Raw genomic sequence first — 60,948 nt, 5'->3', positions numbered from 1 at the left:
TGTTGAGTGACATTAAGTTAATCATCTGGGGACCCCACCCAAAATAATTTGGGGACCCACCTGGGGGTCCCGACCCACAGGTTGAGAACCACTGTAGTAGGTAGTGTCCAGAGCCATATACTGCATATCGTACATATTATGCAGGTTCTCTCTCTCCGTATGCCTCTGGTAGTGCCCAGATCAGAATGTAGCAGTGGTCTTGAGAAGTAGTTTGGCGAGGCTTTAAAGTGCAATTCAACCCCTTCTACAAAGCTTTGATCGTGGCTTTCGCCACAAGCCTTATTCCCCGACACGTGCAACAGGAGCTACCGTAGCTGCAAAGTTGAACAGATGTATGAGAAATCACCAAGCAAACACTGAATTTACTACTGCTAAATGTTCATTGCTGCCCCGATGGGCGCTGCTCTTTTTCCAGCACATACAGTGCTGTTTGTAAATATTTTTGTGCAATCATTGTTAGGCCTAGAATTATTGAATGCTTTAACTATTGAAAAATAGCAGATATACAAGCTCACAGCGCGCTGCAAGCTTGTAGATCTGCTATTTTTGAAAAGTCATGAAAATTTGGATTTTGACCTGATTCTATGAGTGTCTTTTGAATCCTCCTTAAGGTTTTTTGGAAAAACCTAGGTTTCTATGTCAGCAATCTGGCTAGCCATCGTCAAAGAAAAGGTCCTTTTCACTTAAATGGAGCTCAGTTAGTCTGTTCTTGAGAGACTACTATGTCAGTGGTTCTCAAACCTTTTCATGTGAAGGACCCCCAAAATGATATGTATTTGGCCACGGACCCCATCTCAAAATATTTAGTTCCAGGGACCACCCAGAAACAAAATTTGAGTTACAAACGTTCGCTTTGAAAATACATATATTCAAAGATTTACACACATTTTCACGACTTTTTCAAAAATAGCAGATCTACAAGCTTGCAGCCGCGCTGTGAGCTTGTATATCTATTTTTCACTGGTTAAAGCATTCAATAATTCTAGGCCTAAATAGCTTAAGTGTTATTACGTTCCATGTTTTCAAAGCTTGATTTTGATGCTGCTATTCTGGTCAGGTGATTCCACTGTACGTATTAAAATGCATCAGAGTATTCTTGGCCTGCTGTACGATGGTACACTAGAATCACCCAGAGGAATAACCTTCTGAATCCTTTACGTGCGAGATGCTCGTGAAGCTCGTGTTATTGCCTTGTTGAAATTATATTTTCTATTTTCCCAAAGTTATTTTTTGATGATAGACTTGCTTTTGTTTTATTGCATTGTGTTTCTTCTCATCAATTATCAGTATTTTAAAAAACATAGAAAATTGACATACTACTTGATGGGGGAGATTTGCACAACGTAACATGTTCTCCCTCAACCAATTCAAACCCGTATCAATTCATTTTCCGACCTTCTGTATATAGTTCCACCCCCCACAATTGAGCATGGCCAGCTGTTCATAATTCCCCAATAGATATATAAACGCAACTGTGGTTTTCACAAATCCATACACGCCACTCAAAGTTTGCAGCACCCCAATCCTGCCAAGCTGTGAATTGTACAGTTTTCTTGTAATTTATATTTGTACATTTTTTGTTTTGACTGTTTAGGGGGAGGGATGGGTTTGCTTCGATGTATATTATTCCCATCAATTCAGTATGAATTGGACTTTTATAGGATATTATGCAGAGTCTTCTGCTTCTGGTAAAAGTAGTAAGAGATTTCTGTTCTCTGTTACTTGTATCTGGTATCCTCCACTCCCTGGCTGTTGACTCGTATTGTGAGCAGGTGAGGGAATGACTACTGTTGGCATATTCATTAGAGAAACCTATGTTTTGGAGAACATTGAAATGCACAGAGTGTGCACTCACTGTGCTTGCTCTGGTCATGTCACTGTTTCTGCAGCCATTTTGGAGAGAAGTTGGGTCGCTTCTCACTTCCTTCACAGGTGTTACCAATAATACTAATGAAGGCTCTGTTCCATTCCGGTCAAACAGAGTGAGGGTGCTGATGCTGTTCATGACATGTTGGCTCACTTAACTGGAAACACTGTTTGAAAGTGTGGTCCAGTTGGGGGTTCCAAATGACCCCTTAAAGGTGTGTAACTCTGAGAGCATACAAATGGAACCAAATGGACCCGTTGTATGCTCTCAGAGTTATGGGAGTCCTTGAAATCAAATGTTTGAGAACCACTGTGCTACATGAAATGGAACAGAGCCTTCATTAGTATCATTGGTAACACCTTTGAAGGAAGTGAGAAGAGACCCAACTTCCCTCCAAAATGGCTGCTGCGCATATAGCCTATTGAATATGCTCTGATAACTGATTTGCATTGAATATACTGTGTGGGACTGCTTCTGCCTGCTGTACTTCCCACTGCATTATAATACCCCAGCCCGGTCAAACCCTGTCAGCCGCACTCTTTAATCACTAAAACTGTACATGTTAAGAGAGAAATAAACATTATTTTGTGCTTGATTGTGTGTGTTTGTTTTTCATTCATGATTTTGTTATAGGCCGTTAAACTTAGTTTTTCAGGGATGACACATTTATGTTCATGGGTAGTTTTAGGCATTCCATGCAACACGTTGGACTGTTAAAATGAATAAAAAGACCAGTTTTTCTTATAACATTGCAGCTGTACGCTGAAAGCTTGAATTATCCTCTTTCTATCAGTTTTTTGTTTAAAAACTTGACTTTCTGTCAATATTTTTTTCATGTCAGTGTACATTTTGTTTAAGTACTGTTTAGGGGGAGGGATTGGTTTGCTTTTGATGTATATTCCATCAATTCAGTATGAATTGGACTTTTATTCGATATTATTCAGTCTTCTGCTTCTGGTAAAAGTAGTAGGCTAAGACTGGGGTTTTCAAACTTTTTTTGACTCGGGGCACCCCCTGTAAATAACGTTTCCATCCACGGCACCCCTGAATTTACACTGATAAGTTTTAAAATCTTACATCATATTGGAGAAATATCCGTTTCCATCAGAACTGACTGAAAATAACGTTATACTTGACATTAAAACACTTGAAACCCAGCATGCCTATTCTGGGGGGAAGGTTCACCAAAAATAGCCAATCTACAAGCTCACAATGTGACGCGTTGAGCTTGTAGATCTGCTATTTTTGGTGAAGAGTTTGCCGTAGATGGAAAAATAACTCCTCAAGTACAGTGCAAATCAGGTCTCCACATAGTGAAGTGATATTGATGTAGTGATATTGCTGAATTCCAAATATCATCAAATTATTCTGAGGCACCCCTGAACTGCCTTCACGGCACCCCAGGGTGCCCCGTCACCCACTTTGAAAACCCCTGGGCTAAGAGATGGCATCAGCTTGTGATTGCAATCTGTTACTGACATACTGAGTACTCAAACAGGAGCACAATGTCACTTTGATTATGCATGCACCTCATAGCACAACAAAGGCCTTAAAAACAAGGCTCCAGACATCCCAAAACAACAGACTACTGCTTGGCCTTACATCTACAACTCATTTAACCACTGCTCATCTTTGCTATAGTACTGGGTTGATTGATTGGCTCAGGGTAGAGGACAGCACAATAACTTGCAATGGGCCTGGTCTACAAGATACACTACACCTCATATAGGGGCCTTTTCCAACGGGAAAGAACCGGTTCCAGAACCAGTGCCGGTTCAACTTTCTTGGAACCTTGGTTCGTTCTTGCGATTGCGATTGAACCATGATTGAACCAGAGGAACCAAGGATTTTGTGGTTCCCGTTCGGAACCAACTTTTAAGGTTCGGAACCAACTCCGGTTCTCGGTGGAAAAGCTCTCCTCTGGTTCATCCCATTGGCGGGAGAAAGAACCAGAACCGGTCCTTTCCCGGTGGAAAAAGCCCCATAGTGACTCCCATGATGTAGGCTACCTGTAGGCTGTATTAACCATTGGGCCAGTGGGGCCATTGCCAGGGGCCCTTGGCTCTCAGGGGCCCTTGGGGGAACTTAGCCGCGTGGTCATTGAAAATTTACTAAAATTAAATGTATACATTTAATTAAAAATCAAAAGTGTGGGCCCCTCTTCTGTTGTCTACAGTGTGTTCTTGTCCCACAGATGATCATCATGGCTTAAAATCCAAGCTGGGTAGTGCGCGTCGGGACGGAGGGGGGGGGTTAGGGTGGAGGGCCCTAAAAAAATATAGGCCAGGGGCCCTCACAGGGGTTAATCCGTCCATGTGTAGCCTGGTTCCAGCCCAGAGACCCCGAGTCTGAAATCAGGCTAGGCTACCGAGATGGGTCTGTCTGCAGACAGACTCTATTGAGGCTACCTGGCCTGCCTAACTACTTCAAAATTGTCAAGGACGTAAACAATCACAACACCAGAGGGAGCTCCACGTCAACAAATCCCCTTCAACCCAGATTTGGCTCAAACATTTATCTAGATAATTATTATTATTATCTTGGGGGGAGGGGGGTCCTCCCCCAAAAACTTCTTCTTAACAGATATATATTTTCATGTGTTCTGTTGAATTTGGCGTGGTTGATACTTTAATCAGGCTTGCTTTACTATAGCATGAGTACAATTTCAGCCATTAAAATGCCAAATATAGGTGTACAGAAATTGATTTGATTTGACACATTTGATGAGACACATCTTTAATAATGACCAGTCATTACTTAAGTGAATATACATCTGTATGATTTTGCATGCATTGGTCACACCCCTGAATCGGGGTGTCTGGGGGTCCTACCCAAGAAAATGTGTAACATAGTAGATGTAATGTCCTGTGTTCTGATGAATTTGGGGAGTTTGATAGCAAATCCAGGAGAAATGACAACTCAGGAGCACCACAGGAGATGGGGTCTGATGGGATTTTGGTTTAATTCCCATATTTGTCATTCTCCTGCAGGCGTTAGTTAGTTGTTCAAAACATCATGACATTTAACACTGAAAATGATATCTATACCGTGGTAAACATTTTAATCTTATCAGGGTCAAAATTCAGGAGACTCCTGCCAGATTCAGTAGTGTTGGCAACTCTGGTTATAGCTACAAAATGTAATGCCTCAACTCTTAGTGCTCGTAGGGTGGGGAGGTCCCCAGTTAAAATATGATTATATGGGGGGCCGCGGCCTGAAAAGGTTGAAAACCACTGCTCTACAAGAGCGTCATGCAGGTGGCTGCAATTCGAAACTGGCCATGGCCCCTGTAAAGATCCTCTAAAGCAGACCATGTATTGAACTGTACTTTCCTGTGCCTTTTTTTGCAAACTGCTATTCAATCAATCAATCAATCAATCAATCAATTAGATTTCAGTTCTGTTTTGTATCCTAGCTAGCTGCTTCCTGGCTGTTGGCTCGTATTGTGAGCAAGTGAGGGAATAACTAGAGCCTATAGGCCTACTGTTGGCATATTTTTGGGGGGAAATTTGAAATGCACTCACTGTACTTGCTCTGGTCACTGTTTCTGCACAGCATTGCCCCCTATTGAATATATTCTGACAAGTTGACAACTGATTTGCATTGAATATCTGTGTGGGATTGCTTCTGCCTGTCAGCCGCACTCTCATCCTAAAACTCGAAATAAATATTATTTTGTGCTTGATTGTGTGTATCTGGTTTGTTTTTCATTCATAATTTTGTTGTAGCCTATTAACTAGGTTTTTCAGGGATAACAAAATGTATGTTCGGTTATGGCAGTTTTTAGGACACGTTGGACTGTTGCTCAAATAAAAACAAAAAAGACCGGTTATTCGTGTTTTTACAACTCCACTGGACAGGTCTGCAACATTGACAGGTGTAAACGTCTAGGAATTAGGCTAAAAACTGTTAAATTAAACGTGGCTACTCCTCCGCGTATGGAGGAATCGTATAATAAAAGTGCGCATTCATTGTAAAGAATATTTACATACACAATAAAGACCATATCATTTACAGCAGTATTTTCGATATTTTTTTCCGGTCACTAGGCATAATGTGAAACGGATCCGCAGATTCGGCACATTTGGGAGGAAACGGCAAGACGCGCCCCCCGGAGAGGAAAATAAAATAAAACAGACACGTGAAGATCTAGAAGTGGACTGCTTTAAAACCATAAACGAATCACTATCAAAAACGGAATCAAATCTCATTTAATCCGAAAGGCGGAGAAGCATCCCCCGCTTTTAGGCGAATGTGTGCGAACGTTAAACGCGCCTAATATGGCGTACAGCAATGGTTGCCCCTTTTGTTCGTCTGAGTTCCTGAATTATTCCCGTCACAATGAAGCCCCCTGGATACCGTGTTCTTTTTTAAACATATTCTTTTAATGTATAAGATCCGTGCGGTCGATCCCGGGACTAATTTTGATTTATTGAAACGGATCCAGCCGACGCTCGGGGCATCTGTTGTGGGCTCCGTGGTTTTCGCAGCGCGCAGTGAAGACATCGCAACGCGGAGTAGTGAGTATATTTACATGCACACAAAATGCTCGTGTGCGAGGCTCACGTTCTGATCAGCAACGATTCAGTTACTTATTGAAAGTACTATACATCAGTGAGATCTGATGTTTGTGGAATAAATAAACGGTGGCGCAAATCTACCCCCATAGAGCTTCCCAATGTTATCTTCAAAATAACACTATACACACTGTGATGTGGACGTTTATGGTAGACTGAATTGTGGGCTCGACTCATACTTCAGAAATAACTAATGTGTTTTGTAGCCACGTTAGAGGGCTTGCTATCTAATGCTCGTTTCCTAGATCACCCTTATTTACATTGTATTTGTGTTTCATACTAACATGCTAACATTTAGCACGTGAAGTGAACCTATAATGGGACTATACACACGATATCGGACGTTCGAGTTTAGCACAACTCTTCGCAAGTATCGATCAGGACGTTAGCCATGCTAGAACGCCAGATCAATCATCTTCAATTGAGAGTGATCAGTGGAGGTGTTGTTGTTGTTTAGTTAGCTACAGCTAAGCTTGTTGGCTAACTCTACTATCGGTATATGATTCTTGTTCCTGGAAACCATTTAACCGCCATAAACATTCGCCAGGTTACTGAGTGTATTTTTGTTGTTTATTGTTACTCCAGATTTGGATTTGTTTGAATTAGTCAGAAACGGTCGCCAATTAAGTGCTCTTAAGCATTTCATTAGCATGGGATTTCTAAGGTGGTACAAGCAACAATAGCCTATTATTCAGCCTGTGTAGCTAGTCGTTCTTCAACCTTAATTGAACAATACTGCTCTAGCTATAGTCGCCATTAATTAATATACCTGCTATTGATGAGAAAATTGATGATGGTTGCCATGGGGAAAGGGCGATGAATTTGTGGTCACGTGATTCCTTCCAAAAAGACAGGTGGTTTAGTAACTGCAGGCATAATGTGGATGGACTAATAAGGCAGTCTTTCTCAAACTTTAACATTTCAAGGTCTCGCCTTAACTCTGACAGTGTACAAATGGAACCAAATGAACCCTTACAGGTTCATTTGGTTCCATTTGTACACTGTCAGAGTTACAGACTTGTATGGGTCAATTTAGACCCCCATAAAGGAACCCACAGAGTCCCTGGAATCCACTTTGAGAACCACTGGACTAGAAGAAAAGTGATTCCCTTGCAACTTTGTGGTTTCAGATGTAACCCGGGGAAGCTTCTGTCCCAGCGGTGGCCCTCGGCACAATGGGGCTGGACTTTGACGTGAAGACATTCTGTCACAACCTGCGGGCGACCAAGCCGCCGTACGAGTGCCCCGTCGAGACCTGCCGCAAGGTCTACAAGAGCTACAGCGGCATCGAATACCACCTCCACCACTACGACCATGACAACCCCACGCCCGCGCAGAGCATGCCCCAGAAGAAGAGGAAGGGCCGGCCCCCTCGCATGTCCCTGGCGGGCTCGGGGGACGCGGACGGGGGCGGAGGAGGGGGCAAGGGAGGCGGCGGCGCGGGCCAGGGGGGGAACACCCCCGGCAGCCCCAACCGCTCGGAGAACTCCCACTCGCCGGGCAGGGAGACAATGACCTACGCCCAGGCCCAGCGCATGGTCGAGCTGGAGATCCAGGGGCGCATCCACCGCATCAGCATCTTCGAGAACATCGACGTGGTGTCGGAGGAGGACAGCGACGCGGAGGACCCGCCGTCCTCCGGCGCCGGGGGAGGGGGAGGGGCGTGCAACGGCGGGGACAGCGGGGCAGGGGGCAGCGACGCCGGGGGCAACGGCGGCAAGGACCGCCCGGACACGCCCGCCGCCAACGGCGGCAAGGCCACGCCAAAGTCCGGCAAGCACAAGAGCAAGGAGAAGAAGAAGGAGGGCTCGTCGCACCACCACAGCGCGCCGTCCGGACCGGCCGTCAAGCTGCCCGAGGCCGTGTTCCGGGAACTGGACCAGGAGAGACCCGACGCACCTGACCGTCCCTCGTCTTATTACAGGTCAGCATTGGCATTCATAGCTTCTTTTACTGGCCAGTAGTACTGTTAACATCCACAGCAGTTATGTGTTGGGTCGTTAAGAAGCTGCTGTAACCTTACAAGTGATGCTGTGCTGACTGACACCAGTGTTGTTTTTGACAGCAAATTTTGATTTAGTTTTAGTCATAGTCTTTTGAATAAAATTACATTTAGTTTTAGTCATAATTTAGTCACCTGAAAAGTTTTAGTTTTAGTCTAATTTTTGTCAGCTAAATATAAGATTTTAGGCGACTAAATCTACAGGTGATTTAGTCAACTGAAATGTATTTTGGCAGGCCTTGATGGCATCGTAATGACTGATTTTACACTTGGTTGTGTACTGAAAATAGACGATCTACAAGCTCACAACGCGTCGCAACGCGACGCAACACCTGAGAGCAACCAAACATAAAATGACTCTCTTCTCCACTAGTCCCTCCCTAACGTTTAGTCTATTTTGTTGACAAAATTGTCAATATTTTAGTCTTCACAGCTTAGATTTTATTTAATTTTTGTCGACAAACATTTCGTCATAGTTTTAGTCGACAAAATCAACACTGAGGTCAGCATTGGCAGTCATAGCTTCTTTTACTGGCCAGTAGTACTGTCAACATCCACAGCAGTTATGTGTTGGGTCGTTAAGAAGCTGCTGTAAACTTACAAGTGATGCTGTGCTGACACACACATGCTGCAATTAGCCCCATATAGTGTGTGCCAACGGTGACGCAATTGTAGTCCTAGAGCGGCCATATTTTGGGTCAAACACAGGTGTTTCAATTGTTTGATTGGCATAGAACTAATACTACTACTCCAATCAGAACACCTGTGTAAGGTCTGTGTTTGACCCAAAATATGGCCGCGCTAGGACTACAATTGGCACACCCTGTAGAACCTCACCCTCCGCTGCATACTGTTGTGCTCCGAGATGAGGTCCTACTGGGGTATATCCCAGGGCTGGGGTAGAATGCCTCTAGCCTGACTGCAAGCGTCAGACTCTATCACACACTTTGTCACTACCAACAGGGGGTGGTGTTGTGCAGTCTGGTTTATTAACCAGGCTAGAATGCCTCTACGCTGAGGTAGAAAACACTTTTCCCGAAATTGTATCCAATAAGTAAAGGTAGTTCCACGCTCCCAGACTATGGTTTTCCATCCCACGGCACTTAAACATGCACTACGGTGTTGGGAAACGGTTTAAATTCAGAAAAGCCCCCGGTGGCAACTGCCGCCAGGGGAGTTCCGGTTGAAAATGACAAAACTAGCGATTTAAGCACTTGTTTCATGCCATAGTGCATGTTTTATGTACCGTGGGATACCCCGGAAGGACCTCATCTCGGAGCACAACAGTATGCAGCGGAGGGTGAGGTTCTATATGGGGCTAATGCTGCAATGTGACATACAGGATCTCACTGTAAGGGAGACAATGAAAAATTTCCAAAATGTCCAAACTTGCACTAACACCAGACTACATGTTGACTATGGATAGCTATTGGCTACACACAAACATGATTCATTCGTTTATTCATTCAGTTGGCCACTCTACAAGTCTACAAACCACTTGACCATGATCAATAAATGTAAACACTGACACACGGACAGTAAATGCTACCACCAGGAGAATCTTTTATAACTTTTAAGAGGTAGTTTTGGTTATAGTGTGTATACTTAAATTGAGCGAGGATCACAGGCTATTACAGAGCAAACTGTATTACTGAGTTTATTCAGGTACCACTTAGTGCTAAATAATAGATACGAGATTCAAGGCATGGAGTCTGTCGTTGGGTTAATTGCCCAGCTCTTTATGGCGTCTGTATGTCAAAGTGCTTTGATGCGGGGCGGTACAGTTAATTGAAAGTAATCAAACAATGTGATTTTATGTTTCGCAATTATGTAACCATCGAAAATTGGCAACTAATTCTGTACCTGAGATGAATAAAAGTCTAAGTATTTTTTTTTTTTTAATATAGATATTTTTTGATTTACCAGAATGTAAACCACAAACTAGCTGAAGTTGCACTCAGAATAGGGATGCTAGCTAGGTAGGTTTCAAGGGTTAATGTAAAAAATCACACCCGTGTGAACTGAGCGGTGGTTCTCCCCCCCCCCCCCCCCCTTCCCCCCTGTGTGTGTGTGTGTGTGTGTGTGTGTGTGTGTGTGCGTGTGTGTGTGTGTGCCTGGTCTGGCCTGGCCTGGCCTGAACAACAGCGCCCCTCCCTTAACATGTGTGGTCAGAAAAGGTTACTGCAGGCTACAGACAGACAGACAGACACGCACGCAGACAGATAGACAGACAGACCCACACACACGGCCACGTATAGGAGCGTTGTGACCACCGCTCAAAAACATGATCATAACAGATTTGGCGGCCCCCCTGTAGTAACTCTGAAGACCCCCTAGGGGTCTATAGACTAGGATGTAAACAAAGTGTCAGCCCTACAATGAAAAAGTTGACTATAGCTCCTTTAAGCAAAACTAATCAGGATGATCATTTTAGCCATAATCATGCAGCCAGCCATGCATCCATCCATCCATTCATCCATCCATCCATCCGCTTATCCGGAATCAGGTTGCGGGGGTAACAGTTACAGTTGGGATTTCCAGAGTTCCCTATCCTGAGCAACTATCTCCTCTCCTTCTGAGGCGTTCCCAGGCCAGTGTGGAGATATAATCCTTCCATCTGGTCTTTGGTCTGCCACGGGGTCTCCTCCCAGTGGGACATGCATCGAGGACCTATGACATTCTGCATACTGTTTGGTTCCAGTGTCTCTTCCTTCTCTGTTCATCTGAAAAGCATTGTCAGCTGTCGTACTCATCCATGTTGCCTTTTACCCTCACGATAACTATTTCTGAGTGGTGCAAACCGCTCTTACAATTCACTCTATCTGTATTAGTACAGATGTGTTGGCAACTTGGCACGGATCTCCATGTATGGAAATCCGTTCTCATACACATAAAGTAAGACATCACAGACAGACCGGCTGAGACCAAGGAGTGTCGTGTTTGCACCGCTCACTTTGCAGAGGTGTGATTTTTAACGGAACGGGTACACATTATTGTGTATCATTATTTTATGCTTTAACTATTGAAAAATCGTGAATTACAGGAAGCTGTGCTCGCAATGCGTAGGGGCAAGTCGCCTGGTTTGGATGGGATACCCCCTGAACTTTATGCCATCTTTTGGGAAGATCTAGGTCAGCTGATGCTAGACATGTTTCGATATGCAATTGAAAGTGGCTCTTTCTCCAGGGATGTGAATGTAGCTATTATATCATTATTGTTGAAGAAGAACAAGGATCCCACAGATTGCGCAAGTTATAGACCGCTTTCACTTTTGAATTCTGATCTAAAAGTTTTTGCTAAGGTGCTTGCGCGTCGCTTGCAGGGTTTTATGACCACCTTAGTACACTGTGATCAGACAGGTTTCATAGGAACTAGACTAGCCTCTGATAATGCTAGACGACTATTGCATATCATCGATAGGGCTAAGGAGCTGAGGACCCCCGCCGCAGTGTTGTCGCTCGATGCGATGAAAGCATTTGATCGTCTGGAATGGTCTTACCTGTGGGCTGTACTAGATAAAATGGGATTTGGTGCTTCATTCATACATTTTGTTAAAGTACTTTATTCTAATCCGTCAGCGATGGTCCTAACCGGTAAGATCTGTTCGCCGCTATTCACGATTGGCAGATCTTCAAGGCAGGGTTGTCCCCTTAGTCCTCTCCTTTTCGCACTTTCACTCGAACCCTTGGCTCAGACAGTGCGTCAGTCTGCAGATATTACTCCTGTTTCGATTAACAACACACAGCATCGCATTTCCCTATATGCTGATGATATTCTACTGTTCCTTGAGAAAGCACCACAGTCAATTACTCACGTCCTTCAAATTTTTGATCAGTTCAGTTCCATTTCCGGCTACAAAATTAATTGGACGAAGTCAGCCCTTCTACCTCTAAATGATCAGATGAGATCTGCTATCCTGCCGCCCATAATCCCAGTAGTAAGCCAATTCAAATATCTTGGCATAGATATTTTCCCCTCTCTTCAGGCTATTGTTAAGAACAACTATGGTGACACTCTAAATAAGATTTGTCTTGATTTAGATAGATGGTCATCTTTGCCCAACTCTCTCCAAGCTCGAGTTTCAATCATAAAGATGAATGTTCTTCCTAGGGTTAACTTTGTAAGCTCTATGCTCCCTTTGCCACCACCACCGCAATACTGGAATAAGCTTCACTCTTCGATATCTAAGTTTGTGTGGAAAGGGAAACGCCCTCGTCTTAAACTTTCTCTATTACAACGTGCTAGAGATGATGGCGGCCTTTCATTGCCCAACTTTAAATTTTATTATTGGGCCTTCACGCTCCGCCCCCTTTTAAATTGGTTTAACCCAGCAAATAAGGTTTCTTGGAGAGAGCTTGAGGAGAGTTTAGTGCAGCCTGTTGAATTGAGAGATCTTATCTATTCAAACATAACTACACATCAATGCAAAGTTCGCTTTGGACCTATCATTTCTCATTTAGTGGCAGTATGGAGGGCAGCTGAAAAGATGTGTAAGATTGATTGTAAATGGAACTTATTTTCCCCAGTGTTCAATAATCAAAGACTTTTAATCGAGGATCGCCCCATTCGCTTTCCAAGGTGGAGGGCTAAGGGGATTCGTACATTAGGGGACTTATTTGATAGAAATGGTTTACGACCTTTTCGAGATTTGTGTGACATCTTCAATCTGCCTGGAAATACCCTTTTTTTCTACTTCCAACTGAGAACGTCCATGAGGACCTATGGGGTCCCATGGCAAGCTCCCCTTAGATTGCACCCCTTCCATGAGTTTATCTGTGATGGTAACAGAACAAGAGGTTTGGTTTCCACCCTCTATGGTTTTTTATTAGACTGTAGTTATGGGCCCCTATCTGTTGATACTGTTTGGAGGAATGATGTACCAAATTTGGACCCTGACTTTTGTTGGGACACAGTATGGTCTAACATTAGGCTATCTTCTAGAAATCCAGACCATCAACAAATTCATTTAAATTTTGTTCATCGGACTTATTTAACTCCCCGCAGACTATGTGCTATGAGGATTTTGAATAATCCCAACTGCACTCTCTGCGCCTCAAATAGTATTGGTACCTTCCTTCACATGGTTTGGGAATGCCCAAATGTGTCGTCATTCTGGAATATGGTTGCCTCAAAACTTTCAACTATTTTTAGTATCAATATCATATCTTCTCCTTCTTTATTTTTATTAAATGACGTCTCACAGTTGCAACTAAACAATATACGCAAGCGCATCTTCTTTGCTGGTTTAACGGCGGTGAAGAAGATGGTAGCTACGCGGTGGAAACCTCCTCATACGTTAACGTTTCGCCAGTGGGCCTTAACCTTTCTAGATATAGTATATTTAGAGCAGTCGATAGCAAGGTTACACGGAGCAAAAGAAGAAAACATTAACATATGGTCGGACATTGCAGATAAGCTTAAGGCTATGATTCAAGAAATCACTATATAGTGGTAACAGCCTAGCACAGGCATGCACTATTGTACATTCCGTGTTGGTCCGGGGAAAGGGGGTGGGTGGGTTTTCTTTTCCTTTTCTTGTTTTGCTATTGTTTGTGTTGTTTGTCTGTTAATTGCATTTTTCTTTTGATTATGGAAAATAAAAATATTTGATAACAAAAAAACTATTGAAAAATCGTGAAAATTTGAATTTTGACCCGATTCTATTAGTGTCTTTTGAATCCTTCTAAGGTTTTTTTAAAAACCTATGTTTCTATATCGGCAATCTGGCCAGCCATCGTCAAAGAAAAGGTCCTTTTCACTTAACTGGAGCTCAGTTAGTCTGTTCTTGAGAGACTACTATGTCAGTGGTTCTCAAACCTTTTCATGTGAAGGACCCCCAAAATGATATGTATTTGGCCACGGACCTGCATCTCAAAATATCTAGTTCCAGGGACCCCCCCAGAAGCAAAATTTGAGTTATAAACGTTTGCTTTAAAAATACATTATATTCAAAGATTTGCACACATTTTCACAACTCTTTCAAAAATAGCAGTTCTACAAGCTCGCAGCGCGGCACTCGGTGTCGCGCTGTGAGCTTGTAGATCTGCTATTTTTCAATAGCTAAAGCATTCAATAATTCTAGGCCTAAATGGGTTTTAATCACCACTTTTTTCTCTCTCCACCCTTCGTCACTGCACGGTACCTCAGGTACATCGACAAGTCGGTGGAGGAGCTGGATGAGGAGGTGGAGTACGACATCGACGAGGAGGACTACATCTGGCTGGACATCATGAACGACAAGCGGCGCAGCGACGGCGTCACGCCCATCCCCCAGGAGGTGTTCGAATACCTCATGGACCGGCTGGAAAAAGAGTCTTACTTTGAGAGCCACAATAAGGTGCCTGCTATATACACTAGGGCATTCATCAAATATTCCAATATTCGAACGTTCAAATATCAAAGTCACTATTCGACGTTGTTCACCAAAGTCGAATATTCGCTTATTTAAATGTTTTATTGTTTTGTCTTTAAAAATATATATATATTTCTTCATGGTTTATAAAGCTTGGCTTGATAGGAAGTCATAAGAACCCTGACAAGCACTTGGAATTGTATTGTATTACATTTAATGTGACTCGGTTTCACATAGGGATGGCCAACGGCTAACCGTTACCGTTAAACCGATAAGAAATTGGTTACCGGTAAGCACTAACGGTTAATTTTGACCGATAAAAAAGAAAAGAAAAAGGAAATCAACCCATATGTCACACCAAAAGCCCTGTACACCAATATCTACGCAACATCAAGTCATCAACCATGCAACTATACGCGCTGTGGTCACACATTTCTGGACACCAATGCCTGTGTAACATCCATGCATTCACGCAACTGCGAGTCTGCGACACTGCTTGATTTGGAGTCGTACACGCTGACTTGTTCATCAGGAAACAAATGCTCCGTCGTCGATTGGATTTTACAAAACAGACCCCCGTCACATTGAATCCCGTTTAAGAAGAGCTTAAAACACAACTTTCTAATGTTACATGTTGATGACGTGAGGAACGCTAAAATCGTCTTGGTTACAGAGTAGCTAGGATATGCGAAAATAACAAAGCTCAGAGTCGCAAATTCAATGATCGCTGCATCAGCACACACAAAACACGGGCGAGAGAGAAGAAAATTAATGAAATGGACATCACGTTTAGCCGATCCAACCATTCCAAAAGTCATACGATTGAAAGTTATTGCTCTACATGCGAGCATCTCGTTGCTGCTGTGTTGTTAGGCGACCGACCGGGAGTACACAGAATTTTAGAGAGGCATGGGCTGAAGGGCCTTTTGGTGGACAATTCTGTTGATAAAAGTTAAGTGCTCCAGCCCCCTTTGCTGTATGTGCGCACGTGCCTGGCGAGAGCGCATCACATTACAGACTGATCATTTCAATACCACCGTTTATACCACACATTTCTTTTAGAAAACATTTGCATTCTTGTTTCTCCTAGTTTTATTGTTTTTAATGTGTAAATATGGCACTTTATTATGGGGAAAAACATGTGTATTTCCCTTTTTTAAAATCGCTAAAATAGCGCATTTTTGAACACATTTCCTTAACGGTTAATTAACTGATAAGGCCTTTCGGTTATCGGTTAAGAAAAAATCTCCATTTGGCCATCCCTAGTTCCGCAGATAAATATTGAAAATAGCAGATCTAATTGTGAGCATGTAGATCGGCTATTTTCACAATGTTCGCCTCTTCCTTACTTAATATTTGACAGTTTGGCCAGTCCTGTCGAATATTCGACTATTCGAATACTTTGAGGTTGAATAATTAGAATACTAAAAATCACTATTATTCGTGAATGCCCTAATATACACCCACACTGAACTTGGATGACCGCTGAGTAGAAATGTCCTCTTCCAACATTATCGATCATGGCCAAAACGCAAAACCTACTATCTGAAAAATTCACTTTGTTGGGAAAATGAAAAAATAAAATGTGTGTAAATACGCAAAACCTCCTATCTACTATTTCTTCTATTTCTAGGTAAAAACCTCCTATCTGCAGTCGAGTTTTGATTGATTGATTGAAACTTTATTAGAAGTTTGCATAGAAAAAAGTACAGTTTCATGACGGTACAGTTCACTGGTACAAGGTCAACTAAAAGGAGATCCTATAAAAGACTATGCTTATTTCCATAGGAAACCATTTAAGTATCTCATATAACATTGAATGACAGACGGATAGAACACAGTGCTATGCAGTAGATATAGTAAAAAAAAAGTAAATAAAAATGTAATAAACAGCGCAAAAAATACATACAGTAGGTAAATACAAAGTTTGTTATTGCCAGTTGCGAACGGCTGCCGCCTGTAAGTGGTTTTTCAGGGCGATTTTAAAGGATGCTAGGGAACCACACTCCTTTAAGGCCTTCGGTAGGGCGTTCCACATTTTGGTTGTATAGCAGAAGAACGAGGTTGACCCTTTGTTTGAGTTGACTTTGGGTGGAACGCGATCTGTTGAGTGACAGTTGATCGTCAACTTAAATGTGTAATGGCGACAGCCCCCGCTCACCCGTTTCCCTCTCCCGCCCTCTCTCTGCCCAGGCGGACCCCAGCACGCTGATCGACGAGGACGCCGTCTGCTGCATCTGCAACGACGGCGAGTGCCAGAACAGCAACGTGATCCTGTTCTGCGACATGTGCAACCTGGCCGTGCACCAGGAGTGCTACGGCGTGCCCTACATCCCCGAGGGCCAGTGGCTCTGCCGCCGCTGCCTGCAGTCTCCCAGCAGAGCCGTGGACTGTGCCCTCTGCCCCAACAAGGGAGGCGCCTTCAAGCAGACGGATGACGCCCGCTGGGCGCACGTGGTGTGTGCCCTGTGGATCCCCGAAGTGAGTGTGTTACTAGCAACTCAGTGCATAGAACAGGGTTCCCACGGTCATGAAATTCCTGGAAATATTTTGAAATTAGAAGAAAAAAATAATCCAGTACTGGAAACGTTTTGGAATTGATCATGGGTCCTGGAAGGTCCTTGAAAAATAGCTATGCATTGTCTTTTGGTTATTGATCTTGTTAATACCTAATAATTCCTCAACTCTTAGTGCTCGTCAGGGTAGGGGGTCCCCAGTTCAAATATGATTATTTTGTGGGTCACTGCCAGAAAAGGTTGAGAACCACTGGCATACACTACCTGTCTTTGTGGCCCATAGGGTTAGGGTAGGAGGGCAGGAGCTTATCTCCTGTTTCTGTAGTGTGAGGCAGCTTGATGTACAAGTACACCTGCTGGTCATGACGCTAGCATGTCTCGCTAAGCTTTTCTGGGTCAAACACTTGAGATTTAATTCTTATTTTTTTACACATTTCAGTAAGAACTTGGTCTAGGACTCTCAAAGATCGGAATCGTCTAAAATTCAGATATCGGTCAGGCTAAGTTAATGGCTTAACTTATTTGTACTGGACTGGATGTGTTTCTTCTCCCGACGCCCAGGTCTGTTTCGCCAACACCGTCTTCCTGGAGCCCATCGACAGCATCGAACACATCCCGCCCGCGCGCTGGAAGCTCACCTGCTACATCTGCAAGCAGCGGGGCTCGGGCGCCTGCATCCAGTGTCACAAGGCCAACTGCTACACCGCCTTCCACGTCACGTGTGCCCAGCAAGCGGGCCTCTACATGAAGATGGAGCCCGTCAGGTACGGCTCCCTCCATACCTCCAAAACCTGATCAACCCCTACTAGGGGTGGGCGATATGTTGATAATTATCGTTGAGACGATACAATGTCTCCACGATATGCCTTTTCAGAGGTATCATGAATATCGTGATACAATTAAGAGATCCTGTTTAATCGTTAATACAGAGATTCATTGCAGAATTCAATTTAAACCTGTATTTTGGTCTAAATCATCAGTTCTCAAACTTTAAAATGTCAAGGTCTCCACTTAACTCTGACAGCATACAAATGAAACCAAATGGACCCGTAAGGGTCCATTTGGTTTCATTTGTATGCTGTCAGAGTTACATACTTGTAAAGTTCAATTTAGTTTTTGTCAAGTAACTTGAAAAATAACCATCAAAACCAACGTGAAAAAGAATCGTGATAAAATCGTGTATCGTGATACAGCTTGGGGAAAATATTGTGATATTGTATTTTTCCATATCGCCCACCCCTAACCCCTACAACCCCACCCGTTCACTCAGATCAGCCAACACAGGGATGCTGACAGAACCCTCGCTAAAAAACCCCAGGGCAAAAATTCCACTCGTCCTAGACAATTCTCCCTCCTGGCCCCCAAACTGTGGAATAAACTCCCTGTCGCACTTAGAACTACAGACTCACTCCCTGGCTTCCGCCGTGGTCTGAAGACTCACCTCTTCAGACTCCACCTAAACCCATAGCACTACTGTAACACTCCCCCTTCCCTCAATGACCATACATGAAGCTAGATAGCATTTTTAGGTTTTAGAAACGTTCTTTTACTGATTAGGTGCGTGGTCTACCTACGTATGTCATTGTTTTTCTAGATTGATATTCCTATGCATTGTTATATTGTTGTTGATGTACTGACATATTATCTTGCTTATTGTATTGATGTATTACCTGCTTATCATAAGTCGTTTTGGATTATAAGTGTCTGCTAACCACCTAAATTGTAAATTGTTGTAAATTGTCAGGGAGACGGGAGCCAACGGCACCTCGTTCAGCGTCCGCAAGACGGCCTACTGCGACATCCACACGCCGCCGGGCTCAGCGCGGCCCCTGGCGGGGGTGGGAGGGGGAAGCATGGGCTCCTCCCACAGCGACGGCGAGCTGGAGGAGGACGACGAGCCCAGCATCGGCCACGACGATGACTCCAAGGTAGGGATGGGACGATAAGCGATATTGGTCCTTGGTTCGAACTCCCTTTGGTCCGACCACCTAAGCCTAACCTTAACCCATTTAGAACGGGTACACATTATAGTGTATTATTATTTTATGCTTTAACTATTGAAAAACAGCAGATATACAAGCCCTGCGAGCTTGTAGATCTGCTATTTTTGAAAAATCGTGAAAATTAGAATTTTCTATAAGTGTCTTTTGAATCCTTCTAAGATTTTTTTTTGAAAAAACCTATGTTTCTACGTCAGCAATCTGGCTAGCCATCGTCAAAGAAAAGGTCCTTTTCACTTAACTGGAGCTCAGTTAGTCTGTTCTTGAGAGACTACTATGTCAGTGGTTCGCAAACCTTTTCACGTGAAGGACCCCCAAAATTATATGTATTTGGCCACAGACCCCCATCTCAAAATATTTAGTTCCAGGGACCCCCCAGAAGCAAAATTTGAGTTACAAATGTTTGCTTTGAAAATACATATATTCAAAGATTTGCACACATTTTCACGACTTTTTCAAAAATAGCAGATCTACAAGCTCACAGCGCGGCACCGTATATCTGCTATTTTTCACTGGTTAAAGCATTCAATAATTCTAGGGCCTAAATGGGTTAACCCTAACCTCAGTAAAACTATGCCTAAACCTAACCCTAACCTCTGGTGAGTAGCTAACCTGCCGACGGTGTTCTGACCAACGGGAGTTCGAACCATGGGGCAGTCCCCGCGACATTATCGTTTATCTTGATAAAAAACACTCACGATAATTTATCGTGAAATCGTCCTGCGTCATGCACTGGGATCAATTCACCTAGTTGCATATCCGTTACCATTTAAACCCTCTATTGGTAAAACGTACTTATAATATATGTACTTGATACAGTCTTTTTTTCACTCTCTACCAAATCTCTTTGCCAAAAAATAGCCGATCCACTGTAGATCTGCTATTCTTTGGCAAAATGTTCTGCCCTAGGATAGTGGATGTTGAGGATATTTTTGATTATCGCGATAATATCGTAAATCGCGGGTTCCTTTGGTCACAATAATCGCGATCTCATATCGTCCCGTCCATAAAGGGCTGGAGCTCGGAGCGGGCCAAGAGAGCAAAGGCCAAATCCAGGCTGAAAATGAAGCGAGCCCGGAAGATCCTGGCTGAAAAGAGGGCTGCTGCTCCGGTGGTGTCCGTGCCCTGCATACCCCCCCACAGGTACTCATGCACTGTGTGTCCTTTATGCAAAGAACCGTTTTTTTTTTTTGATTGATTGATTATTTTATTAGACAAAAATGGAGAACAGTACAAGTATAGGCAGGGTTCCCACGGTCATGAAATTCCTGGAAATATTTTGAAATTAGATTTTTTTTTTTTTTTTTTCAGTACTGGAAAAGTTTTGAAATTGATCAAGGGTCCTGGAAGGTCCTGGAAAAAATTAATACCTCTGAAATGACAAATTAAACATTGGCCAAATTGTCAAATATTAGAGGGAGAAAGTGTGACAATAGCAGATCTACATTGCGAGGCGTGTAGATCAGCTATTTTCACAATAGAACCGTGTTATACAAAATTCCTCAACTCTTAGTGTGCCGGGGTTCCCAGTTCAAATATGATTATTTCGGGGGTAACGGCCTGAAAAGGTTGAGAACCACTGGCATAAACTACCTGTCTTTGGGCATTGTGCATAGGACTCGTTATTGAGCTGAATTATTGTTATATTGTCTTGGAAATTGGGTTAAATATTCTGGAAAAGTTTTGGAAATTAATCGGTAAAAATGTGTGGGAACCCTGTATAGGCAATACAATTGAAATGTAGTACAGTACAAGTACAGTTAAACACCCTGCCTAAAAGGAACATCCCAAATAAGACCTTTTACGGTCTTTTTTACGTTGGAAACCCTCTGTATTTAATTCATGGACATAATAAATAGGAAGCAAAGAAAACATTCAATAATATTGCAGTTATAAAAACACTATAGGATAGGGGAAACAAGGGGGTGGGGCTAAGGTTGGGGCTGTTTTCACTATTTTAGTACATTTTATAGATGATAAATACAAGGTTTCCACCCGACAATGACGATATGCTGTAAATATAAGATGCTGGGAGTGAAAATTCGACTGTGAGTGACAGGATTCAGCCCATGTAAAATGTACCTGGATGGCGCGTTTTACGCAGGCCTGCTGTTGTTCTGGAGACTTCAAAGCAAGCCCAAGTTTTAAAGCCAGATATACGAAGAGTGTGTGTGTGTGTGTGTGTGTGTGTGTGTGTGTGTGTGTGTGTGTGTGTGTGTGTGTGTGTGTGTGTGTGTGTGTGTGTGTGTGTGTGTGTGTGTGTGTGTGTGTGTGTGTGTGTGTGTGTGTGTGTGTGTGCGTGCGTGCGTGCGTGTGCGTGTGTGTTAACCCATATAGGCCTAGTATTATTGAATGCTTTAACTGTTGAAAAATAGCAGATCTACAAGCTCACAGCCGCGCTGCGAGCTTGTAGATCTGCTATTTTAAAAAAATTGTGAAAATGTGTGCAAATCTTATATATTTTTCAAAGCAAACTTTTGTAACTCAAATCTCTGCTTCTGGGGGGGGGGGGGTCCCTGGAACAACATATTTTGAGATGGGGGGGGGGGGGGTTAATGTTGGGGGTCCTTAACATGAAAAAGTTTGAGAACCACTGATTTAGAGGAAGGAAGTTTAGAAGTCGGGTCAAAGATTTGCAGACATTTTCACGATTTTTCAAAAATAGCAGATCTACAAGCTCGCAGCGCGGCACTCGGTGCCGCGCTGTGAGCTTGTATATCTGCTATTTTTCAATAGTTAAAGCATAAAACAATGGTTAAAGTGGTTCAAATTGAACGTGACTCGGGCGCGTTCCCAGTATTTGAGGGATACATATAGTTTGTTTTATTTAGAGAGTGCAGAGAGACGGGAAGCAGAGCTTAGATATTAGAGGGTCTGGTGGGAATCAACTGGAGACGTCAACACACTCACCATTGACCACAACATTCACTTTAACCCCTGGCATGGTGGCCTGTCAACGTCCCCCAGGGCAGTGGACAGCTGTAGTTCTGTCCTTTGTCAAGGAATTCTGGATCAATCAGACTCTCCACACTTTGTACTTCTAAAATGATATGAGCTGAGCTCACAGGAGAAGTACGTTAAACCCATTTAGTCCTCGAATTATTGAATGCTTTAACCAGTGAAAAATAGCAGATATACAAGCTCACAGCCGCGCTGCGAGCTTGTAGATCTGCTATTTTTGAAAAAGTCTTGAAAATGTGTGCAAATCTTTGAATATATGTATTTTCAAATTGAACGTTTGTAACTCAAACTTTGCTTCTGGGTGGTCCCTGGAACGAAATATTTTGAAACAGGGGTCCGTGGCCAAATAAATATAATTTTGGGAGTCCTTCACATGAAAAAGTTTGAGAACCTGCTCTGACATAGTGGTCTCTCAAGAACAGACTAACTGAGCTCCAGTTAAGTGAAAAGGACTTTTTCTTTGACGATGGCTGGCCAGATTGCTGACATAGAAACATAGGTTTTTTCCAAAAATCTTAGAAGGATTCAAAAGACACTTATAGAATCAGGTCAAAATTCAAATTTTCACGATTTTTCAAAAATAGCAGATCTACAAGCTCGCAGCGCGGCACTCGGTGCCGCGCTGTGAGCTTGTATATCTGCTATTTTTCAATAGATAAAATAAAATAATGATACACAATAATGTGTACCCGTTCTAAATGGATTAAACACAAATCTCAGTGGTCAAGTAGTTCTCTGGCGAAAGCAAGGGTCGGAGCATAGTTATAAAACAGCTTGTGTCATTAGAGCGAAGCTGTACTCCAAACAATAAATACCCGGCCTGCGTGCTGTGGCGTCATGATTCTATAATATTCAGATTGTGAAGAACATATCATAAGGCCGAGGGTGAAAGACAAACTTGCGGTTGTGCTCGAGATTATTCAACCCCGTCTGAAAATTGTGTTCATTAGTGTAGCCACTGTTCCTTTGACTTAGAATTTGTGAACTATGCTCAAAACTGTACTTTTTGGAACATTCAGTGTCTTTGCAATTGTTTTATATCTTTTTTTTCCCCTTTTTTGTACAAAGCAATAATCTCTTCTCTGAACTTTTCTGACCATTCCTTAGATTTAGCCATGTTTCTAACTGCTCTAATCACAGTCAACAAGTCAACAAACTTCTAGTCAGTCCAGATTGCACATGCGATGCAACTACTTAAGCCCTTGATTAGTCGATTGCAGAATGATTACAGATGTTTTCAGGTGTAATTAAGAGTGAATAATTATAAGTGAAAGTGGCATTTAGCATTGTATTTGAAAAAATAATAATACATATAGTCAAAGATTTGCACACATTTTCACAACTTTATCAAAAATAGCAGATCTACAAGCTCGCCGCGCTGTGAGCCTGTATATCTGCTATTTTTCACTGGTTAAAGCATTCAATAATTCTAGGCCTAAATGGGTATTAAACCAACGGTGTGTGAAGAAACGCTGATATGAAAATGACCCATTGTCTCCCCTAAAGCCCCTAGCAGGGACCTAGAAGAGTCTATACATTTATGGAAGGATGATGGTTATTGCTTAAACATGTAACTTTATCATTTTGTTTGGACATAATATGCCATATAGTTGCCTTTAAAAAAAGTTACACAGTGCTGCTTAAACCAACGGTGTGTGAAGAAATACTGATTATGAAAATGACCATCTTCTGTCCACCTCCAGGCTGAGCAAAATCACCAGCAACCTGACGGTACCCAGGAAGAGTCAGTTCATGCAGCGACTGCACAGTTACTGGACCCTCAAGAGGCAGAGCCGCAACGGCGTCCCGCTGTTGCGGCGGCTTCAGACTCACCTGCAGTCGCAGCGCAACATCGACCAAATCCCGCCCCAGCAGCAGCAACCCGCCATCGCACAGCCGCCATCGGTTACCATGTCTCCCACCCCCTCCACGATGAACTGGTCGACAGAAGGAGCACGTTCAGTGAGAGACTTATTTTGCCAAATTACACCACTGAGGGGCACGGGTTAGGTCCTCCCTGCCTGCGTCCATTGAGCTTTACAATGCTTAGGGGGGGCATTTAATGGAGGGGATTGATGTAGGCCTGAGGCGCATATATGCTGCTAGAGTTATGTTTGCGTATCATTATTTTATGCTTTAACTATTGAAAAATAGCAGATATACAAGCTCGAGCTTGTAGATCTGCTATTTTTGAAAAATCGTGAAAATTTGAATTTGGACCCGATTCTATTCACCATATTCCTGGCCATTCTATGGAGGCTGCCATTTTCCTTTTACAGAGGGCGCTGGAGCATTTTTCTTTGTGTGCTGCTTCATAAACATCTTTTCACTTCCTCCCAAGTAAGGAAGTGACATGGAATTGTCTGTTGCCAGATTTTGCCAAAGAAATAAGCCCAACAGAAGCAACTACAGTAGGCTATACTACTTTACATTCACATTTGAAAATAGCAGATCAGCAAGCTCACAATGTGTCACATTGCGACACATTGTGAGCTTGTATATTTGCTATTTAAAAAATATTGAGGGAAAACATTTTTTTGAATATTTTTGAAACATTTTAACAACATAAATCTGTGTGGAGGTCCCTGGCACCACATATTTTCAGATGGGGGGTGTGGACACATATGTAATCTGGGGTCCTTGATATGAAAAGATTTGGGAACCACTGGTTTAAAAAATATTAGAAACTAAGCCCAATAAGCAAATATTTTTTTAGAGACACAAATTGCTTATTATAAGCAGACATGGGAACCCAGGTACATTCAGAGCCCAGAGCCTAGAAGGCCAACTACTGACACTTTGATGCAAGGACAACAGGAAACCAAATGATGTTTTTCAGGCCAGCTTTTTCTGCCTCCGCCTCTTTCAGGATATGAACAGGAAGCCGGGGGCGGGGCCAGGAATAACGTGAATAAGTGTCTTTTGAATCCTTCTAAGGTTTTTTGAAAAACCCTATGTTTCTATGTCAGCAATCTGGCTAGCCATCGCCAAAGAAAAGGTCCTTTTCACTTAACTGGAGCTCAGTTAGTCTGTTCTTGAGAGACTGCTATGTCAGTGGTTCTCAAACCTTTTCATGTGAAGGACCCCCAAAATTATATTTATTTGGCCGCGGACACCCATCTCAAAATATCTAGTTCCAGGGACCACCCAGAAGCAAAATTTGAGTTACAAACGTTCGCTTTAAAAATACACATATATTCAAAGATTTGCACACATTTTCACGTCTTTTTCAAAAATAGCAGATCTACAAGCTCGCAGCGCGGCACCGAGCTTGTATATCTACCATTTTTCACTGGTTAAAGCATTTAATAATTCTAGGCCTAAATGGGATAAAGGCTTACAGATGTGCACATTGACATTTAGTTTTTACTGATATCTTACGTTTTATTATTTATTACATTGTAATTAAAGAATATAAAAGATTAGTGTTAAAATGCTTTCATTTACTTCTTTCTATTGTTTTAGAGATTCTTATTTCAGTGGTTGGGGGCATGCGTACGAGTGACTAAATATGTCATTTTACACAGATTAAGCCCATTCCCAAGATACAACGCAACCTCTCATGATTGGATGTGACTAGAAGTGTTAGAAGTGTTACTGTAAATAGCAATAAAGAAACTGCTGGCTTATTGTGTCTAAAAAGACACATTTAGCCACTTGTACACATGCCCCCATGGGTACGCATGCCCCACATTTTAGCACGGTAAACGCGATAAAACAATAGAACGAAGCAAATGAAAACACTTTAACACTCACTTGTTCTTTTCTCTTATTACAATCTAAAATATGAACCCATGTTGTAATTAACCAAAGTTGTCCTTTAACCTGTATGAATGAGGTATCACCAAATGAATAGCGCTGATGTGACATGTTCTCAATGCGTTGTGCTCCAGCCCGTGTGCAGCCCTTTAACCTGTCAAGCTGTTTATTCTAGTCTCCTCTCCATGCGGACATGCATGGTGACATGCATGGTGACATGCATGGTGACATGCATGGTGACATGGTGTCTGTGCTGGTGCCTCAGAGGGACAGCGAGGAGAAGCAGCAGTCGGCCTTGAAGGAGCAGCTCAAGGCCTGGCAGCACCTTCGGCACGACCTGGAGAGAGCCAGGCTGCTGGTGGAGCTCATCCGCAAGAGGGAGAAACTCAAGCGAGAGACGGTGAGACCCACGGAGGGCTGTCACAATTATTACATAATCGTCTAATCGTGATTATTTGACATTATCGCAATTATTTTCTCGCAATCGTCATAATCGTGAATGTTGAAAAATGTCAGAAATAGTGGAAATAGCAGATCTACAAGCTCACAACGCGTCGCATCGTGGCGCGTTGTGAGCTTGTAGATCGGCTATTTCCACTATCAAAGTTATTTTTTAAGTAGTAAGTTGTCAAATATGTCAGTAATTTCTTTGTATATTTAGGTTATGTGTCATTTCTACCATGTACAACTTCAAAGCCTAAAAGCCAAACAGAAATGTAATTATCAACGACAAAAACACAATTAAATCGCTAATCGCCAATTATTTGAGTAATGTAAAATGTCATATCGTGACAGCCTTAGACCCACGGAGTCCATATGAGTTAAAACCGATATGGAAAATGTCATATCGCGATTATTGTGACAAAAGAAATCGCGATTTACGATATCATCGCGATAATCCTGGGGCGGATCTACAAGCTCACGACGCGTTGTGAGCTTGTAGATCGGCTATTTTCTGGCGAAGACATTTGATAGAGTGGAAAAAAAGACTGTATCAAGTATTATTATAAGTACCTTTTACCAATTATAGAGGGTTTAAATGGTACCGGATATGCAGCTCGGCAAATAAAGGCAAATTATTCCCAGTACTTAAGTACAGTTTTGAAGTATTTGTACTTTGCTTGAGTAGTTCCAATTTCCAATAGTTTTACTTCTACTCCACTACATCTCAGATCCAAATATTGTACTTTTACTCCACTACATGTATTTGAAAACTTTAGTTACTAGTTACTTTGCAGATATACATTATAATATTATAAGACATACATTAACCACTTTAGCCCTATTTTATGCCATGGCCATTTCAAAATAGCTGATCTACAAGATCACAACACGTCGCATAGCGACGCGCTGTGAGCTTGTAGATCTGCTATTTTCAAACATTTTGTACTTTGACTTTTGCTACGTAAAGTACTTTTTGATGCCAAAACGTCCATCCTTTTACTTAAGTACATTTTGAATTTCTGACTTTAACTGCATCACTGTATTTCTGCATTGCAGTATTGATTCTTTTACTTAAGAAAAATATGTGAGTACTTTTTCCAACACTGCATGTGTGTGTGTCTGTCTGGCTGTGTTGTTCAGATCAAAGTGCAGCAGATGGCGCTAGAGATGCAGCTGACTCCCTTCCTGGTGCTGCTGAGGAGCACACTGGAGCAGCTACAGGAGAGAGACACCAGCAACTTCTTCACAGAGCCTGTTCCTCTGGCAGAGGTAAGGAACCAGTTTGTCTGCATGACACACTGCCAGGGGAGTCACAAGGGGGGGGTGGGACTGAGTTACTAGGGCCCATGGTGGAGGGCCCTTCATTATTTTATACTTTAACTATTGAAAAATGGCAGATATACAAGCTCACAGCGCGGCACCGAGTGCCGCGCTGCGAGCTTGTAGATCTGCCATTTTTGAAAAGTCGTGAAAATGTGTGGAAATCTTTGAATATATGTTTTTTTTTAAGTTAACATTTGTAACTCAAATTTTGCTTCTGGGGGTCCCTGGAACTAAGTATTTTGAGATGGGGGTCCGTGGCCAAATACATATCATTTTGGGGGTCCTTCACATAAAAAGGTTTGAGCACCACTGACATTGAAACATAGGTTTTTCAAAAAAACTTCAAAGACTTTTCACGATTTTTTCAAAAATAGCAGATCTACAAGCTCACAGCGCGGCACTCGGTGCCGCGCTGTGAGCTTGTATATCTGCTGTTTTTCAATAGTTAAAGCACAAAACAACGCAGTGAATCCTTGTACCCAGGGCCCAGATTTTGGTGTGACACCCCTGCACACTGCTGTTCACCTTTTACCTCTTGTTCCGTACCTCTGGTATTCCACATGGAAGAATGGAGAAAGTCCTGTTGTTTCACCAACGAGACGGCCAGGCAGCTTTCCTTTTAGTGCAGTGGTTCTCAACCTGTGGGTCGGGACCCCCAGGGGAGCCCCCAAATTATTTTGGGGCGTCCCCAGATGATTAACCTATCGTGCAACAACTCAACAGTAAACAGACCACCATAAAGTTTGTGTATAGAGGGTATCTGCACATTTCTAAAGTGACAATTTAAGGACTTTTTAATACCTCTAAAATGACAAATTAAACACTGGTCAAATTTGTCAAATATTAGAGGCAGAAACTGTGAAAATAGCATAGATCTGCTATTTTCACAATAGAACCGTGTTATACAAAATGTAATGCCTAATTTTTTAGTGCTCTACAGGGTGAGGGGGTCCCCCGTCAAAATATGGTTATTTTGGGCGTCGCGGCCTGAAAAGGTTGAGAACCACTGCTTTATTGCACCAAACATGATTGATTGATTTATTTATGTATCCATTTATTCATGTATTTATTTATTTATTGTTGAACATCATGAGTAGGATGTAGGCAGTACTTACTCCCAGTTGGAACACTGGCAGGTGATCAAGTAATAACAGAGGCAACACAGAAATGTGTGGGAAGGTTAACTCTCAAATACCTGGAACGCGCCCGAGTCGCGTTAGATTTGAACCACTTTAACCATTATTTTATGCTTTAACTAAAAATAGCAGATATACAAGCTCACAGCGCGCGCTGCGAGCTTGTAGATCTGCTATTTTTGAAAAATCGTGAAAATGTGTGCAAATCTTTGAATATTTCAATAATTGTAGGCCTAAATGGGTTAATATGCATAACGACTAAATTGGGGGGAAAAGGGGGCTAAAAATAATTGCCTTCTCTAAATTAAAAACGAAGATATAAAGAATTTGTGCTTACATTTGTCTGGCTTCATACCCCTCTTTCATATTTCGTTACAGAATCAGGAACACTTGCCTAGTGATGTGATTGTCAGAAGCGATAAGCCAGTTTCGCGCTCAAAGCACTTTAACTATGTAAACAAATTCCCCGAGCAGAGCGGTTCGCATCATCTTGATTGATGAAGTGCTCCTTAGCAGTCTAGCAAGAAAAAACTCTTCACTCAAGTTAAGTAAATAGGTTGTAGTGGCTTATTGTTTGTGTTTGGATGAAATCTGTAGGAGTAAAATAATGTTTTAAATAGGGCTGAGACTTTAACTGATTAATTGCGATTAATTAATTACAGAAAAGTAACGCTTAGTTTTTGCACCACAGAACCTTCCGTTTCGGGCATACGGATCATAGCGATGCACCAACCAAGAAGAGACAACAAACGCAAAGGGAGAAGTAGCCGATCAGAGCGCTTTGCTTGGCCCAGTGGATGCGAAATTTAGATTTAAAAAACTCACTTGTTGATTCACTCGTACAACAAAATGTGTTTCACTTGAAAAAAAAAAATGCTTCTCGGGTCAAATATTAATATGCGATTAAAATGTGATTAATTACGATTAATTAATTACAAAGCCTGTAATTAATTCGACATTTTTTCAATCGCATCCCAGCCCTAAAAAGAAACGGCCTCCCGGTGGCGCTATAACAGGCCGATGTGAAAGATTTGGGGCAGAGGTTCTGCTCTGGCCTCCTGGGTGTGTGCGTGCACAGTTTTCACGCCGAACGGTTCAACGGTGTCGGAGGTTTGCTGTACACAGACGGACTGTCCGACAGACAGACACACGGACAGACGTACAGGGGCAAAAACATAGTCTCGGACACGCCTTCAGCCTGGTGGAGAAAAACATATCTGCAGTCAATAAATGGCACATACAGTTGTAGTTGATGCACACATATGCAGTCTGGTGTACACTGTAGTTACGTAGATGTACACTGTTGTCACAGTTTTTGCATGTTAGAACAGGGGTCTTCAACAGGGGGTCTGGGACCCCTTGGGGGTTCTCAGAGTTGCTTTTTTCTCCTTTTTTTATATTAACCACTTGAACCCTAGTGTCCATATTCTGAGAACATTAGCCAAAAATGGCAGATCTACAAGCTCACAACGCGTTGTGAGCTTGTAGATCGGCTATTTTCGGCAAAGAGCTTTGGTGTAGAGGGGAAAAAGAGCAGACTATGTACAGAGTGAAAGGTCAAGTTTATTAAGTTTTGTGCAAGTGGTTAAAGGGGAAGACCACCCATTTTCAATATTGAACTATGTCATTAATATACCTTAGAGGAGTTGGAAATAAAGAAAAAGTTCCCCTTCTTCTGTGTTGCCTAGAACTGGAGGATTGGTTTTGGGGTTTTATTGTAAAGTACAATGTGTGATGTCATCAAGTTGTGATTTGCAATACAAACCCCAAAATCAATCCTCCAGTTCTAGGCAACACAAAAGGGGGGGAACCTTTTTTTTTTATTTCCACACAACTCCTCTAAGGTATATTAATGACATAGTTCAATATTGAAAATGGGTGGTCTTCCCCTTTAAATATCTGAAAACACGAATTGACATGAATCCAAAAATACACTGATGATTGTGCTGTCAAACGATGAAACTATATGGAATTTATGATAAGGTTGTGGAGGGTCCCTGCTTCATCTCTCTCAACTAAGGGGTCCTTGGCCTGAAAACGTTGAAGACCCCTGTGTTAGAACATTTGCACGTGTGCATTGACCTGGTTAGCTAGCAAGAGGGGTCAAATTAGGCCTGTGGTTCAAGGCTATGTCCCAAAAGTGACTGAGACAAAGTGAGATGGCCTATATACACTGGCGGGGTTCCCCATGCACCAGCTGAGCTAACTGTAGGTACCTATTGTTCTATTCTCGCCTGTTTTTTGTTTGCGATCATGTCCTGTGTCATGCCATTTTATTTTTTGAAATATATGACTTCACTCAGAAGTGGTCTCTTCTGACAAGCACAGCTTGTAGATCTGCTATTTCCAATTTTTTTTTAAATGTTTGAACATATTTAAACATTTTTCAACAATCAACATGTAAACGATTATGACGATTCTCACAAAATAATTCCAGGGACACTGTGGGTTCCTTTATTGGGGGTTCCTTTATGGCGGTCTAAATGGACCCATACAAGTCTGTGTCAGTTCCTAACGGGTTCATTTGGTTCCATTTGTACACTGATATACAAGTAGAAGTTTTTTAAATATATGAAACATTTTCAACATGGAAACGATTATAACGATTATGAAAAATAATCTCGATTATGTCAAATAATTGCAACTAGACGATTATGTAATAATTATGACAGCCCTAACACTGCTCCTATCTGTTCCTGTGCCTTCCCCTGTCCTGGTGTGCCAGGTGCCAGACTACCTGGACCACATCGACACGCCCATGGACTTCCAGACCATGTGGAACCTGCTGGAGTCCCACCGCTACCTCACCTTCGAGGCCTTCGAGGCCGACTTCGGCCTGATCGTCAACAACTGCCTCAAGTACAACGCCAAGGACACAGTGTTCTACCGGGCCGCCCTGCGTCTCCGCGAGATGGGCGGCGTGGTCATCCGGACGGCCCGCCGGCAGGCGGAGCGCATCGGCTTCGACTACGAGACGGGCATGCACCTCCACCGCGAGCCCAGCCCGGACAGCCAGCATGACCGCGAGAGGGAGCGCGAGAGGGAGAGGGAGAGGGAGCGCGAGAGGGAGAGGGAGCGCGAGAGAGAGCGAGAAAGGGAACGGGAAAGAGAGAGGGAGCGAGACCGAGACAGGCCGCATTCTTCCAACGAGGACGGTCAGTGATCCATGCTTATTAGTGGGTTTTCTTTACAAAATTATCGAAACGAAGTGGATAAAAGCGCTGAACTTTTTTTTTGTCTTCTTTAGGACCTAACGATGGATTTTAGCCTTGGGTACCAAACTTTATTTTGATGTTTACCCATATAATTATCCATATCAAGTTGGGCTCCCATCGACTTTCTATACAGGAGGAAAATACCCAGAAAAAATAAATCTGCTTTAAGTAGGATGTGAGGGGTCTAACTAGGGATTTGTCATGATTCTGAATCCATTACAAGCATTTGTTTTGCACAAAAAAACTTTCATTGGGCTAGAAATGGCCCCACAAAACGATGGTTTATTGATGAGTCATCATTTTTCACAGTTTTTTTTGGGTGTTTTTGGGGGCCATTTCTAGCCCAAGGAAAGTCTTTTGTCCAAAACAAATGCTTGCAATGGATTCAGAATCATGACAAACCCCTAGTTAGACCTCTCACATCCTACTCAATGCAGATTTTTTTTCTGGGTATTTTCCTCCTGTATAGAAAGTCGATGGGGGGCCCAACTTGATATGGATATTCTATGGGTAAACTTCAAAATAAAGTTTGTTACCCAAGGCTAAAATCCATCGTTAGGTCCTAAAGAAGCCTCAAAAAAAGTTTGGCGCTTTTATCCGCTTCGTTTCGATAATGTCAAAAACCAGGGTTAAGCAACCACACTGAGGATCCTGAGATCAACACAATTTGAAACCAGTTTCATCCTTTTTAACTCATTCTGTGCCAATGACGTCTCATGACGTCTTTTTTCAAAAGCCCTGGGTGCCAATGACGTCTTTGACGTCTTTTGTGTTTTTTGTATAGAAAAAAAATGCATTTTTTTTTAAAAGATGACAAAATGATCAGAGAGATGCTTTTCTCTGTTTGTGTGTTGTCTCCCTCGTTTAGCTGATTGAGAAAATGTGTGTTCATTCTAGTGGATGGACACTTTTTTTTATTCAAACAGCTCTATCTCTGGAACCATTTGTCTGATTGACAAAATTCTTTTTGCCACTGAATCACAACAACTGTGTCTGTTTCTGTGGGGGAAAATGTATATATAAAAAAACATTTTTTTTTCATTGCATAGTAAAGAAAAACATACAAAATCCTGGCACATCTACCTTGGAGCCATTTTGACATCTGGCACGGATAGAGTTAACTCTCTCTCTCTCTCTCTGTCGGTCGCAGACCTACTGTTGCCGGAGAACCGGCGGCGGCTGCCACTGGAGGAGCAGCTGAGGTACCTGCAGGCGCGCTTCGACGAGGTCGGCGCCGGCAAGCACAGCATCGGTCAGTCCCGCCGGCTCAAGGCGCTGCGGAAGGAGATGACCGTCATCAAGAGGAAGCTGGCCCACCAGCGGGAGGGGGGCACGCACGGTCTGGGGGGCAGGGACTCTGTGGGGGGCGGAGGGGAGCGCGGCTCGGCCCTCCCCCACCACCCCTCCTCCACCGGACGCCACGACGAGGGGGGAGAGAGCAGCAGCCAGGAGATCGGGGGCAAAGGTCAGTCTTGTGCTGTGTGTAGGGCGTTCACCAAATATTCGAGTATCGACGGTTACACACCTCTATTCAGAAGATTGACTTCCATTATTCTAAATAGAGGTGTCACTTAACCCTAACCTAAACCCTAACCCTAACCTCAGTGGGGGCATTTCTGAATAGGGGTGTTTCTAAGTAGGGGTGTTTCTGAATAGAGGGCTGCCCCCTATATTCGCTTATTTCTTTTATTTTTTTATTGTTTTCTTTAAAAAAAAATCTATAGTTTATAAAGCTTGGCGAGATAGGAAGTCATAACAATGAGTTGTCAATGCCCCTGGTGGATGAATTTGTTAATGCTAAACATATTTGAACTGGGGACCCCCACCCTGACAAGCACTTGGAATTGTAGGTATTACATTTAATGTGACTCGGTTCCGCAGATAAATATTGTGAAAATAGCTGATCTACATGCTCATTGCTCACAACGCCTCGCAACGCCAGTCCTGTCGAATATTCGACTATTCGAATACTTTGCGGTCGAATAATTCGAATACTAGAAATCACTATTCGTGAATGCCCTAGCTGTGTGTGTGTGTGTGTGTGTGTGTGTGTGTGTGTGTGTGTGTGTGTGTGTGTGTGTGTGTGTGTGTGTGTGTGTGTGTGTGTGTGTGTGTGTGTGTGTGTGTGTGTGTGTGTGTGTCCTTATTCATATTGGTTTTCCTTCATGCTTTTTGCCAATATGGCTGTGAAATATGTTTGCTGAGCGATACCAATTTGCAAGTAAGTACTTGGTTGTTGCTTTGTTTTGTTTTTCTTTACCACATTTTGATAGAAGGTTATTTAGACCAGTGGTTCTCAACCTGTGTGTCTGGACCCCCAGGGGGGTCTCCAAATGATTTTGGGAGGTCCCCAGATGATTAACTTAATGTGCAACATTTTTTTTTTTTTCACTCAACAGTGAACAAGCCAACATACAGTTTAAGTGTATAGAGCAGGGGTCTTCAACGTTTTCAGGCCGGGGACCACCAAACTGATGGGGAGATGGAGCAGGGACCCCCTACCACCTCGTAGGGTGGGGGGGGGGGGGGGGGGGGGGTCGGGGCTACGACATATTTTTTATTTTAAACATGTACAAGTTACAGCGAGCAGGGTGGGCCGTACCACTACCATTTCTAAACATACTACTTATTAACTGAGAACCAATGTCAATAATATCAACAATCTGTCAATTGCATAGTAATCATGTATTCAAGCTATTCAAAATGGATAGAATCATGATTTATTTTTTAACATAAATGTGAAAAATGGCACACAAAAAAAGAAAATTAAATCTTTTTTTTTTTTTAAGCAATAATTTCGCGGACCCCCTGCAGTACCTCCGTGGACCCCTTAGGGGTCGCGGACCCCCTGTTGAAGACCCCTGGTATAGAGGGTATCTGCACATTTCTAAAGTTACAATTTAAGGACTTTTTAATACCTGTAAAAAGACAAATTAAACATTGGCCAAATTGTCAAATATTAGAGGCAGAAATTGTGAAAATAGCCACGTTTTCACGATTGTGAGCATGTAGATCTGCTATTTTCACAATTGACCGAATTCACGTTGCGCAACTTCCTGGCGCTGACGTCACGGTAGAAGGGGAAAAACTACTAATATCCCATAGAGTTAACACAGAAATCGCAAATGTAATGCAATTTCCGAATAGTGGGTATACGTGGGCGGGCTGTGAATAGGGTCTATAGTAGGGATGTCAAAAATGGACCTTTATCAAAATCGATTATTCTATAGCAATAATCGAATATTATTCGAAAATCGATAATTAATTATTATTATTTTTTTTTAATAAAAAAACAAAAACAAAAAAAAAAACATTTTTTTTTCTTCTGTTTTTCTTCTTTTTTTTTACTGGATTTCAATGGACATTTACATATGTACAACATGGCTCTTCAGGTAATTGGTAGCCTAACTACTACTCTTCATCTTTCTTTTTAGTGTGCCAGTGTACTGTTCACCTAATCTCTCAAGAACAGATTCTGTGATGCTTTACAATACAGAGGACGCTGTTTTCCCTTTTCTTTGATGATGGCCACCAAGTACCAAACAATCAAGCCTGAATCAATCACACCTGTGTCTGAGACAGGGGGGGAGGGGAGTGTGTAGCAGGCAGCTGCCACTCTGCTGTGCTCCTTCACTCTGGCTGTGTCCGAAATGCGGAACACGTTCCCTACTCCCTAACCCTAAATGAGGGATCCAGATGTAGTGTACTACAGTAGTGAACAAATCAGCGCATTTCGGACACTACCCCGTCGCCATCTGGTTGCGTCATCGCTGTCGCACAGTTAAAACACTCTAGCGCTGGCTTTTGGAGCAAAAAATAATGCGTGATTCCTAAACCCACCTAATAGCCGATCTACAAGCTCTCAACAGGGGGCGAATCGACACGTTGTGAGCTTGTCCATCAACTCCCCAATGTGGATTGGAAATAACATACCAACATGTTGCGTTGTTATTATGAGAAATAGGCCAAATATAATTATGTTTTTATTCATCACAATTCAATAAAATAATGTTAAAAAATGTATAGGCCTATATATATTTTTTAAATTGTATTCATTCATTGGTGAATCAATGAATGAATAATGTTTATGCCACATTCATTTGTCTCACATGCAGACATACACCCATGTTTGTGATAAATAGGTTATTCTTGCTAATTTAAATAACATTATTTTATCATGATTATTATCAGCTGTGGAAGGTTGGGAAGAAAAGATCGAAAAACAAAAGCCTCCAGCGTCTATTCTCGTATGTTCTCTTCATAAACAACTTTAGAGCTGTTTTCATCATTAAATGATGAAAAGCAAATTTTGTTCTCTGGTGACAATGCTGTGGACAGTTGTTTTCTTTAGCCGGTGGTTCTGCTACGAGCGGTTCTGTTGCGTTTGCTCAGCAACAGGTGGCTACGCCTCCTGCCATGCAGAGACGCAGAGACGAACCTGCAGTGTGCGTGTGCGCGTGCACACCGCATGTGCGTGCTCAAAGCGCGAGACAGCGGCCGTAGCGCAGTGCATTGTGGGGCGGCAGGGCTTGAATAGCGCTTGAATAGTGACCATCGAATCCTCACTACAAATCCAAATGCATTGTGGGATACTTCAGTACACTATATTAGGGTACAAAAATGCTCACTATACATTCGGACACTAGTTCAAAATGGCGGAGCCCCATTTTAGTACACTACATTAGTGAATAGGGTGGATTTCGGACACAGCCTCTGTCTACACAGTTTACAGTTGGTGCTGGTGTGAATAATAAATCAATGGCCATTTACTATTATCATTAATACGTTAGCCTATATTCTATATTTTGGTTGAAACTAACTAACTAAGCCAAAAAATAGTATTAAAAAAAATATATATATATATATTAATATTTTTTCGATTTTCGATTATGAAATATTAAAATCGAAAATCGATTATTCGGTGACATCCCTAGTCTATAGCACCGTGTTATACAAAATGTAATGCCTCGTCTCTTAATGCTCGCATGGGTAGGGGGGTCCCCAGTTAAGATATGATTATTGTGAGGGTCGTGGCCTGGAAAGGTTGAGAACCACTGATTTAGAGATGCTAGGTTCATTGTTTACCAAAGTATCCTAAAGTGTTCAATGTACAGATTATTTTGATAGTAACTGTTAGGTTCTTTTTGTTTATTTGTGATCCTCGACCAGCAGCAGTAGCAGCGCGGCCTCGGACAGGACCAGGTGATTAGCCAAATATGTTCCACAGTTTATTGACATGTTTTCTTTCTCATTGCTGCTTGCTTAACCCTTCACTCTCTCTTTCTCTCTCCTTCAAGTTTCAATGTACTGATTATATTGATAGCAGGCACGTGCACACATAGACACCAAAGGGGGCTTGAGCCCCTCAGCCCCTGCCCCTTTATCTTTCTGTAAAAAGTGCCCTCTCCAGACCATGAATGCAGTTTTGACTATGGTGAAAGAAATGTAAATGCCCCTCTTTCCATGCCATAACTGAAGGCAGCATTCAAGAGAATTGCCTCGTCCAAACTCTCCTGAACTTGGAACACAGCATCTTATCTGCGTAGAAACCAAACATGAAAAATAGCCGACCTCCAAGCTCACAACGCGTCGCAGCGTGACGCGTTGTGAGCTTGGAGATTTCTAAAAGGGCCCTTTTAGAAATGTCAGCCCCTGCCTCTCTAACATTCTCTGCACGTCCCTTATTGATGGTAACGGTTTAGACTGATCTGATACTAGGTTCCCTTTGTTTACTTGTAATCTCTCTGCATTTGTCGTATGTGGTTACCTTGCCTAGCTCTGGCTAAGAGCGTCTGGTAAATGCCTAAATGGCAAAATTGTGTAACTCAGACCAGGGGTTCCCAAACTTTTTTGGCTCAGGGCTCCACTCTGAACATTATTTTCATCCGAGGCACCTCTACATTATATTCATAATTTTCACTACCAGCACCTTATATTTATGGCATATTCTTGTGATTATGTTGCGTGGAAAACGTTGGGATAATAGCCATTTTGGTTAGAAATGACTGAAAATAACTTTGTACTTCGCTTAAAATGATACTAAATATTTGTGTCCAAATAAATTCCAAATATTATCAAATGATCTCGCGGCACCCCTGGACTGCCGTCACGGCACCCACATTGAAAACCCCTGCTCTAGACCAGTGTTTCTCAATCTTTTTTGGCTTGAGTACCCCCTTTCCATGATTTCTGAATCCAAGTACCCCCTTTACCCGACAACAACATTTTACTCATAAAACTGCAATTAAAATATAAATAAATAGTTGTATGATGCTATGATAACCCCCCATTTCAAGAATATAAAATAACAAATAAGAAATGGGGTGAAAGAGTTTCAAACGGTGCCTCATTTTCTCGTTTTCAACACTGTGGTCATAAACTTTCAGTCAAGTTTTCTTGTCAATAACTTCCAAACAACTTTAAAATACATCCCAGTTGCCTGGTACCATGTCATTTGGGTTAACAACTCAGGCTCATATCAAGTTTTTCCATGTGTCTTCATTAAACATAACAGTACATGTTTTCCCCTCCTAATTCAATTGTAGTTAATTCTTTAACTATGAACAAGCATGATTTCTACTAGTTTTCTTTTTTGGGGGCATTTTCTGAGTATCCCCTGCAGTACCTCCGCGTACCCCAAGGGGTACACGTACCCCCATTTGAGAAACACTGCTCTAGACTATACATACACTCCAGACACCGCTACGCCACTTGTACGGTATGTGTTTACGTTAGGTAAAGCCATGATGTTACGGTGACGGCTCTCACAGTGTGTCGCTCACACCGTCTCTTCTCACCGCAGACCTGAGCACGTCGTCCTCGGTGTTGGCGCCGGAGGTGGGCCGTCGGACCTCCGTCCTCTTCTCCAAGAAGAACCCCAAGACGGCCGGACCCCCCAAGCGGCCCGGGCGCCCCCCCAAGAACCGGGACCTGGCCCACGTGGGGACGGGCGTGGGTCCCAGTCCCATCGGCCCCCCACAGCTGCCCCTGCTGTCCCCTCCGCGGCAGAGGAAGAGGCCTCGCAGCCCCCACAGCACCTCCAGCTCCGAGAGCGACAGCGACAACGATGACCTACTGCTGGGTAGTAAGATTGGAACCCACTTTAACCATTATTTAAATGCTTTAACTATTGAAAAATAGCAGATCTACAAGCTCGCAGCACGGCACCGAGTGCCGCGCTGTGAGCTTGTAGATCTGCTATTTTTTGAAAGATCTTTGAATATATATTTTTTAAATTTGTAACTCAAATATTTGCTTCTGTGTTGGTCCCCCATCACATTTTGAGATGTGTGGGGGGGGGGGGGGGGGGGGGTCCGCGGCCAGACACATGTATAAATGGCCCCAGAAAACGATGTTTTAGTGTCACTTTTCACAGTTTTCTGGGCGTTTTCTGGGGCCATTTGTAGCCCAAGGAATGTGTTTTGTGCAAAACAAATGCTTGCAATGGATTCAGCATCATGACAAACCCCTAGTTAGACCCCTCACATCCTAAATACCCAGAAAAGAAAATGTTTTTTCTGGATATTTTCCTCCTGTATAGAAAGACGATGGGAGCCCAACTTGATTTGGCCGCTGTGGCGACCCCGAAGGTCGCCGACTCGGGCGCCCTAGCTAAATCATTAGAGCAAGACCTGGGCAACATCTGTACAAAATTTGGCGCTTTTAGACTGATTAGCACGAAAAATCTAACCCAAACCCTAATCCTAACCTCAGTAAAACTATGCCTAACCCTAACCCTAAACCTAACCTCAGTAACTGTGACGTGAGTGATTATCTCACCTGCCGACGCTGTTCGACCCAACAGGGCAGTCCCCGCGCTTCAGACGTTAAAAGCATGCGCAGTACCCTTCTAAATGCAGAGGTCTTGCGAAACCAGATTTGGCCAACCAGGCTTTCCATGGCTTCAATAATCCTTTGCGGTCCTAGGGGACAACAGTTTCACGATGTTCTATCTATCTTGTCTTGTCCCAGTTTTGCCCAGTAACGGTTTTGACGGAGGGAACCAGCCGGTAACGGAGAGCTTCCGCGTGTACAGAAACGAGCGGAGTCTCCCCCGCTCCAGCTCCGACTCAGAGTCCACCACCAGCAGCAGTAGCAGCGCGGCCTCGGACAGGACCAGGTGATTAGCACATATACCTGCCTGGATACGTTGTCTGACACACATTTCTGCACATATACCTGCCAAATATGTTTTTGACACATCTCTTTTCTTTTTTTTTAATTAGATTTTATATAGGACATCAGACAAACATAAAACATAACTAAAACAACACATGATGCTGCCAAACATCTTATAAAAAGAATAAAGCTTGAGTTAAATGGTCTTCACTGTTCTATTACAGAAGTATATCGTCGTTGTCGGGTGGAAACCTTGTATGTCCAAGACCGTTCATTTGTATTTATCATTTTTAAAATGAGCTAAAACTAGTGAAAACAGCAGATCTACAAGCACACAACGCCTCGCACCGCGAGGCGTTGTGTGCTTGTAGATCGGCTGTTTTCACTACTTTTGTGCGACGGCCTTGTGTGATGAAGCAGGGCTTTACTTGGTGAAAAAACAACTTGGAGATACGAGGTTTCTGCCCGACAGTGAGGATATGTAAGACATAATTATTTCAGAACATTCTGGTCAGAGGGAAAGGAGAAAGGAAAAAAATCGTTTTTTTCTTTTTTTTTCTTTTTTACATTGGGTACAGAGATAAACAAAAAAGAAACAATGATATGCAGATATAGTACCAAAAAGTAGCAATAAATACAAACACAGAATACAGCTTTTCACCTTTTCAGATAAATCCACTTCTTATTAGTGTAAAAGACCTGAATAAATTATTAAATAGAATGTTCTTTGATAAACTATGTATTATTTTTATTTTTTTGACACATTTTCTTTGTCATTGCTGCTTGCCTAGTCTCGCGTAGCCAGACAACTATTCCACAATCTCTGAATGCTATATAGAGTCTGGAACAGCAGCTCCCTAACGGCGAGTAATGGAAACGGGCATTACCGTTCAAGAAAATATATTTTAAAATGTCATTTCTGCTAAGCAGCAAGCTAAACATGCTTATATGATTTTTATTTATATAATGATAAATGTGTGCTATGTGAGACTGAAGCGGAAGTGAGGAGGGGGCTTCACTTCCGCTTCATCTTGCACTCATCATTTCTTCCCCGGTTTGCCAGACTGTATGCTGGGAGCATTTGACCAAATCGCGGAGGCAACAGTCTGGCCACGCGAGACTACTGCTTGCCTAACCTCACCCCTCACTCTCTCTCTCACTCTCTCTCTCTCTCTCTCTCTCTCTCGTTCTCTCCCCTCAGCACCACTCCCTCCAAGCAGGGCCGAGGCAAGGCCTCGTTCTCTCGCTCGGCCTTCCAGGAGGACAGCAGTGAGGAAACGTCGGGCACCGAAAACGACTCCTACTCTGTCGGAGGCTCCCGCAGCCACTCGCACTGTAAGAACACTCTCAGACGCACACAAACACACACACACACACACACACACACACACACACACACACACACACACACTCCAAACAATTCATCTCTTTACACCAGGGGTCTTCAACGTTTTCAGGCCAAGGACCCCTTAGTTGAGAGAGAGAGATGAAGCAGGGACCCCCCACAACCTGTTCATAGATTCCATTTCATTGTTTGACAGCGCAATCATCAGTGTATTTTGGATTCATGTCAATTTGTGTTTTCAGATATTTAACCATTTGAACTGTCAATATTTAATACATTTGACCTTTCATTCTCTTTTTCCCCTCTACACCAAACCTCTTTGCCAAATATAGCCGATCTACAAGCTCACAACGCCGAGGCGTTGGAGCTTGTAGATCGGCTATTTTTGGCTAAAGTTCTCAGAATAGCTTGTAGATCGGCTATTTTTGGCTAAAGTTCTCAGAATATGGACACTAGGGTTCAAGTGGTTAAATATAAAAAACTCAAAGATTTGGAGGACCCCCTGTAGTAACTCTGAGGACCCCCTAGGGGTACCCGGACCCCGTGTTGAAGACCCATGGTTTACACCAGGGTTCCCCAATTAGTTTTCCCCAAGGGCCCGAATTATGTCTAGGGTACCAAGCCGAGGGCCACAACATTGCAGGGGGCGACGGTGGCGTTCCCACTACTCCAGCGACAGTTCAGATATCGTCATTGTCGGGTGAAAATCTTGTATGTCCAAAACCGTTTGTTTTGCATTTATCATTTTAAAAATGATTTAAACTAGTGAAAAAATCCGATCTACAAGCACAAGCACAGTGTGATCTGCTGTTTTCACTACCTTTGTGCGACGGCCTTGTACGATGAAGCAGGGCTTTACTTTGCGAAAGAACATACAAATTTGGAGACACAAGATTTCCATCCGACAACGACTATATACTAGTGTTGTTGCTGCTCTTATCCCACCATTATTACTGGGGTTGGTGGGGGCCAGACAGTAGCCACAAATGGCCCGCGAGCCGCCTATTGGGGAACCATGGTTTACACCATCGTCATGTCCTTCCTCTTGGGGTCACTTCGATCACGTTGTGTAATGCTGACATGACTGTGTTCCTGTGGCTGTGCTGATGTCAGTAGGGCGCGGCCGGTCCAGGTCCGGATGCTGGATGACCTCTGATGATTACTCATCTCTCGACTCCCTGGACCTGGTGTGGGCCAAGTGCCGAGGCTACCCCTCCTACCCTGCTCTGGTGAGACACTCACACAGCACACTGTGGTGCCTGATCAGGTAGCCTGGCGGGGCCCGACGTCGTCATACTGCGTTCACTCACTCATTCCTTCCCCAGTAGCCGGGGAGCCACTGTGCCAAAATGAGAGAAGACCTGTGATGTCATGACATACTCCAAATTTTAGTTTTTCCTATTCATTTGGTCATTAAGGTACACAGAATGAGAGGCCTGCTCTGCCGGAAACATTGCGAAAAAAAAGTTTCCCATTGACTTCACTATACTAGAAAAATACACCAAAAAGAATATGCTTTAAGTAGCATGTGAGGGGTCAAACTAGGGGTTCTTCATGATTCTGAATCCATTGCAAGCATTTGTTTTGCATGAAAAACATTCCTTGGGCTAGATTTCAGCCTCTCAAACCCATTATGTTGGTCCGTTTTCTAGCCCAAGGAATGTTTTTCATGCAAAACAAATGCTTGCAATGGATTCAGAATCATCAAGAACCCCTAGTTTGACCCCTCACATGCTACTTAAAGCATATTTATTTTGGTGTGTTTCTTTCCTGTATAGTGAAGTCGATGGGACAGTGAATATAAATGGCCATAACTTTTTTTCGCAATGTTTCCGACAGAGCAGGCCTCTCATTCTGTGTACCTTAATGACCAAATGAATAGAAAAAACAAAAATAAAAAGTATGTCATGACGTCACAGGTAAAACCCTATTCTTTGAGCTTTTGGGCCTGTGGCTCCCCGGCTACAGTATAACGTCTGGCCTTCGGGCCTATAGGTAGCTTGAAAAGTGGGCGGGAGTACTTGCCTTGACAGACAGACTCCTCTAACCAATCAGCGTAGCAAAACGTCTCTCAGCCAGTCGGAAGAACGGCAAACAAACACGTCTTTTCGGCCGATGAATTCCTGTTCCTTTTTAATTGTTTTAATTGATTCCAACTCTGAAATAACTGCACTTATTGCTTGTTTTATCGTTTCAGCGTTAACAGTTACACTTGTTGCATCGAGGGTAGCACATTGTTGTTTTGAAAATGCTGCAGCAAACGGCAGCATCATTTTACGTCACCATCTACACAGGGACCAATCAGGGGAAGCTTTTCACTTGTTGTCAGGAAGACTACGTTTGTTGTGCGGACAGCAGTCACTGATTGGCCCCGATCGGAAAATAATCAGGATACTCGCTGGCACTGCCTATACCCGGAAGGCCAGACGTTATACTGGGGAAGGAATGAGTGAGTGAACGCAGTATGACGTCGGGCCCCGCCAGGCTACCTGATCGGTGGAGCAATCCAAGCAATCACTCCACAACTAAAAAAAATATATGTGGAGAATTGCTACCCCCAGATCAACCCCCTCCCGTTCGCAGCTAGGGGGGAATATTGATTCACACGCTGCCCCCCTCCCCGTCAATTTGCAGTTTGCACTTGTGCCCCTGTCTTCCTTTTTTGCACATATTTAACTTGTGTCAAATACGGATGAGGCGAATGCCGTGCAGATGTTCCACCCTTTTCTGTACTAGTATGCCACGTAGTGCAGGTGAAACTCGGGAGAGAAGAGGGTGTAGCCACAAGTGAACAGAACAGAAAAGCCCCCCAGCATGTTTGAGCACACATGAGCGTGCGTACTTGTGTCACAGTAGGTCCCTCGTTCCATTTGGGTTGGTGCACTTCAAATTATGAATGGAGTGGTCAACATATATTCTAAAACGGCTAGTTCCATTCCTTGATTCTGATTGGCTGGTTGCCGTGGTATATGAGACTATAACCCACAAAGTTTATATCAAAGCCAGGTGCGTTATTTCTTTCCACTGTGCCGTGAGCCTGAACTAGAGAAGCGAGCGTTTGATTTTTCCTCATATCCTCCCGTGCGGGTGTTTCTAAGCACCGCCCGCATGAATAGGACAGTGACTGAATGGCTCCGGGCGGGGCTTGTAAAGGCAACAAGCGCCCTCTATTCTCCAGGCACATACTCGGCTGTTAGTTTAGGTTGCTATGCTAGCGTTTTTGATGTGATGTTCACCCACAAAGCAGCTAAATCTGGATGAAAATAAACATGTGTATGGATCGAATATGGTTCTCAACATGAGACTGATCTAACACATAAGTGTTGTTTCCCTATTTTTTGGCAAAAAAGAATGACGTGACTTTATAAAAACACACTGGCTTCCGTAAGTTCCGTTCCTGGATGTGCCTGGTAAACAAGGAAATGTCTCTTCCTGGTGGCGGAGAAGTGTACTTTTTTTCTTTAAATAATGGAATGCTATGATTTTCATGTTGCAGTATTGTGACCGTTTTAGAAAAGCAATAAGCCACGCGAGGCTTGTGGTTACCGGGGTATTATACACCGGCTGAGAGGGTCGGAAACACTCGGCTATCGCCTCGTGTTTCCCAACGCCTCTCAGTCGGTGTATACTACCCCCGGTAACCACTCGCCTGTTGTGGCTTATTGCTTTAAACAAATCCACGGTAAGGAATTATTAGCCTTTGTGCCTGGACCACATCAGTGGCTGACTACACCCGGGACATGCGTAGATCTGAAGGTAGTGCAGAGATCCATGTCCGTCCACACTGCCAGCTACTTGAGCGAGTCATTAAACAACCCATTTAGGCCTATTAGAATTATTGAATGCTTTAACCAGTGAAAAATAGCAGATATACAAGCTCACAGCGCGGCACCGAGTGCCGCGCTGCGAGCTTGTAGATCTGCTATTTTTGAAAAAGTCGTGAAAATGTTTGCAAATCTTTGAATATAATGTGTTTTCAAAGCGAACGTTTGTAACTCAAATTTTGCTTCTGGGGGGTCCCTGGAACTAAATATTTTGAGATGGGGGTCCGTGGCCAAATAAATATAATTTTGGGGGTCCTTCACATGAAAAGATTTGAGAACCACTGACATAGTAGTCTCTCAAGAACAGACTAACTGAGCACCAGTTAAGTGAAAAGGACCTTTTCTTTGACGATGGCTAGCGAGATTGCTGACATAGAAACATAGGTTTTTCAAAAAACCTTAGAAGGATTCAAAAGACACTTATAGAATTGATTCAAAATTCTAATTTTCACGATTTTTCGAAAATAGCAGATCTACAAGCTCGCAGCGCGGCACTCGGTGCCGTGCTGTGAGCTTGTATATCTGCTATTTTTCAATAGTTAAAGCATAAAATAATGAATGGGTTAAAAGATTTTTACTTGATGTACCGCCAGTGGCCGCGTGTTGTGCAGCAGTGTTTTCCACCCCTCAAATATTTACCTTGCTGTTTCTCCATTTGAACGAGGTTTTGCGCCCGCGTTCCTCTCCCAAAATATGTTTATTGGTCAAGATCTAGTACTACATGTTGCTTTGCTCTCGTTCCTGGAATACAGCCGGTTTTGATGGTCAGAAGTTGTATTAAGAGCGAAGGAAATTGGATGTTCAATTTGCATAGTGGATGGACAACACAGTAGCTTCTCTAGCTCACGTTGCTCCCAGTGCACTTCATAATTATATTTCAGGATTGTTCACGGTATAGTGTCTAGCCTACCTCATCCAACGGTACTGTGAGACCCTCATTACATCATATCGTCGTTGTCGGGTGGAAACCTTGAAGATCTGCTGTTTTCACTACTTTCGTGCGACAGCCTTGTCTGATGAAGCAAGGCTTTACTTCACGAAAAAACATACAAATGTGAAACTTGGAGATATGAGGTTTCTGCCTGACAGTGACGACATTTAGAGTTATGTCCAGGGGGTGTGCTGCCTCACGCTAACCTACAGGAAGATACATGGCTCTATAGCCACGCCCTGAGGAAGACATGTTGTCGACACTGGTCGGTGTCTTTGGCATTTTATTGTTTTTTAATATGCAAAGCCCTGTCATCTAAAGGCTTTCTAACGTGAGTCCTTATTTGGGTTTGCTGGAAGTTTGCCCTTGATGGGCTCCAGACCTATGGCCACATGGCTCAGGATTAGGGATGGAGCTTTGTTCATTTGTATTGATAATGAGCACCTTATCGATCCTGCTTATTGAGCCAGGCTTTTATCGGGCCCACTATTGAGTGTTTTCTAATATTTTGTGGAAAGATGTGGAGACGACAAATTCTGAACTGGTATCTTTTCTATTGGCCAGTTGTTGTGACTGTGAGTTTGTGGCTGACCAACATCTATGAAGATGACAATTGACAAAAGACAAAGACAAACAATATTATTATTAACTAGCTGCTTTTTTCAAAATGGCTGCCAAGTACCAGGATGCCTCAGTCTCCATAGACCTCCATGTGATTCATTGTGCACGGATCATGCACGCCCATGCCTAGATCATGCACCACGTGTGTGCACGCTGTTCACAGCTTTCAAACAAAAAAGTCCGCTTGGAAATCCGTTCAGGCATTCATGAGATGTCAGCCATTATGTTTTTACATTATGTAAACAAAGATGGCTTCCATGTTTGAAAGATGGGGTTGGTATGGGGGTTAAACATGCAATTTCGCGATCGCGATCATGCCTAGTACATTTTTAGAGGTCCGAAAAATATTTGTGAAAATATATTTTTTTGAGGAAAAAAAAAAATCTTTTTCTAAAAAAAACAGGGAAACTCGGGCCTGGCGGCCTGGACATATGGTATAACTCGGGAAACTCGTGGCAAAGCTGTGAATGAGTTAAATATATCATTTAAGTGTTAAATGGCTTTATATTATAGAGATACGGTCAAGCTGTGACGGTTCACATACAAACTGTGACCTGAATAATTTCTTGATCGCCTAACATGACGTCATGGGCCGTTATGCTCGATAACAAGCTTGATAAGCCCAAAGCTTATTGTTACCGGGTAAATTTGAGTTTTACCCTGTACCCTTTTTTCGAGCTCCATCCCTACTCGGGATCCTTTGGATCCAAAGGCTACTTGCATATTCTATTGCCACTGTCGTACTTCACATTGTACGGCATGTCCAAAACATACTTTTCAGGAAATTGAAAAAAGAACCTGTGTTCTACTTTAGTGGTTAAGTATTTATAAAACCCACAGACAAACTTGACCACATTCAAGCTGGCGTCCCTGTTTTGAGCACGTAGGCAAACATTTGATGAATACATTTTAAGATCTGCAAGCTCACAATGAGTTGCATTGCAACTAGGGTTGGGTACGGTAACCGCCGTACCGCCATACCGCGGTATACCGTGGCCTACCACGGTGTCAGGGTCCTTACCACGGTAAAAAAAGACAAAAAATAGGCTATTTTTTAATGAGAACGAGCGAGTTTTAAAACGTGGGAGAAGCGAGGACCGCAAGCGCTCCATGCCGCTCTGTTCTGGGCCGCGTACCACATGTTTGGAAGCTCTGGCCGTCAAAGGAAGAGTGCGCTTCCAAATCGCGTCGGAGACAAATCCTTACTGGAGCAGTAGCCTCGTAGCCTAGCAGCAGCGTTAAACTTTCTCCATAATCCACATGACAAGTATGTTTATACATTCCTTGTGGCAGTTTCTTTTTCATTCATACGGGCGGACCGCGAGGACTAAAACCAAAAACGAAACTAGTGCTTGGCTGCTGGTTAGACGCTACTACGCTACGGATTGTCACTTGCTACTTTTGACTGCAATTGCAGCAGCGCGTGTGCTCCGTCGTTGTTCTTACAACCTTTTCTGTCAAGTCTGGTAACTAAACCTGCCTACTTGTTTATATCACCACTCAATCAATGTGAATTGCGACGTGAGTTTACAGAATCACACGATCTACCCGTCTCATCGTTTGATTGTTCACACACAGCATGTAGTGTCTGAGAAGCCACAGTGTGTTACTATAGAAACCCGACACTGCACAGATCTACAAGCTCAGAACGCGTTGTGGACGCGATGCGGTGTAAGCTTGTAGATCTGCTACTTTAAAAGCCAGAGCCGCTGTGCTGTGCTGTGCTGTGCTGTACGGGGAAGTATAACTCGGGCTTATAGGACCGTGGAGCGGTGAATTTTGGGCAAATGATAGGACTATTTTGGCTTATCGCCGAACCTTAATTAATAGATACGGGGCTGCGGTAATTACCGCAATACCGGCGGTAAATGGGAAGACGGTAACCGCGATAACAAAATGTCGATACCATCCCACCCCTAATTGCAACACGATGGGAGCTTCAAGACTGTCTATTGTTGTACTTATGTACGACATTGTCTCATGACAAAGTATAAAATATGTGAAACATGGACATGACATGCCATCAGGCAATATCTTGTATCTTTTGCCAGATAGTTTAAGTCAGTGGTCCTCAACCTTTTCAGGCCGCGAACCCCAAAATAATCATATTTTAACTGGGGACCCCCACCCCACCCTGACGAGCACTAAGAGTTGAGCCATTACATTTTGTATAACACGGTTCTACATACAGATCTACATGCTCACAACGCCTCGCAATCAACTATTTTCACAATTTCTGGCTCTAATATTTGACAAATTGGCCAATGTTTAATTTCTCATTTTAGAGGTATATATACATTTAAATGGGAGCGTTTCGCTGTTTCTATGTGTCATCTTTTCGACACCCAAACCTATCCCTTACCCCAGGGGTCTTCAACGTTTTCTTAGTTGAGAGAGAGATGAAGCAGGGACCCCCACAACCTTTTCATAGATTCCATATAGTTTCATCTTTTGATGGCACAATCATCAGTGTATTTTGGATTCTTGAACCGTCAATACTTAATAAACTTGACCTTTCACTCTGTACTTAGTCTGCGCTTTTTCCCCTCTACACCAAAGCTCTTTGCCTAAAATAGCCGATCTAGGCGTTGTGAGCTTGTAGATATGCTATTTTTGGCAAAAGTTCTGCAAATATGGACGTTAATATAAAAAAGGGGGGGAAAAAAAATTCTATCACACAAAGATTTGGAGGACCCCCTGTAGTATCTCTGAGGACCCCCTAGTTGTCCCGGACCCCCTTTTGAAGACCCCTGCCTTACCCTAACCCTAACCTCCGTGGGGTGAGTCTCTAACCCTCCCGACGCTCCTTTGTCGAAATGATGAGATTTCCCCAATTTAAATTCCTTAAATTGTCACTTTAGAACTGTGCAGATACCCTCTATACACTTAAACTTTATGTTGGTTTTCATTACTGTTGAGTGAGAAAACAATGTTGCACGTTAAGTTAATCACCTAGGGACCCCCCAAAATAATTTGGGGACCCACAGGTTGAGAACCACTGATTTTAAGTTGTTGTAAGACAACACTGCCCTCCTTTAACCCCTGCAGATCATTGACCCCAAGATGCCCAGGGAGGGGGTGTTCCACCGGGGCGTGCCCATCCCCGTGCCCCCGCTGGACGTGCTGAAGCTGGGGGAGCAGATGACTCAGGAGGCCCGGGAGCACCTCTTTCTGGTCCTGTTCTTCGATAACAAGAGAACCTGGTGAGTTGTGTGTCTTCACTCTTTTAGTTTACCTTCTGTCTCTGTTAGTCGGGGATCCACAAGCCCAAAAGCTCAAGGAATAGGGTTGAACCTGTGATGTTCTGCCACACTTTTTATTTCTGTTTTATCTATTAGTTTGGTCATTAACTCATTTAGTGCCACCCCTTTCACCACTAGAGGGCGCCCAGTGGCCATAGAAAATCCCATAGAGATATGCTGGTATATGCAGAAGCCCTGCAGCCATGACTTGCCTGAACACTTTCCTTTGTGCATGTACAGGAAGAGGATGAAGTTAGCTTGAAGTTAGCTATTGGCTACCAAGCATTTTAGAAGCCTTATTTTCGTCAACTTAGCCATGATTAAACCTTGCACACCTCATGCATGGGGAAAAAACAGAGAAGAATGAGCTCTAAAAAATCCAATGCAATCCAGGATCTCTGTGGATTTGTGCAGTTTGTTCACAGCTTTCAAACAAAAAAATCCGATTGGAAATCTGTTCAGGCATTCTTGAGATAATCGCCATTATGTTTTACATGTTATGTAAACAAACATGGCTGCCCTGTATGTTAGATGGGGGTGGAACATGCAAAATCGCGATTGAAATCATGTTCACTAGATTTGATGGGGTCCCAAAAAAAAAAATCAAAAAAAAAATTTCAATTTTTTTTTTTTTTTTTTTTTATATCCCGAACTAGTTCGGGATAGGCACTCTGGGATGCGATAATATATCCCGAACTAATTCGGGATAGGCACTCAATGAGTTAAGGTCCACAGAATGAGAGGCCTGCTCTGCCGGAAACATTGCGAAAAAAAAGTTATGGCCATTTGTATATTCACTACACTGTCCCATTGACTCCACTAGAAATATTAAAAAAACTGCTTTAAGTAGCATGTGAGGGGTTAAACTAGGGGTTCTTCATCATTCTGAATCCATTGCAAGCATTTGTTTTGCATGAAAAACATTCCTTGGGCAAAATATTGGCCCCCAAAAACTGCTTTCTTCTGCGTTTCACATTTTTGGGTGGCCAAAGTTTTGCCCAAAATGTTGCAATGGATTTACCTACAAAGTTTACCTTCTGTCTTCTGTCTGTTTTTCACCCTTTACGGGAAAATTATATTTTCAGCGTACTAGCTGCTAGGGCATTCACCAAATATTCGAATATTCGAATATCAAAGTCACTATTTGACGTTGTTCACCGAAGTCGAATATTCGCTTTTATTTTTATTGTTTTCTCTTTAAAAAAAATATATTTTATAAAACTTGGCTAGATAGGAAGCCATAAGAATGAGTTGTCAATGCCCCTGGTGGATGAATTTGTTAATGCTCTATACCAGGGCTTCTCAAACCTTTTTAGGCCGTGACCCCCAAAATAAACATGTTTGAACTGGGGTCCCCACCCTGACAAGCACTTGGAATTGTAGGTATTACATTTAATGTGACTCGGTTCCACATTGCGAGGCGTTGTGAGCATGTAGATCTGCTATTTTCACAATGTTCGCCTCTTGCTTACTTAATATTTGACAGTTTGGACAGTCCTGTCGAATATTCGACTATTCGAATACTTTGAGGTCGAATAATTCGAATACTTAAAATCGTTATTCGTGATTGCCCTACTAGCTGCTGAGGTGAGCGTGACGTTTAACCCATTCAGACCGGGAACACATTACGCAATATTTTATGCTTTAACTATAAAAAAATAGCAGATATACAAGCTCGCAGTACGTCACTCGTGCCATTCGCAAGCTTATAGATCTGCTATTTTTGAAAAAATCATGAAGATTTGTGTCTTTGAATATTTTTGACCCGATTCTATAAGTGTCTTCTAAATCCTTCTAAGGTTTTTTGAAAAAAAAAATGTTTTTATGTCAGTGGTGCTCAAACTTTGTTATATCAAGGACCCCTAAAATGATATGCATCTGGCCACGGACCCACATCTCAACATTTTTAGTTCCAGGGACCCCCAGAGGCAAAATTTGAGTTACAAATGTTTGCTTTAAAAAATATATATTCAAAGATTTTGCCATTTTATTTTTTTTAATAGCAGATCTACAAGCTCGCAGCGCTGCACTCGGTATCAAGTTTTATCAAGTTTGTGACATCCATGTGCATATCCCATATCCCTGACTGCACATGCACAAGATAAGAAAAACGGACGTGAGGAGATTCGTCTCTGTATTATATGAGTATTTGACTATAAAAAAAGTAATAAAATCACCACATAATTGTGTCAAAGTGAAACACCCCTTTAAACGGGTAGTAACACATATGATAAGGGATAAAGTACCAGAACTAAAGCAGATTTAGGTACACAAAGTACTCTTGCTTGTGAACCGAAAACGGTGCCAAATCTCACTTTTACATCTGACACGCCTTTTTTACCACTGCTGTGTGTCAAAACTGCAAACCCATCGATTGTGCTGCCGATAAACTTTAGTTTTAACGCACTTCCTCAAACTTGACGTGCCTCTATCTTTACCATCACTCCATGGAAGTGCTTAGCGTGCTGCTTTATGCTCGTAATGTGGCGTGATGCAATCGCGACAGAGCCTGTGTTATCTGCTGAAGTGCTCGAAGGCAGAAAACTTGTGTCGCATTTTAGCAGAAATAGGCCAGCCGTGGTTTGAGAGGATAGAGGTGGGGGAAAAACGTGCTGCGTTTCGGGTCACGGTGGTTCACAACATAATTCCACCAACATATCCTACTGGTGTACGTGTGCGACAAGGTGTCGACAAGCCACAATGCTGTTGTGGGCTTGGAGATTGGCTATTTTCAATATCCTTTCACTATAAATGCTTTTTGAAAATGTTAGAAAATATTATAGATTTATGTATGAAAGATTAGCAAAGACTCTTAACTAAGGACTTTTTCTCTATGATTATAGAGTTGGTTTCAGTTGCTTTTACAAGGGTTGACACTAAGGTCCCGTTGGGCAAGTACAGGTCATGTTCTACTTGGCCACATTCAGGTGTTTAAACAGATATCCTGTGTTGTGTTTAAAGACAGGTGCGTCCCCTCTAAAACGAGCACTTGCCCGGTCAGGCAACCTGAAAGCAAACTCCTCCTGCCCTTTAAGTTTTATTTACCTGCCGGGGGCAGGTGGGCAAGCCTTAGTGTCAATGCCTGCTTTTACAAACACTATAAAGTTTCAGTTAGGGCATTCACGAATAGTGATTTTTAGTATTCGAATTATTCGACCTCAAAGTATTCGAATAGTCGAATATTCGACAGGACTGGCTAAACTGTCCAAACTGTCAAATATTAAGTAAGCAAGAGGCGAACATTGTGAAAATGTGAAAATAGCAGATCAAAATAGCAAATCTACGTGCTCACAACGCCTCGCAACGCGAGGCGTTGTGAGCATGTAGATCTGCCATTTTCACAATACTTACCTGCGAAACCGAGTCACATTAAATGTAATACCTACAATTCCAAGTGCTTGTCAGGGTGGTGGTCCCCAGTTCAAATATGTTTATTTTGGGGGTCACGGCCTACGTTTTTTGACAGGTTTGACAACTCATTCTTATGACTTCCTATCTCGCCAAGCTTTATAAACTATATATTTTTAGAGAAAACAATAAAAAAAAAAAAAAAATAAGCGAATATTCGACTTTGGTGAACAACATCGAATAGTGACTTTGATATTCGATTATTTGGTGAATGCCCTAGTTTCGGTTAGTTCTAAAGCCTTGTTTTGCGTGTGTGTTTTGCGTGTGTGTTTTGTGTGTGTTTTGCGCGTGCGCAGGCAGTGGCTGCCGCGCTCCAAGCTAGTGCCTCTGGGCATGGACCAGGAGCTGGACAAAGAGAAGATGCTGGAGGGACGGAAATCCAACATCCGGAAGTCGGTGCAGGTGGCGTACCACCGCGCCATGCAGCACCGCAACAAGGTGCAGGGAGACCCCAGCAGCGACACCAGCGACAGTGACTGAAAACGAGCGCGCACAGAAACGCATGCCTTCTCCAGGTATCGCAGTGGCGTGTTGTGTGGAAACTCAGCCTTTAAGCCCCGATTCGTACTTCGTCGTACAACACAGAGTCGTGGCCCCCGGAAACGGCCGATCTGCGCATTCACAACGCCTCGCGGATAGGGCTGTCACAATTATTACATATTCGTCTAATCGCAATTATTTGACATAATCGCGGTTATTTTGTCATAATCGCGGTTATTTTGTCATAATCGTCATAATCATGATTGTTAAAAAAGGGTTCATACATTTTCAAACATTTTCAGGAATAGTGGAAATAGCAGATCTACATGCGACGCGTTGTGAGCTTGTAGATCGGCTATTTCCACTATCAATGTTATTTTAGAAAGTGGAAAGTTGTCAAATATGTCAGTAATTTCTTTGTATATTTAGGTTATGTGTCATATCTACCATGTGCAACTTCAAGGCCCAAAAGCCAAACGGAAATGGAGTTGTCAACGACAAAAACACAATTAAATCGTTAATCGCAGTTATTTGAGTGACAATTAATCGTCATGTGAAATGCCATAATCGTGACAGCCCTACTCGCGGACGCGACGCATTGTGAGCTTTGTAGATCCGGCTATCGTCGGTGCGCGACTTGTCGTACGACGAAGCATGAATCGGCCATCACACCCCCAGAACACAGGAAGTAGTGCCACTAGCGCCCCCTAGTGGAAAGCACATCCCGTACACGGTAAAGTCCTGAGTGCTAATTTAACTCTGAGAGTGTACGAAACGGACCGGAAAGGGGGTACTGTTTGCACTTTTACAGTGTACATTACCTGCCCACCCTATGCCATGAGACAACACGACACACACACAAACCTTGCATCATGAAGCCGTATTTAATCTGTTAATCTGACATGTAAAATATTGTATTTAAGAGAATTGAAGAAAAAGGGTATTAATAATATTGGAAAAAAATGATACTATGCCCAGAATCATGCGTCATGATTTAAAATATTGCTTGTAAGTGATTTGATATGAGTGTTTATGAACAGAAGATGATGGCGTGCAGATAAGAGAAGCATACTTCCTTCCACCACTATGATGCACACATGCAGTCGGTCTCTCCTCAGCACTCGCACACACACACACACACACACACACACACACATTCGGGGAAATGCCTATAACAGGGTTCCCCAATTTGTTTTCCCCAAGGGCCGAATTATGTCTAGGGTACCAAGCCGAGGGCCACAACATTGCAGGGGGGCGACGGTGGCGTTCCCACTACTCCAGCGACAGTTTTCGTTGTTGTCGGGTGAAAATCTTGTATGTCCAAAACCGTTTGTTTTGAATTTATCATTTCAAAAATGATTTAAACTAGTGAAAACAGCCGATCTACAAGCACACAACGCCTCGCACGTGTGTGCTTGTAGATCGGCTGTTTTCACTACTTTTGTGCGACGGCCTTGTATGATTTGCGAAAGAACAAATTTGGAGATCCACCCGACAACGACGATATACTAGTGTTGTTGCTGCTCTTATACCACCATTATTACTGGGGTTGGTGTGGGCCAGACAGTAGCCCCCCACGGGCCGCAAATGGCCCGCGGGCCGCCTATTGGGGAACCCTGGCCTATACTGTACATTCAAATGGACACATGGGTGTGGTTCCACATGCCGTCATGTCGTCGCCTCATCGGCCTTTTTAAATCCCTTGACATTGCTGAATCATGTCTGGTCCGGTCACTTTGTCGCGGACAGGTCGACGGGCTCGGACTGGACACATCCGTAAGCGAACCAGCATTCTCTTGTAATTCCACCCCCTTCGAGGACCACCCCTCACTCACCGCTCCCCGTCTTCTCTCGGTTAAAGCCTATACTTGGTCGGACAGCGGTGTCGCACGGCGAAAACGCTACAAGCTAACATGTCACGTCATGGTGCAACGTGTTTCATGGCACGTTTTTTTTTTTCTCTCTCTTGAAAATCTCTCTTGTTCGCCGAGCGACACATCCATACGACGAAGTATACAAAAATAGGCTCTAACGTCGTGCAGTCCTCTTGTCTTCCCTATACTGTGTTTTTATCCCATCTCCTGTTTTTAAGGTATTGTTTGTGTCCGCCTGTGCCACACAGGCTAACTGGTGAATGAATAATGAGGACTTGTTGAAACATTGACATGAGCGACACTCAATAGTCTCACTGTCTGTTCTAGTCTCAGGCCGACGGCTTTAGAACTTTTATATACAGATTACAAAAGATAGAAAGTTTAATAATAAAAAAAAAAAAGATTGAGTTTTGTACACTTCTTGGTCCCGGTGTTTTCCTCTTTCTTTCACTTAAGTTTCTGGTGTGTGTGTGCGTGCGTGCTTTGAAAATATTTACACTTGAACCTTTTATAGTAAGTGCCTCAATCCTTGTTCCTTGGAAGTTGTTACTTCTAAGGAAGGAGTGAGTCATAGGTCATCGAGTGCTAAGATAATTAACTACTGTTCATACAACAACTTAAATGACTCTTCAAAAACATGATGGCACATGACACATGCTGACTGGGTTCCCACGGTCATGAAATACCTGGAAATTTTCTGAGATTAGATTTGTTTTTTTTCCAGTACTTTAAAAGGTTTGGAATTGATCAAGGGCCCTGGAAGGTCCTGGAAATATATTGGTCTATGCATTGTTTTTGGCTATTGATTTAGTTAATGCACAGGATACATAAGTCGTTTTTAGTCGATCAGGTGTGATTGCAGCCTAAATGCATGCGACAAAAACAGATCTACAAGCTCATTCTCGCACCATTCTATGCTTTATTTTGTTTTTATTTTTGCACTTCCTGTCTTTGGGCATTGCACGTAGGAGTAAGATACTCGTTATTGTGCTGAATGGTTGTTATATAGGCCTGGATATTGGGTTAAATATTCTGGAAAAGTTTTGGAAATTCATTGGTTAAAATATGTGGGAACCCTGTGTTGTTCAACTGAACTTCCATTAAGGGTTTCCTAACAACTTAGATACTAGATTGTTGGAGTCTACAATACAATAAAATACATTACAATAATTATGTATAATATATACCCTGTGTTAAAATTGGCTTAAGGGAGGGCCTCTGACGACAGGCAAACCTCTGACATCACGCTCATGTCACCATGACTCAGCCATAACCATGTAAGGAGCTACGCCCAAATATGCAGTGTGTTGTTTTATCCTCAATATGTCATCATGGCATCAGCAAACAAATCAGTCAGCTCCATACATGGGCATATACTGATGATGATGACATCAGGGATCGCCATAAATGGGCATATGGGCATAAAAGGGGGAAAAAAAGACAGAAACAGAATATCCATATATGTGAATAATGGGAACAGAGACCACACGGGCTGACAATGAAGTGTGGCATGCATTTCCAACTTGCATATCGTCACTGTCTGGCCAAAACCTCTTGACTCAATTTTTGAGATTTTTATTTTTATTTTTTGGCATAAATCAGGGCCATTTAACACCCTTTACGCCTGTGTGTTGGTTAAAATAATATTGAACCAATGAAAAGTAGTAAAAAGCCCTTCGGTCAAAACCTCCGAATGCCACTTGGGCTCATTTTCCAGAAAATTACAATTTTGGAGTTAGGAGGTTTCGGCCCGACAGCAGAGATATCTACTGTATGTGTGCCATTGTCCTTAGCATTTTGCAACACTTAACTGCCTCTGACCTCAGACGGTGGTTGTACTGTGGGTGTGAGGTGGCACATTGGCTTCCCCTGAGAACGGAGAGAGATATAGGTCCACACAGGCTACTTCTGGGGGAGTGAACTTACAGCAAGTGTCCCATGTGTAAGCTAGGGGTGGGACGATAGGCGATATTATCGTTTATCGTGATAAAAAAAAAAACACGATAATCGTATCGTGGAGATTCAATTTATCGTGAAATCATCCTCCGTCATGCACTGGGATCAATTATCTTTTATTTGCCGAGCTGCATATCCAGTACCACTTAAACCCTCTATTGGTAAAACGTACTTATAATATACTGTACGTACTTGGTCTTTTTTTTTTTTTCACTCTCCACCAAGTCTGTTTGCCAAAAAATAGCCGATCTACAAGCTTGGAGATCTGCTATTTTTTGGCAAATTTTCCACCCCAGGATAATGGATGTCGGGGATATTATCGCTATAACATCGTAAATCGCGACTTCTTTGGTCACAATAATGGTGATATGACATGTTCATATCGTCCCATCCCTGGTGTAAGCCTACATGTGTAACAAACAGTATTGAATGTGTTGTGTATAGTGTGGTTATTATAAGGAGGGTGTGGCCTGTTGGTTTAGGGTTACTATTTTGCCTAGTAGTCTACGTGTAAAGGAGCGTGATGATAGACACGGTGTCTGATCATAGATCTGGTTCACTGGTTCTGCAGGTTTCCTGATGGCTACAGCAGGGACATGCTGGGCCCCTGATTCAGCCCGGGAAAAAGAGTTGGAGAGGCCCTCATTGCGCGCTATAGAGAGAGATCTCTCTCTCTATAGCACTGCTGCTACTTTGCCATTTCAGATCATGACAAGTGACAAGCCAGTGGGCCAATTACATGAGTTATATTTCGTCGTTGTTGGGTGGAAACCTTGTATGTCCAAAACCGTTTGTTTTGTATTTATCATTTTAAAAATGAGTTAAACTAGTGAAAACAGCCGCTGTTTTCACTACTTTTGTGCGACGGCCTTGTATGATGAAGCACGGCTTTGCTTTGCGAAACAATTTACACATTTGAGACTTGGAGATACAAGGTTTCTGCCCGACAGTGACGATTTACTTTGTTGGTCGCCAAAATGGAATGGATTTATTTTTTTCCTAATGGCCGGCCTGGACCGGCCGGGAATGAACCGGCCGTTCGGGAGTTGTCCCGCTTTTCCCAATGGCCAGCACGTCCCTGGTCTACAGTTTTGCTGTAATCCACCATACTCTCACTTTACACTGGTTCGGCAGCCAATACTACCGCGACATACTGTTTACGCCGGGGACCGGGACCCCCAGGGTCATTAAGTTCCCACCAAAATGAATGATAGATAGCTACAGTAGGAACCAAATGGATACAGGTTTGTAACTCCATTTTGTACACTGACCGAGTTTATGGCCTTAAGCCAAACTGTCCGTCCTTTGAAATGAAAAGGTATGCAATGATTAGGGCTGTCACAATTATTACATAATCGTCTAATCGCAATTATTTGACATAATTGCGATTATTTTTCATAATCGTCATAATTGTTTACATGTTGAAAAATGTTCATATATATTTTTTGAAGTAAAAAATAGTGGAAATAGCCGATCTACAAGCTCACAACGCGCCGCATCGCGACACGTTGTGAGCTTGTAGATCGGCTATTTCCACTCTCAATGTTCTTTTTTTAAGTATAAAGTTGTCAAATATGTCAGTAATTTCTTTGTATATTTAGGTTATGTGTCATATCTACCATGACAACCCTAACCATTTTTTAAATGATAAATGCAAAACAAACGGTGTTGGACATACAAGGTTTCCACCCGACACCGACGATATGACTCAGACTTCTACCACACATGGGGGATTGTCCAGATGACTGATATGACGATAAGTGTCTCTCTCTTCACTTTAACTACTGCAGCTAAATGGTGGGTTTGTTCATTAGTCTTTGATGAGAGCATTTTCTCATGAGACCAAATGCCAACTTTTTTTGTTTTTGTTTTTGTAAGGATTTCCACATATGATGAAGTTCCCCCACCAAAATCACCCACTCAGCAGAGCGCAAGCTCCTCCATTCACTGCACCAGATTCACCTCTTAGTTTCCTGGCATAAGCAACAAGAAAATGAGTGGAAACGAGCGATTTGTATCAGTTAGTGGTTTAGACCACGGTTTCCCAAACAGTGGGTCGCGACCCGTTTGTGGGTCGCAGACACATTTTTATGGTTTCCTTTGTTTTTGGTTTCCTACATTTAGTTTTTTAATTTAATATTTTCAAAAAACATTCCCAAAAAAGCTTTTTTTTCCCACGTTTTTTAAAAACAATTCATTGGTATTTTTAAGTAATTTCATGAAGAAATCAAAGAAAAATCGAAGAAATTCTATAAATTAGAGCACAAAATTATGTTTAAGAAGTAGTGAAAATAGCAGATCTACAAGCTCACAACGCGTCGCATCACGACACGTGAGCTTTTAGATCGGCTATTTCCACTCTCAATGTTCTTTTTTAAGTATAAAGTTGTCAAATATGTCAGTACTTTCTTTGTATATTTAGGTTATCTGTCATATCTACCATGTGCAACTTCAAAGCCTACAAGCCAAGCAGAAATGGGTCACAGGGAAACGTCTAAATCTCTTTTGTCGGGTCACGAGCTAAAAAGTTTGGGAACCACTAGTTTAGACGGAGAAGTTATTTTTCAAAGCTATGGTCTTTCTCTTTGATCCCTTTATTCATACCACTGTAAGGTGGCAACCACATCCAGCAGCACCCATGATGAGCCCTTTTGGGTTGGCACCCTTCACTATCCAAAAAATCCCACCGGTGCGAAGAGAGTGGTGCTCACTTTACATGGTATCAAACATGACACGCGTGCTTATCTCCTTGTATGGGCGTTCTGTCCGTGACGTCAGCTGTTGTGGTGTCGGTCTCTGTCTACTTTCTATGACGTTATCCTGTGTGCCTGCAGCTGTTGGTACTGCATACATGGGGACAGTAGCGTTGGTACTGCATACATAGGGACATACACACAAAGTCAAATGTAGGGGCGGTTAGCACTGCTCAAAAAGTAATAGAAACAGATTTCGATGCATGCAAGTGTGTGTTCTTATATTGACATATACAGTGTTGGG

At 42.8% G+C, this 60,948-nt stretch overlaps 1 protein-coding gene across 4 annotated transcripts; it reads left to right on the top strand.

The window, feature by feature from the left end:
- The first annotated feature begins 6,183 nt into the window (after nt 1-6,183).
- brpf1 (bromodomain and PHD finger containing, 1) lies at nt 6,184-55,444 on the top strand. 4 transcript variants are annotated; one of them, XM_080733531.1, is made up of 19 exons: nt 6,184-6,387; nt 7,575-8,368; nt 14,594-14,783; nt 16,992-17,279; nt 17,876-18,078; nt 19,059-19,242; nt 20,327-20,457; nt 23,979-24,237; nt 26,210-26,434; nt 27,619-27,747; nt 31,663-32,092; nt 33,303-33,617; nt 37,325-37,354; nt 38,955-39,236; nt 40,124-40,271; nt 41,472-41,605; nt 42,729-42,844; nt 50,040-50,194; nt 53,938-55,444. In XM_080733531.1, exons 2-19 carry the CDS (start codon nt 7,620-7,622, stop codon nt 54,119-54,121), a joined length of 4,152 nt encoding a protein of 1,383 aa, XP_080589657.1. In that variant the 5' UTR covers nt 6,184-6,387; nt 7,575-7,619; the 3' UTR covers nt 54,122-55,444. The 4 variants fall into 4 exon arrangements, with proteins under 4 accessions (XP_080589657.1, XP_080589656.1, XP_080589658.1 ...); XM_080733530.1 differs by having other exon boundaries at nt 37,322-37,354; nt 38,955-39,233; XM_080733532.1 differs by having other exon boundaries at nt 37,322-37,354; nt 42,732-42,844.
- The last annotated feature ends 5,504 nt before the right edge of the window (nt 55,445-60,948 follow it).

The sequence above is a fragment of the Nannobrachium achirus genome, assembly GCF_963921795.1.
Source record: "Nannobrachium achirus genome assembly, chromosome: 9".
Lineage (NCBI taxonomy): Eukaryota > Metazoa > Chordata > Actinopteri > Myctophiformes > Myctophidae > Nannobrachium > Nannobrachium achirus.
Note: the sequence above shows the minus strand (reverse complement) of the source record. Positions and strands in the feature narration are given on the sequence as shown.

Excerpts from the sequence above, each read along its gene's own strand:
- brpf1 (XM_080733529.1), top strand. The coding sequence starts at position 7,620 with ATGGGGCTGGACTTTGACGTGAAGACATTCTGTCACAACCTGCGGGCG. Across the intron at positions 20,458-23,978 it reads CCCTGCATACCCCCCCACAG|GCTGAGCAAAATCACCAGCA; the intron begins GTACTCATGCAC and ends GTCCACCTCCAG. Across the intron at positions 41,606-42,728 it reads CTCCCGCAGCCACTCGCACT|TAGGGCGCGGCCGGTCCAGG; the intron begins GTAAGAACACTC and ends TGCTGATGTCAG.